Genomic DNA, 65,335 nt, shown 5'->3' with positions numbered 1-65,335 from the left:
TTTTCATAACATATACCTTATATTTCTATGACAACTATTACAACTAATGCTATATAGTTATAAGAAATTTAACAAAAAAACATAATTTTATACATTTAATTATCTATATGTGTCTTAAATGTCTTATTATTAACTATTTTCAAAAGTACAACTATAAAAATGTAATTTCTAGTACGATATAACTAATAAAATCGTTTTATCTATGAAAGTACAACTCTGTGTAATAAAAAAAAATAGAGTACAACTTACCTACTTGGGTACAACTTTGTATATTATTTGACGGCGCGAAAAAAGTAATTAATTATTTTTATAATTATTTTGCTGGCGCTCGTGTAATTTGACGGCGCTCGTGTAATTTGACGGCGCTCGTGTAATTTGACGGCGCACATGTGGTTTTTGGGCCTGAAAAATTCCTTTTGTTCTAGTTTCAACAACACTAGTTGTACGCAATAATACCAGTTGTACTAAAAAATCTGAAAACATAATTTAATTAAAACAATAAACCTCCTAGTAGTTTTAACTAAAACCTGTTTCACCAAACATAAAAAACCTCCTACTAGTTTCAACCTAAACCATCTACAAGTTTCACCAAAAACCAATAACTAGTTTCAACAAAAACAAAAAAAAACTTGTTTCTTCTACTTCTTTTTTTCAGCCTCTCGTTTCTTCCTTTCTCCTGGTGCATCATTTTTGTAAGGAGTGGATATATGCCTCGATGGTTTACCCTTTCTCCTATTCCTAATGAGCTCTGCCGTCCTTTTAGCCTCAGCACTCTTCCGCATACATATTTTGTAGCGTGGTTTCTTTGCTGGTGGTTTAGGAGTCTCCGCAGGTACAGGTGTAGGTGCGTTTGTGGTCTCCACTGCAGGTGCAGGTACGTCTGTGGTCTCCTCCGCAGGTATAGGTGCAGGTGCGTCCCTGGTCTCCTCCGCAGGTACAGGTGCAGGTGCGTCCCTGGTCTCCTCCGCAGGTACAGGTGCAGGTGCAGGTGCGTCCCTAGTCTCCTCTGCAGGTGTCTTCTCCATACCCTTATCACCTACATTGCAAAATAATTTTGTTTTTGAACATACACTTATGAGCGAGGAAAGAAATAAATATCTTTTTTTACCTCTTGCATTTGATCCTCCACCTGTTTCATACACTCTCCCCACATCTTCATACTGAAAATCCATAAAATCTGAATCTCTCCTTTGATCAGCTATTTTCATTTCTACAGACTTCAGTCTTGTGTCCATCTCATGAACCTTCTCATTAATCTTCCTAAACCCTTCTTCCATTTTCTCGTTAATCTTTATAAACCCTTCTTCCATCTTCTTCAACACATCCTCACTTCCTACCGCTTCAGTATCTGTCGGTTTGGGCAATGGCTGGTCTTCTCGGGATTTAACATCTAATAGGTACAGATCCTTCAAGTGTATCTTCTTCTTTTGTTGGACTAAAATCGTGTGCCAACTATCAACAACAGGGTCAAAAACAGCATCATCCTCTCCTACTTCGAAGTCATCCCATACATGCTCGTCTAGGATGTCAAGCAAGAGTTTGGCTTCTCCATCTTCAGGTACCAAGATACTGATAATATCCTGTTTAACGAAAAACAAAAATTAAATTAAACTAAATCTCTAATAATGTATAAATATAAAATGAAAGGAGACTCCTAAACCTTTGTATCTCCAAGCACTTCATAAATATCAGCTAAAGAAAATCCTGTTTTGCCTGTTCTCTTAAACTTCCACTTGCACATTTTTGGACAATCACCATCTGCATTCCCAACTTTTTCTTGAAATGCTGCTTTTAGAACCGGGATAGATTCAAACGCCAAAATCTGCACATATAATCGTACTAGTTATGCCAGTTCTACCAATAATACCAGTTCAACTAGTTGTACCCGAAACACGAGTTGTACCAATACTACTACCTATACACTATATCAAGTTGAACCAAGAATACTAGTTGTACTAATACTACGATTTTTAGTTGTACAAGTTATACTGAATTTAAAACATATAACATTACCTCTAAAGGCAATATGAACCCCGGAAAAGTCCAATTCCCTCGAACAGATCCTCCAAAATGATCCACCAGATGTGCAACCTCAGCTAAGACGTCATCAAAAGTGAAACGACCCCAGGGAAACGTTTCACACAGATCCAGATCATCCACCACTCGGAGAATGAATGGGTCTATGGATCCACCATATTTCTTGGACTTTCCTTTGATGACAGTTGCTAAGAAGAAAAGTACAACCATCTTCAACCGATCAGTACAACCTTCAATGAAATCCATTGATTCCAGCTTCTCACGCACCTCTTTGACCTCAATATTGGTCTTTCCAAACTGCTCCTCCACAAAATACATACTCCCTAACTGCTCATAGTCGGCTGGATAATGGTGGCAGAATAATCCTGAAAGAAGGCCGTGTTCTCTGATTGAATACCGAACAGGCACACCATTCACAACAAACCAACACTGCCGCTGCTTGTCTGTCACTGCTGTTCGGAGAAGCAACATCCACATTCCCATTAACATTCTATTCTTCTGGATAAACATGTGGACAATATGCTTGAATTGTGGGTGGTTCTCAAACCAGTTTCTCTCTGAGATATCAAGCCTCTTGAAGACTTCCATGAAATTAAAGGTTTCACACCTTGATTAAAGCTTCGGGTATAACCGATACTCGCTTTGCTTGAAGAATAAACCTCGAGGTTCCATCGGTATTGAGACGTCCTCTTGCTGCAATCAAAACGCATAGGATAAGTGAATATAAGTGTATTGGTACAACTAGTATTCTTGTTACAACCAAAACCAAAAAAATAAGTTGTACGCGATAATTCCAGTTGTACTAAACTACATTTCGTTCAACCACAAGCAAAAATCAGTTGTACGCGATAATTCCAGTTGTACTAAACTACATTTCGTTCAACCACAAGCAAATATCAGTTGTACGCGATAATTCCAGTTGTACTAAACTACATTTCGTTCAACCACAAGCACAAAATCAGCTGTACGCGATAATTCCAGTTGTACTAACCGGTAGACCACAAGCAAAACTCAATTGTACACGATAATTCTAGTTGTACTAAACTACATACCGGTTGTAATGGATCAACATTTGAGTTTGAACCCAATCCTTCTTCTGATGCAGTAGCATACTCAGCCTCAGATCTCTCTGGTTGAGAAGGTGAACCCCTAGTCGACATCCTCCAAAAATTCTGAAACAAAAAATCAGAAATCAGTTGGGGTTTAGGGTTGAGGGAAGAAAATCATAAATTCATGTTTTAATTACTCTTAAGCCTAGAAGATACCTGTTCGGGCGATGACGGAAGTGTGAAACGGCGGTGGTGGCAAGCCTAAAACGGCGACGGCGACGACCCTAAATCTGAAGGGTGAAGAGTGGAGAGTGAGTGCGAGTGAGTGGCGGTGAGAGAAGAGTGTGGGGATTTAATCGAAGAGGAAGAAGATGATGGAAGAAGACGATTATGATGGAAGAAGATGATGAATCGAAGAGTCCGAAAATGATGGAGTATGGAGATAATGGAATCGATCGAAGAGGGGAGACGAAGGAGGCGGGAATAGATCCGATTTTTAGGGGGTAGGGTTTAGGTTTAGGTTTGCTTTCTGGTTTAATTAAATTGGTTGGTTTAAAGGTTGGTTTAAAATAATTAAATTGGTTTATTTTAATCATTTCGGTTAATTAAATTGGATCTGGTTTGAGTCCGGTTGGATATGTAATTTGGTTATTCATTAATGGTTTTTTGGTCTTTTTATACCCTTTTGTATTAAAAAGAAAATCAAAAACAAAATATAGAGATAGAAAGAGTATATGAGAATTTCTTATAAGGGAAAGGAGTATGTGAGGTTAAGCTCCAAAAATTGGCCTAGCATGTATGGTCTCCACTAAAAACAATTAGAACATATATGTATTTTCAAATTTCATCATCGTAATCAAACCTATAATATTTCTGTGTAGTTCTGCAATCGATGAACTGAAAGAGTTTCAGCATGTTTCTGGAAAAGAATTACACATCCAATGTGTCTTTTTATAATTTTTTGTGCAACATATTCATTGTGTCTTAAAGTTAACTGTTTGTTCTATATTTTTGAGCAAAAAAAAATATTCAAATATTGGTGCGTTTTTGGCCAAAATTTTAAAGTGAAGGATATTTTTTTAAAAAGTATTCCCAAAAAAATGTGCCACGTCATTACTGGTAAAACGCTGCGTTCTTTATCACCATGTCGATTCCTCTCAAACCAAGGCAAGCACGCTTCTTCTTCTCCGATCCTCTCTGTTACATCCGTAGTCCTTGCCTCTTCTGGTTTTCTTCCCAATCGTAAGTTTACTACATATCCCTCTATTTTCGACCTCAACGACATCGTTTTGAATTACTCTGGCCTGTTATAGGTTCTGAGGAATCACATTTGATCCCTTTCCTTAAATTTGTTGATATCCTTGTCTGGGTATTTTCCCTTTTGGGATTGAGACGAAAAATATTCTAACTTGTGTGACCTAACTCGAATTTCTCGTTGGATATTAGGTACAACTAAAAACCCTAATCATCTATGTCTCCGCAAAGAGTCTCCATGGGTTCTAGAGATTTAATTAGCAGCCTACCAGATGAGGTTCTCGGCAAAATCATGTCTTTGCTTCCGACAAAGCTTGCTGCTTCCACATCGGTTCTGTCCAAGAGGTGGAGGAATCTGCTTCCGCTTGTGGACAGCCTTGATTTCAATGACGCAAGTGGTGATCCTCGTGGCTTCTCTGATTTCGTGGACAAAACACTCGCTCTCTTAAGCAGCTCTTCAATCGTCAAGAGATTCTCTCTCAAATGTCAACATAAGCATGAAAAATCTCGAGTGGACAGCTGGATTCGCACTGTCCTGGAGCGTGGCTTATTGGAACTTCACTTGGAGACGGTATGTATGCATTGTCTAGTAACCGAGTTCTTCACGAGCAACACACTGGTTAGGCTCACATTAGCCAATGGGTTTTATCCTGATGTTGTTCTTCCTCCTGGGGGAGTGTTTTTCCCAGCGCTAAAAACACTTTCTCTCTCAGTTTGGTTTGTGTATAGCGAAAACTCCGTGAAGATATATTATGAGATGTATGCGTTTCTCATCTCTGGCTGCCCTGCGCTTGAGGAATTAGTCATACGTTATAGTGATTTCTCGTCTTGGAATTACATGGCGTCGTGTCCTTCCATTCCTGTGTCAAGTCCTTCCATTAAGCGGCTAACCATCTCTTACCATTTTCCGGGTGATGTTTCCGATACTGACTGGTTTCGGACACCCGATACTGAGTGGTTTCGGACACCAAGTCTTGTGTATCTTGACTATTCTGGTTATGTCACGGGACAGTATGTTGTTGATTTAGGCTCGCTTGTGGAAGCTAGACTGGATATTCGATCATGTTGGGAGCGAAAGTTAATTGTGGATGGTGATGATGGTATTGATGATGATAGTAATGGTGGTGAGGATGATAAGACAGAAGATGACAATGACAGTGGTTGTGATGAGGATGATGGAAGTAGTTATGTACAGGAGGTTGGCTGTGGTGAAAATGATGATGATGATGATGATGATGGTGTTTTTGGTGAGGATTATGATACAGAGGAAAGTGATGCAGAGGATTTGGGTAATGTTACGGATCTGGTTGCAGGGATAAACAACATTAAAACTCTTCACTTGTCTCCTACTTCTCTTGAGGTCAGTTTAACCACTTGTTTTTTTATTATTTCAGTTTGAATTGCATAATGAAATCTAATGCTAGCTAGTAAAGTCTCAGTTTCTATATGTTATATAATTGTTTTGGCTTTGATGATCAATCAGGTATTTCACTTTTTCTGTAAATCAATGCCGGTCTTTCAAAACCTCCTAACTTTATCTTTTGAGAGTGACAAAAAAAGAGGCTGGCAAGTGGTGCCACTTCTCCTCAACAACTCTCCAAACCTTGAAACTTTAGTCATCAAGGTAAATACCTATTTCGGTTGATACGCACACACATACTTTATTCGTTTGATTGCTAGATTATTGTACATGAATTTTGCCTGCGTCGCTATGCTTTTCAGGGTCTTGTGCACCAAGTTACAGATAGATGCGGGGTCGCCTGTGTTTGCATCCCTCAGAAGAAGAGGAAGAAGAGGTTCCAGGAGGAAGTATGCTGTTTATCGACATGTCAAGTGAAGGTTCTAAAGATTTCAGGGTATGGAGGAACTCGTAGAGAACGGAAACAGATGAGGCACTTCTTGGGAAATTTGAAATGTCTCGAAACTGTCAAGGTTGGTGTTGAAGCTGAGATTCACCGAGAAGACAACAGTGTCAATAACAAGTACCAGAGAATCACCAATGCTCTTATGAGGCTTCCTAGAGTTTCATCAAAATGTCAAATCCATTTCTTCTGATATCTCTCTTTGAAACCGAATCATTAACAGGCGAAATGTTCTTTTAGGAGATGATCTTGTTTTTTTCCTGCTATGGATAATTTAAAACCAAACTCATTTGCTAATTATTTCAGTTTCACAGACGAGTTAAAAAGAAGTTGATATGAACTCATGTTGAGGACGAACACACTATCATGCTTCAATAGTAAAATCAATCAAAACCAAACACGAAACAAATGAAACTGTACTCAAAAGTTTACATCAAATTCATCCTCAGAACATCACAAGGTTTGAAGAACACTGCACAACGAAAACTTCGAGTAATAACCTCGCCAAAAAGTAAAACACAACGCCTAGCATGATCGACACAGGAAGAGCCGGTAAAGCCTTCTGATACACAGACAGAAGCATCAACGTGACACCTAAACCGGCAATGATCGCCAAGTAACATGCGTAAACCGTCATCAAATCATACATCGCAGCTCTTCCAACCAAAACACTATAGAAGATGAAATCCCCAAGTCCTAACTTGATAGCACCTGATGATCCCAACCCAATTCCTTCAAGAAAAGTCTCTGAATTCTCAGCTTGATCAGGTCTACTACGATCAATCAATGGCACAGATATCTCTGATCTCTCACTCGAACCCACATGTTCTTCTTCTTCTGCTTCTGCTCTAACTACTCTTACTACTTCGTCTCGACTAGTGTTCTCAATATCATTGGAACCATTCTGGTTAGATCTCCGTTCTCTCCAAACTCTCCTCTGAACCAAACGTGAGTCATTTCGGATCACAGGTCTTGCTTCGTAGACCAAAGCTGGGATATCTTCGTCTCTCGATATAGCCATTTCCACAAGGAGACGTAATGGACCAACAGGTAAAAGAACAGCAGCAATGTCGTAGAGTGCCAAAGCAACGAGAAGGACCCAAGTTGTCCATTCAGGTAATAGCGTGAAGAAGTAAGCGACTAAGACCCCGATCACAACTAAGTAACCTTGAGTGATCAAAATCGAGAATTTCGACATGAACACGGCGAATACACCGACGACGGAGAGATTGAAGAGAAGGATGAGGAAAGTGATGGAATCTATTGGGAATCTGAAACGATCAATGAGCAAGACTAAGATTTCTCCACCTAAGTTCCCTAAAACGATGAAAGCTGAGAAACCCATGTAGAATTTAAGGAAACTAACGCATCTGAGGTAGAAGAGAAGCACGAGGACGAACGTTGCGACAGTGATCGCAGCGACGAAAACGAGGGAGTTCAAGGCGGCGCCTACGAATTTGTCCCAGGAGGAATCGGAATCGCTCTCGGCGTAAGCTGCGGTGGCTATGGAGGAGAAAGAGGCGGAGGAGGAAGATGGGTCGGAGTTTAGGACACAGACGAGAAGAACGACGGTGAACATACATATCGAGACAGGCGTGAGGATTCCGATGAGTTCTTCACCTAATGAATCCAGGATGCTTCTGGGTCTTTGGTTTCGATCCATTTTGGGTAAGATTTCAGTTCTCGCCGGTCAAATTCGATGATGAAGCTGAAGGATCAAGAAGCAAAGGACGAACCTTTTTCAGATTCCGATGATTTTTCAGAGCATATTTCAAGTCACTCCCCAATACGTCATCCTTTTGGCTGCAGTATTATGAAAGGTATTTGTGTGGTATAATCATATAAGGCATAGATGGATAACAAGTTTATTGTTATAGTTATTTGTGTTGTAAAAATTAAAACATATACTTTCTGTAATTCCAGAAATTAGCTTTGGATGTAGCTGTAATGGAACCACAAAATGTAGATAATTTTTCTCTAAACACTGTACTAAAGCAGAAACAATCATTTCTTAACAATTGGTAACTAGACGATCAAGAGATTACATTATTGGTTCAATTTCCTCGATAATATTTAGGTGTCTCTTTATTTGATGTTATGATTTGTAACAAACAAGCGTCAACTTATATCAGGAAGGTCATTGCACTACACAGACGCACTACAGTTACATTTGGTAAAATCCTAAAAAATATCTTGCTCCAAAGATCTTACCGTTGTTGTATGTGAGGTCTTTTTTAGAAAAGATGGAGAGACATTTTGAGTTTGTTCTGTTTCCATTTTGCAAGTGCATAGAACTCTGATTTTGTCATTTTAAATCTTTCTTCGAACTCTTTATCTGTTAGGTACGCCTGAAAGACAAAATTGAATATTGCATTATAGGTCGTAAGTTATATACATAGTTAGATCTAAATTACTATATGGAACTGCAGGATTACCTCTCTTCTTGTTGCATCTATATCTGTCACTGGCTCCTTAGAATCAACTCTAAGCTGTTCGTATGAATATGCAAGTGACTCTAGACTAGGATCGAGATTGATTCCTCCGAGTGTATTCTCTTTGGAGATGTCTGAACTGGAGCTCGCCGACCCTGCATCAGAAATCAGTGCTTTGATATGAGATTTCGAGAATCAAAGAACTTAATTGCAATTACAACAGTATTGAGAAAAATTGAAATATTTGTTGCTGCTACCCTGCATCATCCAAAGACTGTTACATTCTTCTGATACTTATGAGTTTATAAAGCCAAGAGTTTCAGCGAAATGGTGGAAATATGAAACCTTACCATTACTAGTATCCACTGAAAGAGATTCTGAGAAAAGCTTTTTGACAACTGGAGTGGAGTTTCTGCTGCTTTTTCTGTCTTCTGCAGAGATCAAACTTGAAACCTTTTCGATTGAGCAAGGTGATACTCCTCGCTCTGATCCGTTTGAGCTCACAGATCGGCTTCGTGAATCACGAGATGCGTTCTCCTTCGAGTGTGATCTCCACGGGCTTCCACTAGATCTCTGAAAGCACAAACATTGTAGCTACTTAAAACAGACATAGCCTCATTTCGCATTCCCAAGTTTACGTATTCCACAACTAAGTTATTTTACAAATGAGACTTACCATAGTGCTTGGCTTCTTTCCTTTCAGACTAGCAAGCTTCCTTTCAAATGAATTACCGTGCATCTGCAATGTTCCAATGCAGATTATTAGTGGAAGTATACAAAACCCCAAAACTTTTACATTCAGTAGACTACTATAAAAACATTTTGGGATCTCCCAACGCTCTGTTTGAGGTGACTTCAACATGGAAAGAGATGCCTTACGTTTGCCTTTTCAGGAACCCACTCAAAGAAACGGGTAAAAAATGGTGGCTCGTGGCCTTCTGTGACAACATATAGAGGAGTCATTACGGTTAAGCCTTCCTCCAGAATGTCCATCTCAAGGAATTTCTGCATCTCACAAATAGAATGGACTAAGAAACACAAAAAAAGGAATAGTCTAATTATTTGTTTGAAGTCATGGCTTTATGCGAGCAGGAAAGAGTAGCCCAAGAAAATGAAATAACCAAAGCATGTGATTGTTTTGATGTCTGTGAAGAAGTTCCACCAAAAAACAGCAAACGTAGCACTTGGAAGGCCAAATAAAGAGGAAAAATTACCAGACCAAGAGTAAGAGCTTGTTGCTTCGACTTTATGTTTGAGTTTAATCCAATCCAAACATATACTTCACTTTGGCAGTCAAGCAGTAATACATCTTCGGTAGTTAAATCGTCTTGCACAAAATTGTATATTTCTTTTACCTGAACGTCATGCAGATATAGCATTAATACACACATGATTGTATCAGATAAGAGTATTCCGAGAGCTGATCTGTAATCATTTCAAATATAGCATTAATACACGCATGATTCGTACCTTGAGTACATCTAAACAGAAGTGGCAAATCAGTCATGGACCACTCTTGCGTTAGGCATAATAAAAGTGTTTAGAGCTGAACAATGGCAGAACCAAACAATAATGTAAGATGACAAAAAGCAAAAGGAAAGATATTTACTGTTACCTGAGCTCCAGGAACATGTTAATAAACGTGGTTCCTCTATTTGTTTTCTCATTTCCTTTTCTTTTGGGTACTCTGCCTTACCACCAAGAAAATCCCAAAATGTGTCTGGTTCATTTCCTTCCCTCATGGATATGGGTTGCCAAGACGACTGCGCATGGAAACGAAGAAACAGACTTGTTACGTCATATAAACCGGAACACATGTATGTCATGACCTTACTAAACAGTAGCTAAGAGCTAATGCTACTTACATCAAGGAAATAAAGCATTCTGTCAAGAACATCATGATCAGAGACTGACGAAAGGTTCCCAATCCAAGTGAAGATAGAAGCTTCATTGTGTAATATATAACAGTAGGATGAGTTCAAGGAGGCCGCTGCCTGCAGTGGACGATTTTTATTTGCTTAACAATAAGTCTAGGACCAAAGACATATTACTAAATTGTAATTTTGACAAATCAGAACTGCAGAGAGTACTGAAAGAACCCACTAGATTAACTTGGATTGCTTGCATGTTCCTTGGGCTTGTCCCTTGAACACGGAAAAGAGAAGCCTTGCTCTCATTAGATATTTCAACTTTGTTTGCATTCTCTACTAGAAACATTTTGTACCGTCTACTCAAACCGCCCTGGAAAAAGTAACGATCGGTAATTGAAGGTAGTAGTACAGTCACTTATCAATGAATCTAAGGTTCTATATGTTCATGAGAGTATTACTAACTGACCTTAAAAACAGCTAGTGACTGAAATATTGAGAAAAAGCGAGCAGGTTCGTTTCCCTGATGTATATGAAACTGGATGAAGAGTGTCGAATGAAACAGGTCAGCTGGTTTACAGTGTGAATATTTTGAAATCTGGTTAGGAACTAACCATTACAGATTCACCCTTGGTCGAAGCAGCAATGGCACTAGCATTGGATATGGCATCAGATCTATCTTGCTGCCAAAAAAAAAGAACAGAATGAAGCTTATAGAGGAACAACTCACAAATGACTGACAGTAAAAACTACAGGTATAGGCTACAGCTTGCGTACCTGCATGCTTTCACAACCGATCCATACATATAATAGATGTTCGTTTCTTTCATTGTAAGTATAATTATACTGCAAAATATAGCAATCTCCGCTGAATAGCTTCGTCTGGTCAGGAATGGAGAGAAGCGAGACCTCATCACCATCTACACGCCAAACCTGAAATTAGTTTAAAATCTCATTCATCAGGCTTATTCTCAGAGATGTTTATGACAGTTTGGTCACTTGTATTAGATATGAAGTATACCTTCAGGGCGCCTCGGCAATTTGTATAGAGAGGTTCATCCTCTTCATCAGGGAGCTCCGCAACATCATATCCCTTCCGTTTGAACATTGCTGCATGAGAGTGTTTAGATTTTTATTTTAGTATCTGATATATGTAGTTTTCATAAACAACTCCCTTTTTGTTGTCCTCTTTACAGAACCAGAGAAATATAAAACAGACCTGCCATTTTCTCTCGACCTTCATTGTAAAGGCTAGACTCTGCTATCTGAGGCCACTTATAAAAAAATGACCTGAATCTAGAATTTTCTAGTCCTTCCGTTAGAAGTACTAGACTTGTGCTAGTCGAGCGTCCCTCCTTTCGTAAAAATTCCTAGAGCACAACAACATGCCAAACCATTTTTTAGGAATGACCTCTCAGATGCTCTGGCAGAAACTACAAGAAACACATTCCAACTTTCCAAGCGACATCTTTAAAGTCATGCACAATAGTGTGAGACTAATAAATTGGTGCCAAAAGCGAAAAGTGTTCCCATATCAATCATCTTATATTTACCAACAATTACTTACTTCTGAGGAAGAGATGGATGTCTTCCTTTCTGTGAGTGATGTGTTTCTTCCCATCCAAACAAAAACTTCGCTGTCACAATCCAGCATGTAGCATTTGTTCTTCTCAAGCATATCTTTTTTCAAAGAACATGTTCCAGTTGGATGTAGATTTCCCCGAGTATCTATCCTGTTTGATGGAAGATCTTTAAATGATTAATGATGGTCTGTCTTTGAAACAGCTCCTTAAAGCACATGCATTTCGGGTAGGGACATATGTTGAACAAAAGCAGGGACATATATCTCACCAGTACATTTTTGCACATGTACTTAGAGTCTGTTCATGATCAGTAGAAGATGAAAACTTGGGAATGGGAGCATAACCACCTAAGAAAGACCAGAATTCACCAGCATCTGAGTCCCCTGAAAATTTTCCATCCTCTACAGTAAACAGCATTGATTAGCTGTTGCTTTACTTTCAAACCTCTATTCCAAAACAAAAAGAGTTGTTCAGAAGAGAAACATCTAACCAATAGTCGCGACCTGACATCTTCCGGCATGCTTGTTATCCTTTATGTATTCCACAACCTCCAGGGCTTTAGCTCTTTCCTGAGTGCTTGAGTTACAACCGGCAAAGAGGAAAACTTTTGATGCAGTATCGAGAACGAATACATCATCATGGTTCAGTGATGACCGGAGAAAAGGCACCTTGTGTAGTTGTGTAGATTAAACATGAAAGAAATATCAATCATACTCAGAGTGAAAAATGTACAATAAACTAAATATGACTATAATATATTGAACTATTGAAGCACTAGATTTGAAAAAAAATTATAGGGAATCTTATTTTCAAGCCCGCATCTTTATCCAAGCATAAAAACATGTCAAGCCTCATATCAGTTTTTCACCGGGCAGTGCCCTAAAACATTACTGTCGAAACACGCCTTACCTCTTTAACACGAACAGCATGGTCTCCTTTGCACATTAGTAAGGTGATATGGTATGTCTCGCCAGCCAATCCATTTTGTGGTGAATACTTCCCTTGAACAGGTATAATACAAGGTTTGAAGTATGAGAGAAACTTCTCTGTCTCTTGACCTTGAACTTCACGGTATTGCACCGTACAACATCCAAGTGCTGCATCTAACTCTAGTGCTTTGTCAGATGCCAGAGTTGAGTCCACCTTCAAAACACCAGATTTTAGTTGGCACATACAACGTAACACCATTAAAAAAGTTGTCAAGAAAATGTGAGGATGACTTTCAGAAAGAATCAACACCTCATTTGCATCACTTCCCAGCCAATAGTGAATGTCATACTGTGGAGATCCGATCTTGCGCAAAGCCGTCTACACATCACGGCATATAAAATCATAAGAATTTAAGTATTATTAGGCACACTACACTTCAAAATTTCATCATATGTTACTCACAGCTAGAAACTAAAGTCCGAGATACAACAACTTACGCTGAGAATAAGGTATGCATTTCCAGAGTGGAATCTTCCGAAAGAAGACTTGGGGATAGATATAAGCTGATTATTATCATAGATGCACCAAATCTCCAAGCCACTAACGAAGAGATGATTTAAGCATAAGAGTAAAAAAAAACATTAACTTCATGGATTCTCATAAAAAACAAGCCTACCCTTTAGTTCCAACACCTTGAAACGCTGAATCAATGTCTTTACTTAGCCTAGACATTTTGTTATCATCGTCGTAAAAAATCAATCAATCTGCAAAATCATAAACCAAAGAGGAGATAAAACATCAATGACCAAACAAAAACAATGTTGTTCCAAGAGATCGCGTTGCATTTGCGTTTTAATGTTCCTGAATACGAACGCAACCTACTCTAACCAAACAATTTTTATCAATTAATTTCCCAAATTTCAAAATAATAAATCTCAAATACGCCGAAGAAGATTCGAAAAGGATCTTAAGACAGTTCAAATCATAGAAATGGAGGGAGAAACCCCAGAATGAACATCAGAAACAAAAGCAACGCCCAAATCTCTAAGCAATCGGAAACAACAAAAGTGAAATTTGAATCGAAACGTAAAAGCAAATAAAGTAGGACTTAAGATAAACATTAATTACTCGCATCAGTTGAGAAATTGGGGATAATAATTTGTTAAATGAATACTTACAGAGATCAGAGCAGAGGAAGAAGGAGAAGAAGATGATGGACATAAAAAAAAAAGGTGACGAGTGAGAAATTAGTCTCGAGTTTCAAAAGCTGAAAGGAAGCGGCCAAACAGATGAAGAAATAATTATATGCCTTTTTGAGCTGCAACAACACTGAGACACCAATGTGGGCCCACCAAGATGTTCCAATTCAAAGAAGAAATAAAAACGCGCCTTTTTGGTTTTTATTTTCCCTACTCTAATTTTGCGAACCGTTTATATTTTTCTTTAGATGTTGAATTTTTAATTGGCTAAATTAAAACTTTTTATATTAATGTGTTGCCTATAAACAAAATATTATTTTCAAAGTCAAGATTTATATATCCATAATTGCAGTGGAAAAAAGATAGTCATAACAAATTTAGGGAGAAAATGAATGCTATTGACTATTTTCAGAGTTTTGTTCTCAATAATAATAATAATAGAATTTAGTAAAATATTTCGAAATTGATGCTATTTATTCACCAAAACACCAATGGTATAGTCAAAGCCATAAAATAATGTTTCCATTTTGAATTCTCTTTCATAATTCTTAAGTGTAAACCTCCTAATCATAAATTTTGGAAACAGTGAAATAAACCAACAACCAATCTTCAAAATCCAAGATGGAAGAACATACCAGGATCAAAGATTGAAAATGGTTTTCAACATTTCGAAATTGACTGATGATGGTTCTATAATGGTGCTGCAGTATCCTGGGATTTAATCAACTATCAAATACTGAAAATGATTAGAGAGAAAGTGACAAATTTTACCTCTACATCTCCACATGATACAGAGAGGAAGTCCATATCACTACAATGATGATCTTGACATGATTGTAATACACAAGGTGGAACAAATACAAAATTTTTGACTTCTTGAAAATGTGAAAATGTTCACCAAAAATCGTTACAAGAACACTGACCATTTCTAAAATGGTGAAACCGATACCGGTCCCTCACTATTATCTCTCTATCATAGACCTGAGATATTAGCTTAGCAACTGAATGACAATCTCCACACACCCTTAGATTCTTAATAACCCGAATCACCTTTGGAGCTTCTGTTGATATCAGTCCATAACAAATCGCCAGCTTCTCACTGTGCAGATTCAGAGATTGCTCCTTCGTTTCTTCTTCGTCGATGAGCTGCAGAACCTGAGACATCTCTGGCTCATAGCCACTCGATTTCAATCTCTCCATAACCTCGTTTAACTTCCCGTACACCTTATCAGCCATCGGATGCTCGTTGTCTCCGGATAGAAACTCATGAATCGTCCCATTGATTTCAATTGAGCTGCATCCTGGTTCTTTCTTCAGTCCAGTGACTCTCATGTGCTTCCTCAGCTCAGAAACGCTTTCCCATTTCCCGGATTTAGCGTATATGTTTGATAGGAGAACATGCGCACCATCGTTCCTAGGTTCCAGCTCAAGCAATCGTGTACAAGCCATTTCAGCAAGATTCAGATTGGCATGGATCTTGCAAGCTCCAAGAAGCGCTCCCCAGACAGAAGCACTTGGAGGAATCGGCATGGCCTCTATGAACTTCACAGCTTTTTCCAGATAACCCGAGCGACCAAGAACATCAACTATGCAAGCGTAATGCTTGTCCTCAGGGACAATACCATAATTAGATTCCATTTTGCTGAATAATGACTCAGCCTCATCCACCAAACCACTATGGCTACAAGCACAAAAGACATTGGTGAATGTCACACCATTAGGCTTTACATTAGCCTCTTGCATTTTGTAAAACATATCCAAGGCATCATTTCCACATCCGTGCATCGCCAAGCCACCAATCATTGCGCTCCACACAAACACATCTCTCTTCTCTACAGTGTTAAACACTTCACGGGCCTTTACAAGATCTCCACATTTCGAATACATATGAATCAATGCACTTGTAACATAAAAATTCGACCTTATGCCGTGCTTTTTGATGTAGCTATGGATCCATCTACCTAATTCCAATGCTCCTACCTGGGCACAAGCCGATAGAGTACTTACCAGAGTAATCTGGTTCAGCTTTATGTTCTTCTGAAGCTGCAGCTCATGGAAAACTAAAAGCGCCTCATTAGGTTTACCATTCTGCTCATAAGCGGATATCAGAGCATTCCAAGCAACAATGTCCTTCTTAGGCATAGAGTTAAGAACATCTCTAGCTGCTTCGTAGTCTTCCAAAATCGCAAACCCATCAAGCATTGTTGTCCACGTGACGTTATCTTTCACCTCCATTGTATCGAAAAGCCTTTTTGCATCCTCTATGCTTCCACACTTTGTGTACATATCAAGCATCGCATTAGCCAACGTCAAGTTCATCTTCACCCCGTTTTCTTCGATGTAAGAACAAACCTGCCTCCCAAACTCCAGATTCCGCAACTTTGCACAAGCAGACAAGACACCAACCATCGTCACATGACTTGCCTTAACTTCCTCAGACTCCATCTTCTTAAACAGCTCCAAAGCCTTATCAGGAGAACCCTTCTGCACAAACCCAGTAATCATTGAATTCCACGAAACCACGTCCTTTTCTTGAATCGTAGTAAACACTTTACAAGCCGAGTCCAAATCACCGCAGGAGAAGTAACAATGAATCAAAGAATTCGCCACGAAAACGTCGCATCCAACCGATGACTTAACCGCCATGCCGTGAAGGGATTGACCCAGAGACAAAGAAGAAACTTCAGCAGCGGCTTTGATGAGGAAAGGGAAAGTGTACGTGTTCGGGTAACACTGGCTCTCCGAAACCATATCCAAGAAAACACAGATGCTCCGTAAAGGGTCTGGTCCTGAAGCGTAAGCACGGATAAGTGTGTTCCAAGTGAAAGAGTTTGGTTGAGGAATTTGATCGAACACCTTGCAGGCGTAATCGAGACTCGCGAAGGGGGAGAGTGCAGCGATGGCGAATAGCTTGCTAGCCGAGTAATGGTCGTTGAAGAGACCAGTACGGACCATTTGGGCATGGATTTGCTTCAGTTGTCGGAGATCTGCACATCGGTCGATCAGAGAAAGAGTGTGGCGGGAGCGTTCGTTATTGGTGGTTGGTTGATTCGGATTGGAGAAGGTTGGATGACGTGGCAGTGAGAGAGGTTGTGCTATGGAGAAATTAGCCATTGACTTTTTTTTTGTGAATCCGTCTCTCTTCGTAACTTTTACATTATAAATTCCACAAACACAGCACAAGGGTTGGTTTCAAACTTTTGAATAGATAAGATTCAAATTAAAATCATTTCGTTAAAATATTGTAAAGTATTATAGAAATAGATATAAACTTATTATACCTTAATTTTTTTTTTTTTTTGGTTTCTGTTACCATTAGTTTTACAGATATAGGGATAATTATAAAAAAGTGGCTACCTTCACTCAAAAGTCATTAAGGGTCTTTGAAACCAAATTAACAAAAGGCATTTAAGGGTTTAATTAAGTTTGGTTTCTTCAAAGTAATATTCTTGATAAATTTGATTTGAACTCATGTCAAGGACGAATACAGTATCATGCTTCAATAATAAATCAATCAAAACCAAACATGCTTATTTCGACAAAACAAATGAAACTGTATTCAAAAAGTTTACATCAAAATCTTCCATTCATCCTTAGAACATCACAAAAGGTTTGAAGAACACTGCACAACGAAAACGTCTAGTAATAACTGCGCAAAAAAAGTAAAACACAACGCCTAACATGCATGATCGATACAGAGCCGGTAAAGCCTTCTGGTACACAGGCAAAAGCATCAATGTGACCCTTTAAACCGGCTATGATCGCCAAGTAACAAGTGTAAACCATCATCAAATCATACATTGCTGCTCTTCCAACTCAAATACAATTTGATTATTAATAATAATATCAAAAATGTAACAAACAAAGGTAGTCACCTTAATTAACTCGTGATAGAAGACGCCGATGGACCAGATCTTTCCTAAATCTATTGTATACTAATGAAGAATTGAGAGTTAGACACATCACACATGAACATGATTTATAATGCCGATTAGTTCGATAAAATATCGATCGGTGATGGATCAAGGATGGGGGATTTGAAATGGCTCATGATGATTGCTTACAAAGAGACAAATTCTTGCTTCTCTTAAAAAAAAAATTATAAAGATCTTTGTTTCCGTACTAGTAGAAGACAATGTGGGCAATTACTTTCCATTAAAATCGGGCAACATTGATAATATTCTAGAGATCTTTAATCTAAGAAATTGTAACACGTTCTTTTTTTCCTCAATTTTTCCAACATTTTACCCTCTGACTATATAAGTTCTTTAAAGTTAATTTAATTTTAAAAGGGAAAAAAACTTGCCACGTTTTTATAATTATAATTATAATTATCATTGATCTAAGATTTGCAACGTTAAACCCTAATTGCCTTTTTTCACATTATGCTTGAAAACAAATCTTCCTTTCTTTGAATTTTGCCGATTTGATGATGAATGAAAAACGAGAAAACGAGAACGCAACTTTAGTCTTGCTCATTGTTGGGGGCCATTGCACGACGAATCCACCACCTCCGTCAACTGAGAAATGATAATTATATCGTCCTCTCTTGATCGTTGATATGGATGCTCTCCAAATCATGAAATGCTTAGAAATGCTTAGTAGTATCGCTTTAGTCACCATGTCTTCGGATATCACGTTGGAATTCCTACAATTTCTGATGAAAATCATTTCAAACGACTCATTGGCACTTGAAATTCACATATCAAAGCCTCCCTTTACTTGCTTATGGTTGGAGCGGATCCAGACCCGTCTTTATAATAATAGGCAAAATATAAAATATAAAATTTTTACATATATTATATAATTATAACGAAATTATAAATATTAAATGTACTAATTAATTATACAGGGGTCATATTAGTATATGTTAATAATATTAATATTCATTTGTGCAGAGTTTGAACAAAAGTATTGCATAAATTTTTAATCCCAAATCAATTTTGTGGTTTATATTTCTGCATTTTGTTATCCAAATTAGAAACTCCAAAAATCTCATATTCAATAGCTCCTTACATAAACCAAAGAAAAAAATTAATAACAATCACTTTCTCATTATGAATATTAAATATAAGTTTATACTAAATATATATATATATATAAGTTTATACTAAAAATATATAAGTTTATACTGTTAGAATAATGCGGATTAAGAAGAAGATTAGCGAGTATTAAGAAAGTGAAATGAGATAAAGAGGAAGGAGAATAATGTCTCCAAAAACTTCGTATTTCTGAGGTTGATACGACGATACATATATAGGCAGACACAAAGAGTACTAAAACCCTAGAAGATATTTCTCTAGAAACTAAATGACAAACAAAGGAGATCCCGAGACTGAAAGTGACAGCTCCGAGAATAGTCACATGTTTCCTTAAACGAGTCTAACCACTTTTCTTTGTCTTCTCTTGCCTTCTAACGGTCATATTTCTCACGAGACATCTTCTTGGGCCTGAGTTCCTCTTACTGGATCTGACTTAAGCATCGGCCTCATTATTTCATACTTAGCCAAATGTTAGCCTCGATATATAGACAAGCTATACCGAGTCTTCTCATATTGTCTAAGTCTTTATTCATTGTCTCAATACTCCCCCTCAAGCTTAGACATATAGATTGTATGGCTAAGCTTGGAGATCCACAAACATAACCTCATTAAAACCTTGACATAGAAAAACCTCATGGGATAAAAACTATGCCAAGGAAAAAGAGTATAATGTTCATGGATCAGAGTGCTTGAGATCAGGCTTGAGAGATGTTCACGAGTCCCAGTTTGCTGAAGATACGATCACAAACTTTAAGACTCGCAGCTTTGGTGAAGATATCGGCTAACTGGTCTTCACTTCTAGTGTAGCATGGAAGTATAACTCCATCTTCGATCTTTTGCCTGACTTTGTGGCAATCTATCTCGATGTGCTTTGTTCTCTCATGAAACACCGAGTTGTTGGCTATGTGTATAGCTGCTTGATTGTCGCAATGAAAGGTCATAGGCTTTGAGGATTCGATGTTGAGATCTTTGAGCAGTGCTTTGAGCCAAGTAAGTTCGTTTGCTAGCTTCTTCATGGCTCGATATTCTGATTCAGCACTTGAGTCAGACACCACTTTCTGCTTCTTTGTCTTCCAGGTCACCAAGTTGCCTCCTATGAATGTACGATATCCAGTTGTGGATTTTCTATCATTCCTGTCTCCAGCCCAATCAGCATCGCAGTAACCAACTATCTCTGTGTTGTTATTCTTTCCCATCCAAATGCCTTGGTCAGAGGATCCCTTGAGATATCGCAAGATACGCTCCACCAAGCTCCAATGGTACACTGTAGGTTTTTGCATGTGCTGGCTCACCTGATTCACAGCAAAACAAAGATCAGGCCTGGTAAGTGTTAGATAAATAAGCTTACCTACAAGACGCCGGTAGAGTGGAATGTCTTTGAATGGCTCATCAGATTGCTCCCCCTTTCGATTGACCTTGTAACCATCTTCAAGAGGATTTTTGGCGGGTTTAGCATCAAGAAAACCTGTTTCACTCAAAAGATCAAGGATATATTTTCTTTGGGACAAGAAGAGGCCATCTTCAAACCGGCACACTTCTATCCCAAGAAAGTATTTGAGCACCCCAAGATCTTTGATATCAAATACAGATTTGAGAAATGCTTTAGTAGACGCGATACCTTCCTTGTTGTCTCCGGAGATGATCAAGTCATCAACGTATATGAGAACAACAACTATACCTTGAGAACTTTGGAGAGTAAATAGAGTGTGATCAGATTCAGATTTCTTGAAGCCATGATCTCTGAGAGTGAAGCTGAGTTTGTGATACCAAGCGCGTGGGGATTGTTTAAGACCGTATATGGCCTTTCTCAGCCTGAGAACTTTGCCTGGAGCAATGGAATCGTCAAGGCCCGGAGGAGGCTGCATATAGACTTCCTCATCAAGCTCCCCCTGAAGGAATGCGTTCTTGACGTCCATCTGCCACAGCTCCCAAGACAAGTTAGTAGCTAACGAGAGAATGACCCTTACAGTTTTGAGGTTGGCCACCGGAGCAAATGTATCAGTGTAATCATCTCCATAGGTTTGAGTGAATCCCCGAGCTACTAATCTTGCCTTGTGTCTCTCAATTTCTCCATTGCTCTTGTATTTGATGGTGAAAACCCACTTAGAGCTAACAGCTTTCTTGCCTGCGGGTAAATCAGCTTCATCCCAAGTATGGTTCCTGATCATTGCGTCTTTCTCATCTCCAATGGCAGTGATCCATTCTTCCTTGTCTTTAGCTTCATCATAGCTTTGTGGAATGAAGTTGATATCAACTTTGCCAAGAAAAGCTTGGTGCGCCATTGGTAAGAGGGCAATCGAACAAGTGACTTGAGAAGGATGAGCCACGGCCTTGTTGTTGTAATAGACCCGAGTATTGATTAATCTGGTGCTGCGTCTAAGTTGTTGCGGTTCTGTGGCTACAGGTTCTTGCACCATTTCGTCATCATCATCTGATAATAGCTCGGTTTCTCCAATGTTCTCATGTTCTTGCGGTTGAACTGGGGCCACCTCAGGTTCCTGGTCTTGCTGTTGTTCCAGTATAATCGTGTCGGACGTAGGAGACTCCGGCTCGCTTGGACCTGCTGTGGGCTGCTCCAAACCGCTTCTGGCCGGTCCATCATTACCAAGATGATCTAATAGAAATCTCAAGCTTGTGGCACGGTCACTAGGAGATCTAGACAGGTCTTTGAGCTCTTCCCAATCTTTAGTGTTGTAATATCCTTGGTGCTCAAGAAACTTGACGTCTCGAGATACACTGGTGCGGTTGGTGCAGGGATCATAGCACTTGTACCCTTTCTGTGTTGTCGAATAGCCCAAGAAGATGCACTTTGTGCTCTTAGCTTCTAGCTTATTCCTCTGATCACCTGGTACTAAGACAAAGCAAATACACCCAAAAACCCTCAGATGATCAAGAGATGGTTTATTGTGATTTAGTACCTCAAATGGTGATAAGTCCTTTAAGACTTTGGTTGGAATTCGGTTGATAAGATAACATGCGGCAAGTACAGCATCCCCCCAAAATCTTTTGGGCACATTGGTGTGGAACATCATCGATCTAGCCACCTCCATCAGATGTCTATTCTTTCTTTCGGCCACTCCATTTTGTTGTGGCGTGTAAGGGCAACTTGTTTGATGCAAAATGCCATGTTTTGATAGATATTCTTTGAATCGATGGCTTGTGTATTCTCCTCCATTATCTGACCTTAAAATTTTGATCTTAGCATTGTAATGGTTAGTGACATAATTTTTAAAATTCAAGAATGCTTCAAACACTCGATCCTTGGATGGCAAGAGAGTAACCCAAGTATATTTAGATTTTTCATCAATGAAAGTCACAAAATACTTGTTGTTATCCCTAGACATACAAGGAGAAGTCCAAACATCAGAATGCACTAAATCAAAACAATTCTCATAAATAGCGGATGACTTGGGAAAAACAGTTTTGCAATGTTTGCCAAGAATACATGCTTCACAACTAGAGTGATCAAACGAAACATGTGGCAACAATAATCCAAGTGCACGAGAGTGGGGATGACCTAATCTAGCATGCCACATTGCATCAACATTAACCGAAAGACAAGAACTAGATAAAATAGATTCAGAAGTGCTTGGAGATAGATCCTCGAGAATATAGAGTTCATCTTTGGTTCCACCTTTGCCAAGAACTTTGCCATTCTCAATAGCCTGAAAATACACATCATTAGGACCAAATATCGCTTTACAGTTTAAATCAGTAGTTGCTCTCTTAACCGATAATAGATTAGATGTGAATTTAGGCATGAAGAAGGCTTTGGAGTTCTTATTAAACAAGTTCAAATTACCTATTCCCTCAACTGGAATTCTATCACCATTAGCAATTATAACATTTCCTAGAGCCGGTTCTATATTGTTTAGTAAATTAGGGTTACTAATCATATGGTGAGAAGCACCTGAATCCACAATAAGAGCGTTACTAGGTTTATGAGTAAAGAATGTGATACCGGATTCTTTGAGAGAGGCAATGGCTTTGATTACGGCTTCTAGATCAGCTTTCCTCACAAAGTCATCAGTGGCCGCCATAGCAGCTTCACTTGCTTGAGAAGATGAACCAGCTTGACTTTGTGTACCCGAGTAGGCTGATGCAGCATTGGCTCGATGTTCCTTGAACTTGTTTGGTTTGAGATGGGGATGGAGGATCCAGCACTTGTCTTTGGTGTGGCCTTTCTTGTGACAGTGGTCGCAAGTTGCAGATCTCTTCTCATCAGGCTTGTAAACGCCTTTATTGGCCGTCAAGAGTTCACCTTTACCACCAAAGAGCCCGAGTGACCCCTGTTCCTTTTGAATCCGAGCACACACTTCATCAAGGCTTGGAAGCTTGTCTTCCCTCAGTATATGCTTGATGAGGTCATTGAAGACAGGGTTCAGTGTGAGTAAGAGACCGAACACCTTATCTTGTTCTCTCCTTGCATTGAGAACCGTGGGGTCCAAGGTAGCTGGGCGAAGCATCTCTAGTTCAGCCCACAAGGATCTGAACTTCCCAAAGTGATTTTTGAACTCCATGTCCTCTTGGCTGAGATCATTGATAGCCTTCTTGACTTCAAAAACTCGGCTCAAGTTGGTTTCATTGCCGTACACATTCTTGAGAGTTTCCCAAAGCGATTTAGAGGTTTTGCAATAAGAATAAGCTTCAAGAATGGCCGGATCCAGAGAGTTTTGAATGAGGCCCAGCACAGTTTGGTCTTCTTGAAACCATTTAACTTCTGCAGCTTTGACCTCTTCGCTCTTCACTTCATCTTTTGCGGCTTCATTTGGTGTATTGTCTTCTAAGACGTGATGCCAAAGTCCTCGACCACACAAGGCTGTCTTGGTGGTACGAGACCAAAGGAGATAGTTTGTCCCCTTAAGGGTGATCGGAATCACCACAATTTTCGGCGTTTCCATAAGAAAGATGAGACCGGACCGCTGGATAAAGCTAATGCCCGGAGGATAAAAAAAAAAAACGTTCCCAGAAGTATGAAGAACAGACGAGATGAATCGAGAAGATAAGAATGAAGGAGAGTAAGAGAGATTATGAAGATTAATGAGAATAGAAGAGAATAAGAGTTTAGACGAATCTTTGCTCTGATACCATGTTAGAATAATACGGATTAAGAAGAAGATTAGCGAGTATTAAGAAAGTGAAATGAGATAAAGAGGAAGGAGAATAATGTCTCCAAAAACTTCGTATTTCTGAGGTTGATACGACGATACATATATAGGCAGACACAAAGAACTAAAACCCTAGAAGATATTTCTCTAGAAACTAAATGACAAACAAAGGAGATCCCGAGACTGAAAGTGACAGCTCCGAGAATAGTCACATGTTTCCTTAAACGAGTCTAACCACTTTTCTTTGTCTTCTCTTGCCTTCTAACGGTCATATTTCTCACGAGACATCTTCTTGGGCCTGAGTTCCTCTTACTGGATCTGACTTAAGCATCGGCCTCATTATTTCATACTTAGCCAAATGTTAGCCTCGATATATAGACAAGCTATACCGAGTCTTCTCATATTGTCTAAGTCTTTATTCATTGTCTCAATATATACTCTCATATTCTTGCTTCTTCATCTTCTTCTCACTATTTCTGAGAGACTCGAAAGTCAAAAAAGGAGAAAAGAAAAGACAAAACAAATTTTAGGGTGTGTTATTGGAGAGTTGATTTATAAAGATTTTTAGAGTTTAAGATTCTATAGTTATTGATTTGTGCATTTTTACATTCTTAATAGATTTCTCTGTTATTCATTTAGAGATTATAAAAATCAGTTGTTATTGATATGATGATTTTTATAATCTAATCAAAATCCATTGTTATTTAAAAAGTTTGCATTTTAATGATTCTATAATTCTGTTATAATCTAGTGTTATTGGCATAATGATTCTTTGTAATTTAATTCATAAATCATGATTCTCAAAATACTACCTATATCCCTTGGATTCTCAAAATCTGTCATATTAAAAAAAAATTAATAGATTGTTTAAATCCATAAAAATCTCTCTAATTTTTACAAATCCAACAAAACTCTTAAAAATTTAACAAATCTCATGATTTTTAAAATCAACAAAAATTTTCATAAATCCAACTCCCAATAACCCCCTAAGAACTTAGGCTGGTATACAAAATATCTCATATTAGATTGGGTAAGAATAAATCAAGGCCTGAAATCTATACGACTTGTAAACTTTTTAAGCTAGGTTTTGTGTTGAGTTCTACATAAAAGACTTTGTGATGGTTTCGATCCAACTCTTATGAGAAACACAATAGCAAAAAATTGTAAAGACTATAGATCCTAAGACTCGCTTCCTATTGTGTCGAAAGAAATGAAATTCCACATCTCAATTTTTACCTTCTTACTCATCGACATGTTATCTTTCTCCATCAAACATCTAAAACTTTAGCCTCTCTTTTGCCATTACAAAGCTCATCCCCACGTCCCAATAAGTCCCAACCTCATTTCAACAGCAACGAGCTTCAGTTCCTTGAACATCAAGAAATCCATTGAGCTGTTTTGCTCTGCACATCAAACCACACACAAACTCTCCAATATCGAGTTACATTCGCAATGAGAAGTAAATACATCTACTCGTCCTCTGCCACTGAGTCAGCTCCTTTGACGGTGAGACGTTTTCTGACTGAGATTACGCCACGTGGCGTAGATCCGAGCGTGCGACACTTGAAATAAGAGTCAGAATTGTCCCACATCGAAAGTTTGGGAAATGGTTTATGTTCTCTTCGAAATATAAAATAGAAACGACTTTCACTTTGTCCACTTAACCGTTTCTGTCAGATTAGAGGATCAGTGATACGATGCGTCAATGATCGTTTAGAGACGGCGTATCTGTCGGCCAAATTTGACTAATATTTTTTAAAAGGCGAGTGGGCCTGACCTTACTTTTGTTGGGCCTACCCGTCAATTTTTGGAAACTTCGATACTATTTATCGAAGTTCTACCCACAAACCAAAAATAAAAAGTTAACAGCAATATCGCAAGATTCACCTTTTTTGGCAGGATTTACATTAATAGTAATACAAAATATAAAATGCAAATATATATTATTTTAAAAAAAATAAGTATATTTATACATCAATTTATGACGATATGCTAAGGTGTTAACCATAGAAAAAAAAAACTCCCTTAAAATTTTCTATAATTTATAGGTTTTGTTTAAGAAAAAAAAACGAATAACTAACAGATATGGCATTCAATAAATACACATACTGATTTTTTTTAATCAAAATTAGTTTGGTTTCTCCGTTATGAAGAAGGACGTATATTTGTTCACCTCTAGAATTTCTTTTTGTTATTTTTCTAATTATATAGATGTTTTTTCCTGAATATTACAAATATTTGACGATCTAGTGATAAATTTTTTTTATAATTAAACATACGATTTCAATTATTTTATTCAACTATCTTCGATTTTCTTCTAAATATACTTCATTTTGTTCAAAAGGACGTTTACGGATTTTCTGAATATTCATCAAAAGGGTTTCTCCAAAGAAATAAGTACATAGTTTATACTAAGAAAAGAGCATATACCTTAACTTCCTAAATTAGAATGATACGAATAATTAATTTAGGAAACACAAAATCATCTAAATTAAATGGGAATGATTTCCCAACAGGAACCGCCTATGCTTTTGGAAATATAACATATACAATTAGTTGGTTTAGTCCATATATATATAAAGACATGCATACTATAATACTCGCATAGATCTCTAAAACATAACTCTTTGCATAAATGGCAAAAATGTCGCCTTTGTTGACGCTCTTCGTCGTCCTCCTATCTTCCATGATGATCCACCACCTTCCCGTGGCAAGCTCAACAAAATGGTGTGTAGCATCTCCTACGGCCAAGGAAAAGCAGCTTCAAGACAATATCACTTTTGCGTGTAGCCAAATGGGAGTTGATTGTAGACCGATCCTACCTGATGGAGCCTGTTATAATCCCAACACTCTGCTAAGCCATGCGTCTTATGTGATGAACGCTTATTACCAAAGCCATGACCGCACCGACCAGGCTTGCACATTCTTTTTCCCAAACAGCGGCACGTTCACTACTACAAACCCTAGCTATGGTGCTTGTGTCTATCCATCTTAATTAGATAATATTTTAATTGGTTTTTGATATGTAATCCACTTAATACGTGCGTAATAGACTAATAGGATGAATCAGCAGCTCCAATGTTTTTGATTCTGTTTTTTTTTTTTTTTTTTACCAATTATACCATAATAAGAAAATCACGATATTTGTTTGAATTCAGTGAATTATATCGTTGGTATCTTTTAGTTAGGCCATAAAGTGATTTACAATGCCTAACTCAAGATCGGTTTAACATCGTTCGGTATCTTGTCCTCCTCAAACCACTTGACCAGTTCTTGTTGTAACTTGTAAGCATTAAAACCTTTCCTGGCAAAGCAAGCCCGATGGGTCAATTAATATTTCATCAATGTGTAACTCGATTCATCAATTATCATTTTGAGACGACCTATCCCATCTAACTTTTGGAAACGTCGATACTCAGATACAATAGAGTTGATAAGGAGACACTACAAGAAAACACTCTATTTACAACGACTATATTCGGTGTAAAATCGTTGTAAACAGGGTTTACCATCGATTTTACGACGAATTTGTAATCGTTAATCGATCGTCGCTAATGCGAAATTGTTATAAGTTAGCGACGAATAAAAAACGTCGCTAATTTACAACGATTTTACGACGATTATGTTTTTTTATTAAAAAAAATAAAATCATCGTAAAATCGTCGCATTCGATAATTATTTATTATTTTTTATTTAAAATAATAATTAGCGGTGGTGGCTGGTGGTCTCCGGTGGTGGATGGTGGTCGCCAGTGGTGACCGGTGGTCGCCGGTGGTGACCGTAGTCGCCGGTGGTGACCGGTGGTCGCCGGTGGTGACCGTAGTCGCCGGTGGTGACCGGTGGTCGCCGGTGGTGGTGGCCGGTGGTGGCCGGTGGTGGCCGGTGTTGGCTGGTGGTCGCTGGTGGTGGCCGATGGTGATCCGTGGTGGCCGATGGTGTAGCCGGTAGTTACTCTGATGTTAGTGATATACTGATTGTTTATAGTTATGAATATGTATATATATATTATAACAAATTTTCCAAAACTACCGATGTGGGACTTTGTATCTTTTATAAATCGTTGTAAAATCGTTGTAAAATCGAAAATTTGGTTTTAAAAAAAGAAAAGTAAATTAGAAAAAAGAAATCAAATTGTCGTAAAATCGTCGTAAGTTGCAACGATGATTTGATTTTTTTTTTTTATAAAAATGATAAATTAGAAAAAAACCAAATCGTTGTAAAAACGTCGTAAATTGTGACGATTTTACGATGATTTGATTTTTTTAATTATTATTTTCTAAAATCAAAACATCATCGTAAAAACGTCGTAAATTGCGATGATTTTACCATGATTTTATTTGCAACGAATTAACGACGATTTAGCACACAATCGTTGTTAATTCGTCGTTAATTTACGACGACAATAATTCGTCGTAAAAAATCGATGCTAATTCTGTCTTTTCTTGTAGTGAGAAGCTAATCCATGAACCATATTTTTGGTTTACATTGTTTGTTGATTCTGTTTTAGTTCAGGCTAACACATATTTCTCATCATGTGAAGTTCTAAACCAAGTTGTGGTTGATAAATTAATAACAATGTTTAAACATTAATGAAAGGAACAAAGTTCAAATTAAATGTAAAGAAATCCAAAAGACTGTAGCATAAACAAGGTTATAGCTCACAGACAAGAAAATACTAAGTCTTGATGAATTTCCTGTATGAATTTTTCTTAGTAGTCAAATGGTAAGATCCATCATTCAAAATAGTTTTATGTGCCCAACTTTTCAAGTCACAGTTGGCACACCAAACAAAAGACTCTCTATAGTCAAACTTTAGCGTTTGTTTACACTTTAGTGTAGAGTGACTAAAGCTTATCTAATAAAATAATTTATTGGGATTAATATTCTAATATAAGGTTATTTTTTGAATATTGTCTTAAATATATATCAAAGTTTTATAATCTTATCATAAAAGCACTTTTTAATTCAGATTAACGATTTATATTTTTTAGTGTGCGCAATTAGTTCATTCTAGTGTTTTTTACAAACAAATATGTATATATAAGGAGTATTAGTTGTATAAGTTGAAACTGCCGAACAGATTTGAAAAAACATAGCGTATTTAGAATTTAAATTATATATATTGTCTACAATTTTAAATTATGGGACATTGTATTAAGAAAGTATACCATTTGAATTCTAATAGAATTGAATTTCATAACAAATAAAAAAGTAACTAAAAACATAGAAAAAGCATAAAATTAGTTTCATAACATCTATGAAATAATCGGTCAAAATGTATAATATTAGACTTTAATTAGTCTATTCAAAATTTTAACTATATAACAATGAATTTCAAACTCCTCTAATGAATAGATTGTAAATACATGCAAGAACCAATAACAATAGATTATTATAAAAATAAAATAAAAATCAATCATAAAATAACAATGGATTGTTGATAAATTTAAACTTTATTGAAAACCATGACTGAAAAATAACTCATAGTGTTATGTATATGTGTGATGAAGTCAGATGTTTTAAAATTTTGATTATATAGTACTATATCAAATACACAATAATAATGAATCAATGCATTATTGATAGAAAAAATATTTTAACTTAGAATTTTTTTTTTTTGTTTTAAAAGAAGTTATTTCTTAGTCAACCCAAAAAAAGTTATGTATCATGAAATTTTTTTTCTTATTTATCGGACTCGTTAGATGAAAATCTTATGTATTTGAAGTTCAACAAACATCATTTAATTGTGTGCAATGCAAGAAAGCATACTACCGTTATCATATATTACAAGAGGTTAAACATGAATATTAAAAATATAAGGAGTGTCACTTGACCCGTATATCATTAAGCATGGATCTGCTCTGCAGAGGAATCTGTACTAACATAGCTCAAGTCCAAGAGCTACTTCCTTCAGCAGAGGACCTCTTAACCTGCCCATACTCCCAAAGCAGAGGAACACAACCCATGCCTCTGGCTGATCATCAAGCCATTTCATATACTCGTCACCATGGGCTAAGTCCTGATCTGGATGAGGCTGGGCCTTTAAGTCAAATATGGGTCCAACAGCATAAACAGAAGGGTAATTCTGTTCATTAAGAATGATTCACAGAGGTAGGCTCGATATCAAAGGAGCTATTCACAAGGATTCCATTGGCCTTGGTAAACAAGATTGCTAGTTTAACATAAGCATCATAACTGTCTTCGAAAAACAGAGCTGATGGGAGAACTTTGACAGGGACAGGGTTACAAAGCCAGGAATTGACACCATTTCTTCAGACTTTCTTACAAAAACCGAGATATCTCTACTATGTCGATCTGCTAGATACTGCATCATAGCTAGGAACCCGGAGTTTGTACTCAAGAACACATAAAAAGAAAGACTTACATCTTTTGCAACGTCAATTATGGGGAGACAGAAAAAATCAGCAACTATTCCCTTGACCGTAACTCCATCATCCAGTGCAGGAGATAATAAGAGATACCCATAATTATATTTCTCACTAGAGGGATATTTCTCTCAATAACATCGTACATAGGCTTCCACAGACTGAGTAGTACCAAGTGTATGGTTTCTCTTCTAACTCAGGGACATCAATGAATCTAACAAAGGGCTGAGACGAGGCAATTGAATTAACATATGTATCCAGATGAGACTGACCTTGCAGGTTCATCAAGAGGATGGTGATATGGATCCTAACATCCTGGTCAATGAGACGCCTAGCAAATTCAAGAAACTGAACAAGATGCGACCAACAGTTGGTGTTGGGATGAAGATGAGCTCTGTGTTTCTCATCTCTAACAACAGACAGCTTTTCTTCTTCCCTCCTCAGGCTCTTAGCAATCTACATGTAGAAGAAGAGAATTAGGTGCCTTCATCTTGACTTTTGTCACACGTGATGACTACTGATTCGTTTTACTCCTACCTAAATGTTGAGTTGGCCCTTGGCAGTTTCAAGAGAAAAGATGACTTACAGAGCAAAAATAATGGCCGACATTATAGAGTGGGATCCACAACCCAAAGAAAGCTACTTTATTGCATCTCTGTCTCTCTCTTTCTTCATTCTGATCAACTAATCACACTTGATACAACAAGTCTTCAACACCAGTAAATCACATGTTGACTCTCCGTTTCTCAAATTTCGGATTCTTGTTCTTGTTCGTGGATGATGCGCTTTGGTAGATCAACCGTCGCAGAGACCAAATCCTCCTTCAGAAACCCTACACAGACCTCTACTTTTTGAGTCGACAAAAACAAAAACACATAAACCACAAGAGTTGTTGAATAGATCAAAAGTGAAGCAAATAGATCGAACTTTATACAGACAAAATTGTTCCGAAGGTAAGATAAGAGGAACTCACTGAATCGAATAAGATAAAGATCATCAAGGAGAAATCATAACAAAGAGACATTCGAATATTCGATCTAGAACTTGAGGCATACATACATCAACTTCAAGGTACAATAAGTAAGCAGAGACACAAAGAGTGTTACATTTCAGGCGAGAGTGAGACAAAATCAAACATTGCATAGAAGAGAAAAAAAAAACCATAAGAGAGATTGAGAGGCCAAAATCACCGCCTGTGATCATAATCGAGGACTTCAGAATCAGTCACAGACCTCGAGTGCTGCACAATCGACCTTCCAATAGAGTTGATCCACTCTTCCTTCTCCTTCTCGTTATCGGCGATGAAGAACATGGTGTAGTTACCGCTCGACAGCTCAAACGCGAACGGCTTGTTTACGACGTCCTCAGCTCCTTTGACGGTGAGACAATCACCGACGGAGATCACACCACGCGGCGTAGATCCACGTGTTCCTGCGGCGGCTTGATCCTTGAACCAGAGAAGCTTCCCTCGCTTGAGCACGAACCAGCGCCGGCGCCAGGTCTTTATGTAATCGCCTTGCTTCGTGAGCCACCCGGATCGTTCTGGGTTGGACCAGAACTCGATTCCTTCGTAATCCTCCCGGTTCGGATCCTGACCCGTCGCGATTCGCCATAGATTCTCCATCCTCCTCCGTCTCTCCTAAAATCTCACACGGCTCAAGTCTCAACTGCCTTATCGCGCGATTCCTTTATCGCTGCTTTTTAATTCCTCTCTCTCTCTCTCACATTGATTCGGTATCCACCCAATTTCGATTAAAACGCAGCGTTTTAGTCGCTATTTCAATGAAGTCGGTCGTTGCTCGCGCTGGCTCTCTGCGTATTATCGGGCCCACGCAATAAGTGTTATAGTAAGCAGTTTTTTTTTTACTTTCATCTCGTGACGGTAAATTTTTTTTCTTGTACAGAGACTTTTACCAAACAATAATAACGGTTTAATCAACCGCTTCTTGAATTTTAGACAGGCTTTGGTTCGTGTTTATGGTGCTTTAGCAACTTTTGGACAGAAAAGACCACAAACTTCGGACACTAGTCCTAAATTCTACTAGCACAAAAAAAAAAAATCTCACAAATCAAACAGCTATCTGAGTGAGTTAATACTGAAATTCAAAAGTGAAAAACAAGAGTGCCTATGCTCAGACATTGTTGACGCGAGGTGTGGAAGTAGTGACCTCAGGTGTTTCAAGAAAAGAAGACTCAGCAAGATCAATGGCTCTGGCTAAAGCCGCTGCTTTGTTCTCACACTCCTTCTGTTCATCGTCAGGGTTACTGTCTGCAACAACTCCAGCTCCGGCCTGAATATGAGCGATCCACTCTCGACGTCTCTGAGGATGCTTGTAAGAGTACAGAGTGTCGTAACGGGTATTTGTTGGAAAGACCATTGTTCTGAGAGCTAAGGCGATGTCCATGTCTCCGTTAAACGAGATGCCTCCAAAGCCACCACTATAAGGACCACGTCTCGTTACTTCCAGTTCATCTATCAGCTCCATGGCTTTTACCTGTATCAAAATGATTTTTTTGAGTATGGTGAATGTGTAATGAGTTTGTGGTTTTTGTGTGAGAGAGAAACCTTTGGGGCTCCGCTCACGGTTCCAACGGGAAGTGCAGCTCTAAGAGCGTCCCAGCTTGTTAGATCATCGAGTAATTCGCCTTTTACCTGTGAAGAAGGAGATGTGTTGTTGAGACAAACAGAAATGGGCATCTATTTGAAACGTTCAATATTGAATTGTGACATACTATATACTACTGAGTGAAAAAGAACTTGTTTGCCTGTAAAATTGAAATAGGGGCATACCGTGGAGCTTATGTGCATGACATGTGAATACCGTTCTATATTCATGAGCTTCTCAACCTCCACAGAGCCGGGCTTTGAAACCTGAGTTCACAAGAAAATCCAACAAGTTTTCCAAAAGAAGAGGGTAAGAGACTGAAAATGAAATAAGAGTAAAGCAGTGTTAAGGTAATGAACCTTGCCAACATCGTTCCTTCCTAAATCAACAAGCATAACATGCTCTGCGCACTGTTTCTCATCGCTTAAGAGCTCTTTTTCCAACATTAGATCTTCTTTGGGTGTCTTTCCTCTTCTGACAGTTCCAGCAAGAGGGCGATTGGTAATTTTCCTCTGTAGATTAAGCAATTCATTTAGAAGGTGGGGTTTACAATATTTAAGGGAACCAAGGATTAGAGAAGAGAGTAGGTAACAGGTACATTTTTCGAACGTAACAATATTTCTGGACTTGAAGCAACTAATATGCATCCTCTAGCCTGTAAATAAGACACACATAAAGGAGGAAAACCACAGTTTTAGTGACATTGGTTTCCAGAAAATGTTTTAGGAAACAAGGACCGAAGGAGTAAACCTGTAAATAGGCCATGTACGGGCTTGGATTTACAATCCTAAGAGCTCTATATATCTCAAATGGATCCGCAAATGTCCGCCTTTCAAATCTCTGACTAAGAACTATCTGAAAGATATCCCCAGCCAAGATATGTTCTTTGGCTTCCAACACTGCCTCCTTGTATGCCTCTCTCGTCATAGTTGATTTCTCCAATTTAGGACCGAATAGCTCAGTGCGTAGCTTTATGAAACCAGTAGGCATCTTAGGGCTGAAATCAAACGAAACATGTAAGCTCGAACATATAAATAAACGACAAAGTTCTAATCCAAATATTAGGAGAACGATCTACTCACGGTTTTTGGTCTTGAATTCTAGAGGTTAGAGATTCCAACCGATTCATTCCATCACTAAAATTATCCTCAACAGAACGATCTCTATCTATCCGCACCCAATGGATCACATATGCTTTCTGTGTTCAACAGGAATAATTACTCTACCAAGGATTGAATCACAATCAAGACAAACTATTTCCATCTGTGTCTGTACAAAAACTCTTCTATCAATACTCCATAGAAAGATGCAATGTACTTATATACTAGGAACAACAGTATACCTTCTCGACATGATCAAACACGATCACATCATCGTAAAGCCCCAAATGAACATCAGGAAGACTCCTATCATCCTCTGGAGCATTTGAAAAAGGAAGCTTCTTCTTCTCAACATAACGCACAGTGTCATAAGAGAAGTATCCGACCCAACCACCTTGGTTAACAAAGGAGAAACCTTTAATCAGATTATCAATCAACCACCCGAGGAGGAATCAGATTAGCTTTCATAGATTTTCTTCTCTTACCGCAAAAAGCTTCAGGCAATTCATCAATACGTTGTGGTTTCCATTCCTCCATGATTTTCTGAGGAACCATCATCGGATCTTCCACTTCCTCTTCTGTCCTGAGACCAGCTCCATGGTCCATCACAGTGACCACATTTCCCTTCGCCACGATCTCTATTGTTGGTTGAGCTCCAACTACACTATACCTCCCCTAAAATATTGATATTTCAAAATTGAATTTAGAACACAAAAAACTCAAACAAGAGGCAGAAATGGAAAAAATGGAGGAGGCTTTACGATATTGGAAGCTTGAAGACCAGGCTCCACTGACTCGAACAAGAAGCTAGGAGCATCTCTATCGTCTTCTTTCACCAAACATCGGTACGCAAGTATCGGAGTCAAATGATCCGAGAATACGCATCGGTATACAGGAACTAAGTTTCCCTTCTCCGCCGCTTCCTTAAATTTTATCAATTGGTCTCCTAATAAATCTGCCCGGAGAAGTTAAAGTTCGATTACGAAAGGAATTGCTAAAGAGGGGAATAGTTTTTAGTGCACCTAAAGATGGAGTAGGTGAAGAAGAGCATTTGATAGGACGAAGACGCGAGACTGGGAGGAGATTTGATCGGGAGATAGATGCTCCACCGTCAAAGTGAAGAGAAGTAGCCGGCGGGGAAGCGAGCGACGACGGAAACCGGAGCGAAGGAAATGATGGTGGCGGCGGCGGCCGATGGTGCGTAACGGCTACGGCCTCAGCGACGGAGAAATCAGATTTGACGGAGAAGTTTGAAACGGCAGACATCAGAGTGATCGTGTTGATTCAGCTCTTTCTTTCGCTAACAGTTTAAAGAGGACTGAGTGTAGAAGAAGACATTCAAAGCCTTCAAGGTGATTCCGAAATCAGACGCAATTAGAATAATATTCTTTTGAGAGAATTACTACACTAACCTTTATAAGTATCTATATTATTTGTTTGGCACACTTTTAGTTTTTTTACAAAACTAATCTAGCATACCTAAAACACTCTTTTTATCTTTGTTAAAAAAACCTAATTACGAAAATACCATTATTTTTTTAATGCCACGTAAGCAGATTATAGCGCTGAAAATTTGACGGTAGACTTATCAAATTTTGGTCAACGCAAAAATTTTGTCGGTAGAGTTATTAGGTCAATGGTAGATTTATTCGAGAGTTGGTAGAGTTTACAAATGTTGGTAGACTTATCTTGGTAGAATTTTGACGATGAGAGGTAGATTTATTATGTTTCGGTAGATTTGTTGTTATGAATGGTAGACTTGTCAAAAGTGTTGGTAGACTTGTTAAAGAAAGCGTTGACTTTCTCGCATAGTTGACTTTCTCGGTAGATTTATTGACAATGAAGTAGATTTATTTTCTGAGTTGGTAGACTTATGTCCTTTGGCAGTAGATTTATGTGTCAATACGTGATGATAGATATATCTGTTTTATGGGAGAGTTATATCTTGTTGGTAGATTTTTCGCTTTTGTGGTAGAGATATTTGTTATGTGGTAGATTTAAATTCAAGTAAAATTCATTCCAGTGAGTGGTAGATTATTTGTTACATGAGGTAGACTTACAGAATGTTGGTAGATTTATTTGTTTTGTGGTAGATATGTTTGTTTTATGGTAGATTTAAATTCAAGTAAAATTTATTCCGGTGAGTAGTAGATTATTTGTTACATGAGGTAACTTACAGAATATTGGTAGATATGTTTGTTTGTTTGGTAGAGTTTATGTAATCTGGTAGAGTTATCGTATGTATGGTAGACTTCTTAAAATAATCATGTGGTAGATTAATTAAGTTTGGTATTTACAAAGATAACCTCGATCTGGTAGACATATGAAGTGCTTATGGTAGACTTGTATATATGGTAGAGTTATTTTTCATGCTTGAGGTAGACTTAGTTGTTAATGTTTGGCAAACATTTGACTTTATGGATTGAAATTACTTTTTTGTCCTAAAAGTATTGTCCTATCTACGAAAAAACCAGAGGTGTGGTAGACTTGTTTTGAAGTGTCGTATGTTAAACAAGTTTCGTACTATGGTAGACTTGTTCCATGGTTATATTTGAGTTGGTTTTGTTACCATTAACGTTTTCTTTGCATGAGTTTGCTAAGATTATGTCGGTTAACTGTGATTCGATCACAGATGATTATTGGTATTTACGATATTGATGCCATAATCAATGGTCAAAAATTTCTAACATGAATATTTTTTCTATGATATATATTTTCTCTAAGATAACTTTGCTTTTCAACTTTGAACATATATGTCATATCTGTAATAACCATCTCTTAACTTATGATTTTTTTATTTTTATTTTTGAATATTTGTTACATTTAACTCTATTTACATAAACTCTTACAACATCACAATGTCAAATGATTTTAGTCATGTGTTTTGATTAAAATTTTATTCAGTTATGATATACATCATAGTAAAAGTAAAGAAATAAATTAAATTGAATAATAACATTACTAGCAAATATGGTAAAAATGTGAAAATGTCTGGGTCAATGTTTTACGACAAATATAATTTGAAAACAACAATATTATCATTTAAAATCTAATTATCATTTTTACAAATTCAAAATACAGATATACCATCAATTTAATAATAAATCTACCATTATTTCAAAATAAATCTACTAAATGCAAATCTACAATTCATAGTAAAACATGTCGGATCGATGCTAGATATCCCATCAAAGATTTGTTCACCATGGCAAAGCCCATAATCTGTCAGAAAAAAATAAACAAATACTGTCATTCGTATATAAAATTCAAATATATACGACTGATAAATCTACCATAAATAACTAATAAATCTACCAAACACAAATCATTTTTCAAATAAGTTACCATTAAATGACTAATAAATCTACCAACCACATCGTTTTACAAATAAGTCTATCATTAGATGACTAATAAATCTACCAAATGACATCGTTTTTACTCTAAAATAATTTTACCATCAAATGACTAATAAATCTACCAAACCATATTTCGTTTTCTAAATATCTACCATCAAATAACTAATAATCTACCAAACTACATATCGTTTTTCAAAAAAATCTACCATCACATATTATGAACTTTACAACAAAAAAATACAATAAATCTACCAAACTACTTATCGTTTTCCAAATATATCTACCAAACTTACCTGAAACAAAAAAAATTAGGGTTGCGGGTTTTACAGAAAAAAACTTACGCCGCCGTCAACCTCCGGGACACCACCATTTCTTCGAAACAACATCTGTCCAGTGCGGTTGTGCGCGATGCGGCGAGAACGCCGCTTCAGAGTCGTGCCAATATTTCCGAGATCTCTAACACCAACAGTAAAACTCCTCCTCCGCCAAACAGAAAGTAGAAGACGAAGGGAAAGAGGAAGACGAAGAAGAAAGATGAAAAAATAAGAAAAATGAGGATATATGAGAAAAAAAACAAACCTGAACAAGTTTCTGAACGGCGATTGAGGCAAGATCTGTGTGAATCTGTGAAACAAAAAGAAAGCTGTGAAGAGAAAGCTGCGAAAATAGGGAGGCTGCCATGTTATGAAGAAGAGCAGCTCCATGGGAGAAAAAAAAAACGGCGCAGGAGAAAGAGAGAGAGAAGAAGATGAATTAGGGTTTTTTTTTTAGTTTTTGGTTTTGTTTTTTTTTTGTTTTGCTTTTTTCGTTTTAAAAAAATGTTTTTTTTTCATCAAAAAAAATTTCAATTTTTTAAAAAGTTTTTTTCAAAATTAAAGTTTTTTCGAAAAAAAAAATTATAAAAAAAAAATCATAATGGCATTTTCGTAATAATATTCAACATCTGGATAAAATGGACTTAAACCAACTTTATAAGGTTAGTCTAATAAGCCCTTCAATATGTTAAGTTAAGTTTGTTATTTCATTAACCTTAAAAGTTAGTCTGAGGAAGTTTCACTATTCTTTTTTATCTTCTGTTTTAATTATTTTCCATTAATAACCCACGAATAATTTTCCCTTAAAGTACAATAATAATAAATGACATGTGCAAGAGATAGTGAGGGATTTATTGGATTAATTGGATTAATGGTTTGAAAATTAATCAACTTGTAAGAAAATGTGTTTGCCTCGACCATTTAGTCAAAGATTCTGGGATTTTCGTTTTCAAAATAAGAATTTTACTTATGCTCTTATTAGTAAAATGTAATGAAGGATACATATAAATTACAGAAGAAAACAATGTATGTGAGTACTGAGTTTTTTACTCTTTTGTATTCTGTAAAAGAATGAAGAAAACCATCGCTGTAATAACTTCATCACAGAAGACAGTTGCGGAAGAACCGAATTTCCTGTTTGTGCAATGATAAAAGGAAGGTGTTACAATTAAGAAACTGCATTTTGGGGAAAAAAAATTTGTAAATAGTTTGGGAGTAAACAACGAGTGTATATGTATATACCTTAAGAGCAAATGTGATGTCTGCTTCATCTACTCTCAGGCTCACTCTCTTTAGCTTATCGTCTCGAGCGTGACTGAGTTTTAAAATCCCCTGTGCCAATCAAAAATGACTTTTTTTATCAAATGGATCTTTCAAGATTCCATTACGCATTTTGATTATATAAAACTAACACAATATTAGAGCTATATCTCCAAGAAGATGAATATTCTTTATAGGAGAGAGTACCTGGTCGTTTAGCACTGTACACATGTTAATGAACTCTGTAATTCCAGCTGGAGTTATCGTTGAGGATTTACAGATTTCTATGTATAGCTTATTTAACTGCATCAAAGTATGAAAACAGAGATGAATATATTGTGTACAATGTCTTTAGTTATAACTTTATGAGGCTGTATTTGTTTGTGTATTGTTCATTCAATGAAGATTTTTACCTCTGCAATGGTTCTGTCCTTTTTGCTTCCTCTAAAGGCCTTTGCCGCAGAACAAACTATGATCTGCAAGTTTTCAACAGCAGCATGTGATTACAGCCCACTACATAAGTCATTAGAATCAAATAAACTCCAACATAACTAAAAATTCTGGGATTACATTGGAAAACAAAACTAATCTTTTGTCAGGATCTATGTAAAACATACTGTAAACCTATACGAGTGATTATTGTAATTTACATAAGTCTATATGTTGATGTAACTTACTTGCTGGTGTTGAGGAAGGGACTGAATTGTGTCGACTACTGGAGATTTAAACGTCTTGGCCAATGCAGCTACCATATGATCCATTTTGACCTGTAGAGTTATCGATGAGAACAATTATGGGATAAGACCACGGGTTCTATGGATCCTTGATAGTAAGTGAACTGAGTAAATAAAAAAGTACTAACCATTTGATTCTCTGGAATTGGAATTTGTGGTTCTTGATCTGTTGATCCTCTAACTTCTATTTCTAAGATTTCTAAGGCGCTCCTGTAAATCAAATCATATGTTAATAAACTGGAATTGTCACTTTTAGAGTAATGATTTCAAGAGTAATGAACTATCTTATTCATCTAATGCTATACAAAAATAAACTCCAGAGACAAATCTTTCACAAGAGAATTCACCTGCAAACACATAGAGCTTTTCTCATGTCTCCTGATGCAGCTGATACTTTCTGGCACAACGGAAAAATACTGACATCAATACAGAATCTCAAAAAGAAAAGAAGGTTCACTAGACTGGGAGATAACAAATAAACATAAATCTATTCTTACTCTGGCACAAAGCTCCAAGGCTTTTGATTGAAATGCAACAAATGGAAGTGCCTGTTGGAGCAGAATGTTGAACATAAGAAATTACGACCAAGATAGAACATAAATTGAGTTGGGAATACAGATATCAACCCTACAGTTACAAGGTTCTCAAATTGGCCAAATTTTGTTGGCATGGTTGTAAATCTATAGTACATTTTTTTTCTTGATAGTTCTTTGACTACCATTGGCGATATATTTTCCTGATATACTTATATCACATTTCACTAGATGTATTAATCACTTCATCAGGCATTTCTCTGTCTGCAATATCATCCTATGTCACGAATTAGAGATAAACTTACCAAAAGCCTCTCTTGCAGTATCCTAAGGATCTGCTCCATAGAATAGGCACGGAAAGTGACAACCAAAGGTTTGCCTGCATCATTTGAAAAATTAAGTTAGAGTAAACTCTAACTTTTGTTCTTCATCAAAGTTAAGGGAAATATGGTGAACAGAATTTTCCAACTGTACACCATGATGGAGTTAGTCTTACAATTAAGAGACTTCAATTTTGGAAGGAAACGATCTGCGAGGTCTATTGCATTTGCTACACCTGGAGGACAAACACGACAAATAAATTTACAATTTTGTATGACCAGAGGAAACGGGTACATAAATGAACATTAAACTGTTAACGTGATCGCAAAAGACAGTACCTATAAGTATACACCTTGAAAATGGCAAAGTTGTGAGCATAAAAAGCTCATGAAGTACACCTCGATCTCTTGTGATCAAGTAATCCATCTCGTCCGCAATTATTAGCCTGCAAATGAAGTTTTAGTGAGAAACAACATTTAAATCTTAGGATGTCATCAAATCACAGCAAAAATAAAAGAAGAACCTACATCATCTTTGAGCTGGAAGATTTTTGCTTTTGAGAAAACAAAATCTGAAGTTGTTGTAGAGGTGAAGAGGAGCCATTAGCTTTCTTCCCGGTCTCAATTTCACCAAGTATCTAAAAACAAAATAACTCAATCAACAACCGTATTGAAAATGAGACCAAGAACTTCGAGGTATTCAGATTGCATAAGGTCTTTACCTTGGAGAAAATGTCTGTTGTTTTGGTCAGTGAAGTGCAATTAACAGACACTGTTTCCGGGCAAGGCAAGCCTTCCTGAAAGAATTCATGAAGAAATATCAGTCTTTTCATTGATAGACTCACACAAATCACAAGTTCTCAAATAGACATAAGATTCATCACCTGCTTTGCCCAGTCTTCAGCTTGTTGTCTCACTTTCTCCATCGATAGTGACTTCCCAGTTCCAGGGCAGCCACATATGTACAAACTCCCAGCCTTCTTCTCTTCCATACAACCTTTTACAAACTCTAGAACCCGTTTTTGCTCATTCTCACGGCATACAACAGTCGATGGCGCCTTAGACACATGCAATGCCTCCTTCACAGCTTTCATTTGGTCATCATCTGCGCATTACAAAACTCTATCAATTATACATCAACTAATATCAAAGAGCATTAGAATCTATTGAGCCACTGAAGGATCAGGAGGATTATCTTGTACCTCTAGGATTCCACTTTGACTTAACATCTAAACAATCGAATTGGTTTTTCACGGCTGATATCACTGGACTTTCCAATTTTTCATTAGAATCTTCCTTAACCTCCTGCAATCGGATAATCAGTAACATATCTAAATTTCCAAAAACCGATCTAACAATTGAATAGATGATGATGATAGATGCCAAAAACCCAATAAGAACAACAATCTAATCGATCCCCAGACAATTAAACAACTCCTAGAAGATACGAAAAAGGAGCTCATCAGTTTACCTCCTTAAGCGTCCTGGGGCTTGAAACAGCACAACGACGAGGAGATTTCCATTTCATCGGCGTAGATACCACCGTCGCTGCAATCTCCGCGGCGGAATCCGATCTCAACTTGCGTTTCCGAGGAGTGTTGACTTCGGCGGATCTAATGCCTCCGATGTTCTCCGATCTAGCGGCCACGATATGCTTGCGAGGGGACGAACTGGGTCCAGCGATGGTAGGCATTGTAGGTTAGCAGAAGGAAAGGGGAAAATGGCGGGAGATCGGGGACGAGATTGAGATCCAATGGAATCGAAGTGAAGAATCAATCTCATGGTCGATACTGGTTTTTAAGAGATATCGAGAGAGGAAATGGTAGAAAAAAATAATAATGAAAAAAAGAAAAGAAAAGAAAAAACAAAGAGGGAAAATGGAAGTAGCGGGAAAACGTTATACACAGAGTTTTTCGCTGCCCGCTTTTTATTCGGATGCCGTTTTGAACAATCAGCTTCGCGGCAAAATTATTAGGCTGTGTCACGTTTGGAACAATTTAAGGCCTAATCTAAGCCCTTTAACGGCCCATATATATAATGTATAGTTCAGTTGAACGATCATCTTTTTATTTCTTTTGTTATTTACTACCAGTTTACTTACATACATTTACACCATCGATTCTCTTTGGCAATCGCGAAAGAACAAAAAATATTGAGAAAATTGATAATACTATTTACGTGAGGGAAAAACGGTAATTTAGTGTCTCAAACTAAAACCAAATCCAAATGTGACTAACAGGGTCGATTTGGCCAAACCCATTAAAACATTTGTTTTAGTTCCTAAATTTTTTAGTCTAATTTAGTTTACAAAAATTTTAAAAATATTTTTTTTATAAAACCAATTATACGCCCCCATTTCTGTTTTTGTTTCAAGTCCCTAAAATCTCAGATCCGGCCCTAATAACCAAACTTGTAAATATTAAGAGGTTGAGGTATGTTATGAATGGTATCATAATTTAGGTATGTAATTTGGTTTTGAGTCATGAGGCTAGTGTTTTTTCTCGTTTTCTTTGTGATTTTACATGTTCCAAATTGATAATAGTACATTTACATATATTTGGTTGGTTTGATTTTAGTTATTTGGATTTCCGATAATTAGAAATTTGAAAATATATCATACCAGGAATAAATTTTTTTTTCGGTTCATCGAATTCACAACTTTTTTGTTAATTCAGTTGTTATACATAAAATTTGGTTTTCAGATAATTTAGTATACAATTATTTATATTCCCAATACTGATGAATATCAGTTTGTTATATTCGTTATAATTTGTTTTTCCTATAGATTATAGACATGAAAACGTTTTGAAACTATATTTATAAACAGTATCATAGTTCATGCACTATATACAGTTTTACCATTTACGTGCAAACCGGACTCCTCCAAGACGTTTTAAAGAGTGAGGGGCTCAGATGCCATAAGGGAGAAAAAAAAAATCTCGCCTGCCATAACATAATCTAATGCCATAAATCATTGTGTATTGACGTTTTTAGCCTTAATGAACTGATTATAAAATTAAATAAAATCGTTTATTTTTAAAAATAAAAATAAAAGCTGCAAATAAGCTTCTTCTTCCCCGAGCTAGGTTTCCGTACACATCCGCCGCAGAGAACTTGATTCGAACCACCGTCGTTTGCTGGCGCCGGCTCATTTTTTGTTGTTTAACTACTCTTTCTTATCCTGCCATTTGTGTGAGAAGACTTCGAAAAGGTATGGTGGTGTGTATTTTGGGGATTTATAAATTAGGGTTTTTTTTGTTTGTTTGGTGGTCGTTTAACTATGTACATTGCCTAAGTTTGTTGTTTATTGGTTAAGTTCTCTTCGAGTCGATGTTAATTTGTCAATTTTTAGTGTTGAATCTGTTTGGTAGATGTGAAACGAGGATGTGAAACCCAAAGATTTTAGCCAAGAAAGTTTGGGAATTTAGATAACTGGTACAAAAGGTATAAGTAAAAGATACGGGACAAGTAGTACAAATGGTAGAACTGATAATTATGGGACAACTAGTACAAGTCTCTGTTAAGACTGATAATGTGGGACAACTAGTACAAATGTTATAGTGAGAAATTCGGGACAACTAGTATAAAAGGTATAACTGTGAAACGTAATTGGTAATATTATTTTTTATTTGCTGCGTATACCAGGATATAATGAGCATTGGCCACACCAACATAAATTTTGAGTATGGAGGATATTATTCACGGAACAAACGACCAACAGGTGTAACCCAGGAGTTTAGTCCAGGAACAAACGACCAACAGGTGTAACCCACGAAGAACTGGACAACTGTGTTTTTTTCATCTAATCATGTTTTAGGACATCTAGACAGCTATGTACGTATGTTGTCATTTTCATTTGTTTCATATGTTTAGATATCGGGACAACTGGACAACTATTACAACTATGTTGTATTTGTGAAGTACAATTGACGTTTCATATGTTTGAAATTGGGACAACTGGACAACTAGTACAATTATGTTGTATTTGTGAGGTACAATTGACGAATCATATGTTTGAAATTGGAAAAATTGGACAACTAGTACAACTATGTTGTATTTGTGAGGTACAATTGACGAATCATATGTTTGAAATTGGGACAACTAGACAACTAGTACAACTATGTTGTATTTGTGATGTACAATTGACGAATCATATGTTTGAAATTGGGATAACTGGACAACTAGTACAACTATGTTGTATTTGTGATGTACAATTGACGAATCATATGTTTGAAATTGGGACAACTAGTACAACTATGTTGTATTTGTGATGTACAAGTGACGAACCATTTGTTTGAAATTGGGACAACTGGACAACTAGTACAACTATGTTGGATTTGTGATGTACAATTGACGTTTCATATGTATGAAATTGGGGTTTAGTACAAACCCTAGACAACAATGAAAGATATCTAAAATGAGGTTTTAAGGAAGCTTCAGAAAATGGGATAACAAATTATAAGTTTAGAGTCATAATATTGGTTTGACACTAAACACTCCTTATAAAACAAGAGAGTCTTCACTAATACTCATCACATGATGATGGATAAATGCAAATGTTTGGATTTAATCAAAACGGATTAATCAGGACTTTTTAATTGTGGTATGAAACTTCAAACAAATATAAACAACTACAATATGTGGTATATGGTCATGGGTCAACTGGAAATATTTGAAAAAGCTTAAAGTACAACTCTTACAAATATTGGACAACAATACAAGTACGTTCAACTATATGATAACCCTTATCATATTATATTTGCACGTGAAGCACATGTGTTTACTATGGCGGCAGAATAATTAAATAGTTTTTAAAATCTCTTTTCTTTAAATTGTTCTTCCTCATATTCTACTGAGAACTTCCTCCTTTTTTTAGGGTTTCAGCCGCAGAGCAATTTCGCAAGATTAAGATAATGTCGAAGAAGAAATCTTCCTAAAAAAGACTGCCTTTCCGCCGAAGGATTACGGATGACCACCAGGTGGGGGCCCGAAGTTAATGGAGTCCGCACCATTCTTCCATGTCCCAGACAGATGGGAATTCCCAAGGTTTGCCACCACGGAATTGCTCCAATTGGCTGTTTAACCGACCATTCAGCGTTAGATAGGGGACGTAGGTACTTTGGTTGTTTTTATGGTTGCCATAGTTGAAGAGATTGAAATGGTAAAAGAAACTCAAGAGGATATGAAGTCTTTGTTTGATGTCATTATCTCGAGAATTGAAGCTCTTGAGGCTGTTGTGACCAAGAAGAGTTGCTCGAAGGAAGTTTGAAGCTCAAGATCGTTTGTTGAACCTTGTCCTACATCGTTGTCTTTGTTTCTTGAACCTTGTTGTCCTTTATTGTCCTACATCGTTTAACTATGTTGTCCTTTATTGAACTACATTGTTATCCTTTACTGAACTACTTTGTTGAACCTTGTTGTCCTTTATTGTACTAATTTGTTGAACCTTGTTGTCCTTTATTGTCCTACATCGTTTAACTTTGTTGTCCTGTATTGAACTACTTTGTTGAACCTTGTGGTCCTTTATTGTCCTACACCGTTTAACCTTGTTGTTCTTTATTGTCCTAAATCCCAAAGAGTTGACCATTATTGTCCTAATATGTCCCAAATCCAAACAAATGTCCAAATTCGAATATCAAACATAAAATCCACAACATAAACTAAACATCCGCAAACAACATAACCTGCAACTTAAAAGAAAAACATAACATCCAGAAAACAAGATAAACTGCAACATCCGACACTTCTACTTCGATAACATCCAGTCTCCTGCTCTTGTTCTTCACCCTCCTGCTCTTGTTCTTCAGCCTCATCCTCTTTTTCATCAGCCTCCTGCTCTTGTTCTTCGGCCTCCTGCTCTTCTTCTTCAGCCTCATCATTTCCCTCCTCTTGTTCATCAGCCTCTTCATTTCTCGAATCTTGTTCATCACCCTCCTCCTTTCCTTCCTCTTCTTCATCACCCTCCTCCTTTCCCTCCTCTTCTTCTTCACCCTCCTTTCCCTCCTCTTCTTCTTCGCCCTCCTCCTTTCCATCGTCTGCTTCATCACCCTCAGCCTCCTCTTCTTCTTCCATGGGGTTTATCGTTTCGGTTTCATCTTCTGTGGGGATTTTTTGGGCTATGGTCTCCTCGATAGGATTCGGAGAGGTTTCCTTCTCCATTTCTGTTTCTGAACTACAAACATCTTCGCTTGTCTTTGTCGCGGCTTCGGTGGGAATAGGGTTTACAACGGCTTGAGGAATATTTCCTTTCTCTTTATCGGCGGCTTCAGGATTTACTTCAGATTCTCTCGCTGCGGCTTGAGAATGCGATTCCGTTTTAGGCAACGTTTTCCGACTTTCAGTTGACTCATACTCGACGCCTTTTTGTTTCACACGAGTCATGGAGAAGTCGTAACGAACCGAAGATGGAGAAATCGATTAAAACGGAAGTTGTAGATGGTGGAGTAGAAATAAAACGAACGCAATCGGTTAACTTCTATCAACACTCGCCGGATTTTACGCCGGAAAACTCTCTCAAATCTTTTTTCGAATTTCAATTAACTGTGTGGAGGTTTTTTTCCAGGAACTGATAAAATGGTAAAGTAAATTAGGGTAAATACAAAGAAATGCGGGTCGAATCCGATTTTAATTGGGTGAGTTTTCAAATGCCCAGATATTGTTGTAATTAACGAGACATTCATGTATAGGGTAGTAAACAACCACTTTTTTGCTATTTAAAAAAAAATAAAAAGGAATTGATTATACGAACGATGGCATTGGGGCTCTTTCTTCAGCGATTTATGGCATTTTAGCATTTGATTCGTTTTAAACTTGTAGTTTTAAACTTCTAATAAGATTTCACCCTCAATCTCGATATATCAGAATTATATAATCCAGAACTTTTGGATCAGAAGATAGAAATATCTAGGTGATCGATGTGTCAATGCACTTATATTTATTTATTCCCTCATGTATATCGTTCAATTATAAGCTATCGACATAAAAACGACGGGAAGATATTTTCTTGATCTATCTGGTTCATTAGATAGTTTATGAAAAAAATGGATATCCACATATAAATTGATGATATATTATATGATACGTAGCCAAAAAAAGCAACTAATGTATAGATACATAAGAGGAAAATGAAGGAAGTTTTCGATAAAATACTAGGTAGATAGAAGATAAGAGATGATAAGAGTCAGTGGTGGCCTTTGTAATATCTCTCTCCTTTTGGTTCTCAAATTGCCTATAGCATCTTATCAAGAGCCACTTCTCTAAGATTTTCCTAAGCATGTGTTTGGCTCTATATTGTTTCAATTACATAAAATTTATATTGTTGAGTTCATCTAAATTCATAAAATGTTGGATTTAGTTATATAAAAAAGTTTCCAACTCCGCAGGGTTTTTTTAATCGAAAAACATAGTGAAATATTTCTTTTTGTGAGTGATCTCGTCTCTTTGTTGGAATTCATATTTGAGAGATTTTGTACCATTTTCAAGAAAATCTGGAATTTATGAGCTAGTGACACTTAATTTGAGTGTATGTTGGGAGTGATTTTCGCCAACAAAAAGATCTCTGAAGAAACTGATAGACGACCAAACCTTCTAAACGACCAGTATGCAATTGATCTCAGCACTCTTACCCGCATGAAAATGCCCATAATATCTTCTTTTTGCCCACCGTCCATCATATCAATCTTCATAAACCAAACCCCTTAATATCACATGGTGTCTTCTACCATTTTTCTATTTGTTTCTATTTACCCTCCATACGTTTTCGGACATTTAGTGTTTGATTTTCTGATTTGTCTTAATACTCTGATAATACTTGTCGCTGCCCTTCATCACTTACATAATTCACAACCAACATATTTTCACCTTTTTGAATTGTATATTTCCCAACAGACAAAACAAATAACCTCATATGTATACCATCTCTCACTAGCTAGATATAAACTGTAAAGAACATATATTACTTAAATTGACGAGCCATGCTGAAAATACGAGAATATTTTAATAGAAATAAGTGGATCCCGCATGATTTAACCTACCGTCGATGGTCCACATCAACATTGTGATGGGCTGATGGTAAAAATAAAATAAATTATCATCACAACAGGGATTTATAAGATGTATGTAAACTTTTTGTTAATAAGATAAGGATGAGTATGATTTATTATGTGTCCTATAGCAAAAAAATGATTTGTTCTGTGTCAGTACGGAAAAAATCACACACACACACAACTGCTCTTAATATGTTCTTATTTTACATCTACCATTCTTCTTCCGGCGATTCCAATCATACATTAATTAAAGTTGGTAAAACTTACTCCATGTAACAAAAAAAAAATTAAATTCAGTTGTCTATATCGACTGTACTTAATAACTTCTCTAAAACGAATGTATAAGTTCCTTCGAACTATGTTTCAACAACACATTTCACATCCGATATTCCTATAGTCACGAGACGATATAACTATTATATTAAATCCCCATTTTTTTCCAACGAATTTTCTCGATGGTCCAAATAGAGACCATAATAAATAATTAAAGGTATAAAATCATGATGGGGCTAGATTCAACCGTAAGTGATTTAAATGAAATTGAATAAACTTAGGGAATGAATAAATATACAATCAATGATGTGTGAGAAGAGTCCAATGAAAGAACAATAAATATCAACCGTTAAGAAGATATGAGCAAATACCAAACGAGAGCCGTCAATTCTTCATCTTCTTCTAATGTCGCTGTCTCAACGACCTTAGCTTACGGCAAGTTGGCGCAGATCTTTCTCTCCTTCTCCACCGTCTATTTTTCACCCCTCTCATCATTTTGGTCCGCTCCAACAAGATATATATCACCGGTCATCACACTTGTGTTTTTTCTTGACATCGATTTTTCGGTTAGGTTTCGGTTTGCATAACTAGTTACATGTGGTCTACTGGATCGGAGATCGGAGTATCATATCTACAAATACTCCAAATAGAACTCAAATGATGCATGCATTCAATAAATTACCAAAATAGTTCATTTTCCTTCGATCGGACATGAACCCAAAATGAGCAATACATTTCATCCATCACTTATTTAGTTATTTGTTACAATCATTGTAAATCAAGAAATGACTTGCTTATACATATAATAGTCAGTCAGGTGTTTTTAGTTCTACAAGTTGTATTAGCTAGGCGATATTTTACAAATTGTGTTTCAAGATTAAAAGATGGCTAATAATATGCAGCATATATATGCAGTTCTCTAGCCAACAAAATTTATGGACTGCAGATCATAGACTTATTGGTAATAGAAAAAAAGTTGAACTGCATAGTCATATACATCAACAGTGTAATCATAATCTTGAAGATACAATTATTGTACGAGTATTGTGGTAACTTATTGTTGTCGCTACTTTGGTAACATATTCTGTGCCAACTTTTCTAATTTCCCAATTTACCTTGGTAACATAATTTTCTATATACGGTATGTCGTTCCTTGCAACATTAGAAAATGATTGATCTCACATTTCATGTATTGTGATAACAATAGAAAATATTGATCCCAACTTTCATGTATACTATTGTTTTTTTTTTTTGTGAAGAAAATCATGTATACTATTGTTATGATGTTTTTGGTAAATCCATCAATTTGAATCACTCGTATTTAGATAAAATAAAAAAGAGAAAAAAATCTGTCATATATGTTGATTGTGGTTCTCAACTATTCAGAGATCAGTTCGGTAATTCGAGTTCGAGAGATTAAATTGATTGAGATTTATTAAGTATCCAATTACAGTTCGTTCAGTTCGGAGGTCTCTCGACGAATTCAATACAATATTCAGGTCTATTCTCCGGGTCCGAAAAGATCTCTTTTACAGTAACATTTCTACTATTTATAGTACATAAGCGAGGAGATGTTCTAAGGCTTCTCGTTCAGCTCTCACCGCCTCTTGTTGCTGGGCTTCTTTCTCATAGGCTGCGCTGTCAGGTCAGGCCCATTTCGGCTAAGACCATCGTAAACCGGGTTCAATTGGGCCGGTCTCGGTCTTTAACCGGTCCGAACCGGGGAGCGGAGCGTACCACCAACAGTATGTCCCCCCCCAGTTTGGCAAATGGACCTGACTGACTTTTGCCGATTTGGGACTGGATCGGTTATAGACCGAGGTCGGTGACGTCGAGTTCTCGACTTACACCCTTCTTCATTCCTCCGGTGTCTTGGCAAGGGTATTTAAGTATTTTCGCTCGCGGGGAACTAAAAAGACGCGTCAGTTTAGGCAGGAAATCGAAACGTTACGAGGCGCGGAACTCGAGAAGTCACAATGATTCGCTCTTCTTCTATAAATACGGTTCAGCTCTCCCCATTTCTCACTTTCGCTCCTACTGCCAAGGTATTTGCTCTCCCTTCTCTCTAAATTTTCTTCTCTCTCTCTAGAATTCCGGTCGCCGTCCGCCGTGCTCTCTCGTCGACGGTTGTTCTCTTGAGTTCTCCGACGATGTCTTCCGACTCTTCCTCTAATTCCGAGGTCGCCATTCTTCCCAAACACCGTAGGGAGGAAACTTCTACTAACATCTCGAGCTCGGGATCTACAGAACATTCTTCGAACGCTTCCTTGGTTCGCAAGAATTCCCGTGTCGTCGAGGTCGGCTCTGGTAGCCGAGTTCCAATTCGGGCTCCAGAACGGATGGATCGAGATCTCCGCGAGCCCGAAGGCCAAGTTCCTACCGACCTGGTCCAGGGGCGGGAACCTGATGTGAAGACAGATGAGGACGCTCTATTGCACGAGGTCGGGGAAGGAGGAGCGCAGGATCCAGACGACGATGATATGATGTTGATCGTGGATCGGCCATGTGTATGTGCCCCGGTGAAGTCTACCTTGTCATCTCCGGAAACGGTTCGGGCTGCTATGTTGATCGGCGGAGCCCTTCCTGGAATCATTATTCAAGTTCCTGAACCGGAAGAGCGCCCTTGGGATGCACCCGAGGGTTTTATCTGTGTCTACGAGGCCTATTTCCGCGAGGCCGGATTGACTTTCCCCTTGCCCCGCTTGTTGTTCGCCTACTGCAATCGTCGCGGCTGCGCGATATTGCAACTTCAGCCGGCATCGATCGTAAACTTTGTTGGGATTCTCCAGCTCGGGTGTGACGTCCGGGCTCACATCAACGTGGCCCAATTCGAGGAGCTCTTTATTATGAAGGTCTCGTCGGCCAAAAGCTGGTTTCTGTCAGTGAATTGCAACCCGAAGTTCGACCTGGTCACAGGGAACAAGGCTAGCAAATTCCCGAACTGGGATCAGAGTTACTTCTTTGTTCGCGTTGACTCGTTATCTGCTGAGAATCCGGAGAGCACGTTCCGGACTGGCTGGAGTGTCGATTTCGGTACATATCTCATGGTTGACTCTCCTGTTCCTTGGTCGATACTGAGAAAAATTCTTTGCTTATGCAGATCGTCACGTTCCAGGATTCATTCAACGCTCCCTCACGTCCGACCTTGCAAAGCAATTAAGTCTCGCCGGACAGCGCCGTTGGCCCCTTGCCTATCGGGAGAAGATCGACCGCCGGATAAAGAGAGCTCAGGATAGAGGTATGAATTCTCGGGTCGTCTTGAATTTGTTATCACTTAGTTTTTTTTTATTTATGGTTGACACACTTGTCTTTTTTTTTTCTAGCCAAAACTAAGGCGGAACCCAGCTCGTCGAGGCCGGTACCGAAGAAGAAGAAAACGAGGAAAATCAGCAAGTCAAGTCAGAGAAGGATGGCATTCGACAGATCTGACATTCCTATGATGGACTTTGGGGCTGACGAGAAAGAAGATAATGCCCTGATCGATATTTTCGGTCTCGACGGGAATGAGGCCGGTGATGGCGTTGAAGCCGCTATCGGGGACGAAGTCGACAATGTCCCGGTCAGCCCGGTTGACCCTCTGATCCCGGTTGCGGTACCGGAGGGCGACGTGGCGGGAACTAGTGTTCCTGAGGCGACTCCTGAGCCTCAAATGGAGAAATTGGTGAGCAGGATGAGGAAGAAGGGCAAGTCCTCGAAGAAATCGTCTCGGAAGAGGGGTGGTGATCCCGAGACTGCTGCGAGCGAGGGGACTCTCGTTCTTCGCGAGTCGCTAATGCTTCTCAGATTTCCCCAGCGGATCCGGCAGCTGAGACCGGAAACCTGAGGTCGTCCAAGAGGCGTCGGACCTCTGACTCATCCTCTTTTTCAGTCCGGCTTCAGTACAACAAAGACCGGTCCTTTTTTGATGACTCGACTGCCTGCGCTGAGGTCTTCAGGCAGATCGTGCTGGCCTCGTCTCCGATGCCTGAGACGAAGGATCTCTTCCGCCCCAAGTCTTATGCTCGGGTCGCGAAATCTGCCTCTGCTGTAAGCTTCTCTCTATCTTGAATACTTAGAAATTTCTTAATCTTGGAATGTCTGACTTCGATTTCCACTTTCAGCTCGTCTGTGATACCAACGAGCTTGTTCGCGAGTACGACTCCGAGGTCGAGAGGCTGAGAAAAATTAACGCCGAGGTTGCGGCTGAGAGGGCGTTTTTGGAAGCGTCGTACCGGGACGAAAAAGAAAGGTACGAGGCTGCTGTCCTAGCCTTCACCGAAAAGGATAAGGAGAACGCTGCCTTGAAGGAGCAGGTAGGGGCTCTGGAGAAGCGGACTACCGAGCTGGAGGGGGATATGGACGCTCTGTCCAAGTCGTTCTAGGCGAGCGAGCTCGAGAGGCGAAAGTATCGAGACGCCGAGTCAAAGGGCTGGAAGATGATGGCCGTGCTCAGAGGCAAGTGCCAGGGGAAGCTTGCCAAGATGAAGGACTTCATGGACTAGGCTAAGCTTCGGAAGGCGCCGTTCCTCAAGCTCAATCAGGCGACAGCTCTGGTCAGCTTCTGCGACTTCCTTAGGAGGGAGCATAACATGATCGTCCCGTCTCACATCGTGGAGACGTATGCGCGTAGGGTCAAGAACTGCACGAAGGAGGTCGATGCCGTCCCTCTTCCGTGGTTTGAGAACGAAGACTTCCTCCTCCCGAGTGACGACGATCTTATCCCTAGGATTGTGCTTCCGCCGGGGACGCAGGTTCCGGAGGGCTTGGATCAGTTTGGCTCGAACTCCAGGTCCATCTCGGCTGATCAGGCAGCGAGTCTGAAGAGTCCGGCGTCCGTCGCTCGCCAATGATTCCTCTAGTTTTCCTTAACTTTATTTTGATGTTGTTGTAAAGACTATCTTACCCGCTTAGCTCGGGTCTTAACTTAATGATTCGTTTTGGTCGCCGTTTTTGGGCGTTGTATTTGTTGCTGTCTAGTTCGGCAATTTCGGGTATTTAATGAAACGAATATGATTTTGTTTTATCGCGATTTTTTACTTAGAACTTTCCTTTCTCATATTTTAGTGCGAACTGTTGGGAGTTCGGCTTGTTTTCGTTGGATTCGGAGCTCGTGATGTTATTGTGACGATGCAGGCGAACTCGGGGGGCTCTCCGAACTTGAATTGCGGTTGGCGGATTGCTGTTCGGAAGAATGAGTGCGGATTGGGTTCCGGCTTTGAATAGTGGGCACCGTGGGGATGCGGGCGAGACGGATCTCGGCTTTTAAGATTGTATTCATGGGGAATACTTAGTTCGATCTCCTGGCCGGGGAATCGATATGTGGAGTTAGTGACAAAATGAAAAAGATGGATTTTTATTGGATTTGTAGCTGGACTCGGAATCGAGCTGCCTACCTACTCTTTTGCAAGGAATCAAGCCACTCGTAGTTCAGTTTACAGGGGTGAGTTCGGTCGGAGCCGGACTTTTTTTTTTTTTTTTTTTAAATCCGAGCTCGTGGTAGCTGGGACTTAGTAGTAGTATCGTTTGAGGTTGGCTGAGTTCCATGATCGCGGGATCGGCGTTCCGTCGAGTTGCATGAGTTCGTAAACTCCGGGCTTGACGATTCCCAGTTCGTTCCCAGCTTGCCGGCGTTTAACTCCTCGGTGTAGTGGAACACCTTGCGCAGAACGAGGTCGCCTTCATCGAAATGCCGACCTCGCACTTTCTTGTTGTAATAGCGAGCAGCGAGCTTTTGATAGTTCTGGATTCGGAGAAGAGCTAAGGTTCGCTGTTCTTCCAAGTTATCGAGGTTGTTGAGCATCCTCTGGTCGTTGAGGTTGGGGTTTTCAGGGAACACGGAATATCTTAATGTTGGGATGCTGACTTCTGCCGGACAGAGTGCTTCAAGTCCGTATGCTAAGGAGAAGGGGGATTGCCCAGTCGATCGTCTGGGAGAAGTTCGATGCGACCATAAGACTCCGTCGAGTTCGTCCGCCCAAGTGCCTTTCTTAGCCTCAAGACGCTTCTTTATGCCGTCCAGGATGGTTTTGTTGGTTGCTTCGGCTTGAACGTTGCCTTGCGGATATCGCGGAGTCGAGAAACTGAGACGAATTTTGAACTTCGCGCACCAATCATTGAACGTCTCAGCAATGAATTGTGGTCTGTTGTCCGTGATGATCTCGTGAGGGACCCCATGGCGGCAAATGATATACTTCCAAACGAATTTTTGTACGTCCAGTGCGGTGATCTCCGAGTACGCTTCGGCCTCAACCCATTTTGTGAAGTAGTCAGTCATAATCAAGATGTACTGTTTTTGACTTGTTGATCGGCATAAAGGGCCAACGATGTCCATAGCCCACCGCATGAAAGGGTACGGGGCCGTACTGGTTTGCAGCAGCTCGGTCGGCACGTTAATCATTAGACCATATCGCTGGCACTTATCGCACTTCATGACAAACTTCTCGCAGTCCGCGTTCATTGTCAGCCAAAAATAGCTGGTTTTTTTGATTTTCAGAGCAAGGGATCGACCTCTTGAGTGATTACCACCGGATCCTTCGTGGATTTCGCGCATGATCTCGACTATATCGTTCCCTGAGACGCAGGCCAAGAGTACTCCGGATACGCTCCAACGGTACAGTTTATCTTTATGCATTGTGTAGTGAGCAGCCCAGACTTTAAGACGGCGAGCAGCCCATTTGTCTTCAGGGACTTTGCCGTTGAGGAGGTATTTTCGCAGTTCGGCTGTCCAATCTTCGGCGGACTCGTTCCCCTGGTTTTCACTGGTTGATGGGCTATGAATTCCTTCAGTTATGTGCTCGAAGTCGTGATCGGCGGCTGGATCCTCGAGAGTCTGTTCGGCATTATCCTCAAGAACCTGCTTGGCATTCTTGCGTTGCGTTTTTGACGAGGTCGGATTTTCGTCATAGTTCCGTCGTCGGGTGGCAACATTGCATTTCAGCGCGGTCTTGATGCTTGGTTCAGAGATACTCTCGACCGGGATTTTTCTCTTCATATGCGGGTCGGAACTGGAAGCTAGGGCGGCTAACGCGTCGGCGGACAAGTTCTCGCCGCGAGGGATTTTGGTGAGTTCGAACGTCTCAAACTGCGAGATGAGTGCCTTAGTCGTTGTTAGGTACGCGTCCATTCGTTCGTTTTTGGTCGTGTATTCTCCGCTTAATTGACTCGCGACGAGCTGCGAATCGCAGAAAGCGTGAATATGTCGCACACCGAGCCCTTTAGCCAATCGTAGTCCGGCAAGTACGGCTTCGTACTCAGATTCATTGTTTGATGATGAGAATTCAAGGCGGAACGACTGTTCGAGGATCTCGCCGCTTGGAGACTATAGGCGGATTCCGACACCTGATCCCCGGTGCGATGACGATCCATCGACATGTAGAATCCATAGCTCAGGGGCAGCTGTTCGACAACGAACTCTTTTGGGAGCTCGATCAGAAAATCGGCGAGTACTTGGGATTTCACGCTAGTTCGGTTCTTGTATTCTATATCGTACTCGCTTAGCTCGACGGCCCATTTCGCGAGGCGACCTGATTGGCTTGGACTGTGTAGAATGGTTCGGAGCGGCTGGTCGGTTAAGACTGTGATTGAATGGGAATGAAAATATGGCCGAAGTTTCCGAGCAGAAGTCACCACTGCGAGCGCCAACTTTTCTAAAGTCGGGTATCTGGCTTCGGCGTCACTTAGCGATTTGCTGACATATAATATGGGACGATGTTCCCCCTATCTTCGCGGAATAGAACACTGCTAACCGCTGAAGCGGAAATAACGATATATAAGAACAGCATCTCGCCATTCTTGGGTTTAGCTAGGATGGGGGGAGTCGAGAGATACGTTTTCAGCTGCTTGAAAGCATCTTCGCACTCGGCACTCCAGGTATAATGCTTGTTACCTCGCAACAACTGGTAGAAAGGCAGACACTTATCCGTCGATTTGGAGATAAATCTGTTCAGAGCGGCGATTCGGCCTGTGAGTTTTTGCACTTCCCTTTTTGAAGTCGGGGAAGGTAGGTTTAGAACTACGGATATCTGCTTTGGGTTAGCCTCGATGCCGCGCTCGGTGACGATGTAACCCAGGAACTCGCCAGCTGTTATGCCGAAGGTGCATTTGGCGGGGTTGAGTTTCATCCCGTACTCGTTCAAAATGTTGAAACACGTTGATAGGTGAGATACGTGGTCCTTAGCGTGCAGGGATTTAACCAGCATGTCATCAATGTATACTTCCATCGTTTTTCCGAGCTGACTGGAGAACATGCGGTTCACGAGTCTTTGATACGTGGCTCCCGCGTTCTTGAGACCGAACGGCATGACCTTATAGCAGTAGATTTCTCGATCTGTGATGAACGAAGTCTTTTCCCGATCATCCGGATGCATTAGGATTTGGTTATACCCCGAGAAGGCATCCATGAAAGATAACAGTTCGTTGCCGACAGTTGCCTCTACCAACTGATCAATGTGCGGTAGTGGGAAACTATCTTTGGGACAAGCTTTGTTAAGGTCGGTGAAGTCGACGCAGATCCTCCACTTCCCATTCTTTTTCTTCATGACTACCGGGTTTGCTAGCCAGTCCGGGTATCGAACTTCCGTGATCGAACCGGCTTTGAGCAATTTTTCGACCTCATCGTTGATCGCTCGCGCTTTCTCGGGTCCGAGCTTGCGCCTCTTTGCTTGATAGGTTTATATGTAGGATCGATGTTCAGCTCGTGGCAAGTGATGTCTGGACTGATTCCGGGCATGTCGCTGATATTCCATGCGAATGTGGAGACGTTCTTCTGGAGGAAGCTGACGAGTGCTTCCCGAATATTGTTGTCGAGTTCGGCCTCTATGCCGACACATTTTTCTGGATCTGTCGGATCAATGCAGACTTGGTCGACCTGGCTCTGTTTGGGTGGACCGAACTGACTTACTGCGGCCGCACGACCTTCCTGAAAGGGGCTGATGACGCATGTTCATGCGAGACTAAGCTTGCACTCGGTGAGATGACATAGTCGGGACGCGGTCTGGCTTCCTTTGAGGGTGAAAATTCCTGACGGGGTCGGGAACTTGACGCACTGATGAAACGTTGAAGCGACGGCTTTCATGTCGAACAGCCATGGCGTCCCCAAAATCGCATTGTATATTGCCGGTTTGTTGAGAACCAGGAATTTAATCATTCGGGCTGACCCGCCGACATAAATGGGTATCTTCACCGTTCCTACTGTCCTTGTTTTTTCTCCGGTGAATCCGGTCAATGATTCCATATAAGGCTTGATCTCGGAATCCGGAAAGTTCATATTCTTGAGTGTTTCCTTGAATATGACGTTTACCGAACTACCCGTGTCGATTAACATCCTGCTTACTTCAACGTCTTCGAGCTGAAGCTCCACGACGAGGCAATCGTTATAAGGCATATGTACTCCCCGCAGGTCGGCTTCGGTGAATAACAGTGGTACGGTTGTAACCGTTGTCTGGGGTTGCGAACTCGATGCTTGCCGGCTGTACTCTTTGAGGGCTCGAACGGAATAATTGCATGATTCGAGGGCTCCCATAATCATATTGACCTTCTTCCTAGTTTTAGGTACGTTCGTTTCTCTATTTGGTGCTTCGCGGTTTCGCTTAGGGGGAGCAACCTGTTCTTCATCAGAGTCGGCTGCCTTAGCAGTCTCTTAATTCCCGGGTATGTTTGGTCGCGGGTTCGGTCGCCGTGGTCCCGGTTTAGGCAGGTCTGCGGTGTCGATCTCGCCCTTGCGGAACTGTTGAAGTAAGAAGTCCCTCAGATGTCGGCATTCCTCCGTGCTATGCCCATATCGCTCGTGATATTCGCAAAAATGTTCGCTTAGCGGCGTATCGTCGTCTTTATGCCATGTGTTCCAAGATTTCGGCGGCCGTCCTGACTTTTGATTTGACAGTCCTGCCTGGTTCACTACTCCGCGCGGTTTGCCGGACTGGACTTTTGTTTCTGAATTATCCTTTGCGGTCAAGGTCTGGCCGGGCTTTGACGCTGAATACTGCCGATCTTTGGCGGCCTCTTCTTCTTCTTCCGCGATGAAGATGTTTGACTTGTGGAGCGCGTCCTCGAGGGTGAGGGGTCTGTTCCTGCGAAGCTCTTTATGAAAAGGTGATTTGTACCATGTTTTCTGGTATAAGGCTTCGAGGGCGGCCTCGTCGTCCACCGTGCAGTGCGCCACGATTTGCTTGAAACGTGCCATGAAGTCTCGGAGTGATTCGTTTTCACCTTGTGATATCTCCCACAGCTCGGAGTTACGGGTTTTCTGCCCAATGAACATCTAGAAATGCTTTGCGAATTTAGTCGAAAGCTCCTTGTAGTTATCGATGGAGTCGGCTTCCAATCTCGAGAACCAATCCAAAGCAATGCCTTCGAGGTGTTACGAATTTAGCATCGTTGCTTCGAACCAGCTCTTGCATCTGAGCAGCGAAGGCGTTCATGAGTGCGGTTGGATCGAAGGCAGCTGGCGAAGCCTGATGAGCTCCGGTGCTTGAGCTCGGTTCTGCCCTGATATGCTGTGCTACAGGTTGAGGTCGCACGGGGCTTTGCTCGCCTTCCCCCGTATGCCCTCCGACCTGGGTGGAGTCGTCAATACAGGTCGTTTGGCTTCCGACCTGGACTGAGGTCGGTTGTCCATCGTCGATCGTCATGTCTTCGAGGTCGATTACCGAATCGGCCCCACGGTGGGTGCCAATTATCGATTGTGGTTCTCAACTATTAGGGGTCAGTTCGGTAATTCGAGTTCGGGAGATTAAATTGATTGAGATTTATTAAGTATCCAATTACAGTTCGTTCAGTTCGGAGGTCTCTCGACGAACTCAATACAATATTCAGGTCTCTATTCTCTGGGTCCGAAAAGATCCCTTCTACAGTAACAATTCTACTATTTATAGTACATAAGCGAGAAGATGTTCTAGGGCTTCTCGTTCAGCTCTCACCGCCTCTTGTTGCTGGGCTTCTTTCTCATGGGCCGCGCTGTCAGGTCAGACCCATTTCGGCTAAGACTATCGTAAACCGGGTTAATTGGGCTGATTTCGATCTTTAACCGGTACGAACCGGGAGCGGAGCGTACCACCAACAATATGTACTGATAAATCACGAAAAAAGAAGAATATATAATTTTTGTACCAAGAATGAATAAAAAGAGGAAAAAACGAGGGAAAATCAAAATACCAAACACAGAGAGCCAAAAAAAAAACGAGAATGAGAACATAGACGTAAATCGCAATATTACCAGATTACATGGACACTATGGACCCACTCTTTTCGTCCGGCTGTTATTTTCACGCTCCTAGTTGATTTATTTTAATACCAAATTACCTACGTGGCTTTTCCAAGACCGTTGATCGGTTTTTTTAAAATAATTTAAATTTCTAAACATCTAGTGTCAGAAAATGACGAAAAACAAGAACCCAATAGGCTGGGAGAAGAAAATCAATTTGAACACGTGGCTTATTTAAAACCGTCGGATATAAAAATCCTAGTGGCTCTCCGGTTTATCATGTGAGTCGGTTCTTGCCTTCTCGGGACCGGCTACTTGTTTGTCAGGTTTTGAGCGTCGCTGTTTAACCGGCTTTAACCCGGTGATATTTATATTATTTTCGAGTTTAATTTACTTTTTCGATATTTTTGATAAACTCGTGCGCAAACCCAATCGCGTCTGTTATATAAAGGTCATCGTCTCACTTTCTCTCTCTCCGCGTTCCACTAATAAAGTGAAGCGTCTCCCTCGTGTGCTACTCCGCTTCAGGATTTTCCCGAGAAAAGTTTCAGCGAGAAAATTTCTGACGTAACTTGCGTTCTTTGACGGTTAGTCTTTCTTCCTCTCCCTTCTTTCTCTCGCTCTCGGTTCTCTAATTCGTTGAATCGTAGATTTCACAATCTAATAATTTATCTCTGACATTTCCATCGATTCTCGTGACATTAGCTTTCTGAGATCTGATTTCCATCTGCAATGATTCGTTTGTGGAATCTAACTCTTCCATTCTCATTTTGATTTACAGGAAGGCGTGAATCAATTTAGAAAAGCCATTGTTACAGAAAGTAGAATCTATCCAGATTTTCTCTGCCTCATATAGGAATTTTTTTCCAATGGAGGTGAAAGTAGCTTCCACTTCTACCTTCCTTCAATTCGCGGCTCATCCTTCTTCCTCTTCCCCTTCTCAAACACTAGCTTCCGGGGCCATATCAACCCCTTCAAGACGACGGAGCACCACCGTACACGATGGACGGTTTCTATCATGTCGTTTCGTGAACCGTTCGTCTCTCTTCGGATCTCCGTCGACGAAGCTCCACCGTTCCAAATCCTGCGAGCTATGGGAACCATCTAGACCAACCAAATCCCAGTCGATTCGAAGAGTTTGCAGCGCGAGCTTAGGTCCCTTCTCCGATGAGGAGTTTTCGAAAAAAATCCAGGAGCTAACTCTCAGATTCAATGTCTCCGAGGACGAAGATAGAGTTACGAACAGCGATTCCGATCTGATGATAATCCACGATCATAGTTACACCTCAATGGAGAAACCTAATTTACTAATTCGAGATTCAATCGAGCCGCCATGGCACGAGACGGTGCATTTCTCGAGCATCGAAATGAAAGCAAACAGCGTCGATCTTCCTCTCTCGCTTCGGATCATAAAGAAGAAGCGAAGACAGTGGGAAGAAGGAGCTAAACAAGCCGGAGAATCCGCGTGTGGCTCGATGAACAAAGCCTTCTCGTCAATGGTGTTCATGATTCGAGAGCTCCAAAGCTTTACTCTACATATGAGAGAGATTTTATTCTACGAAGACTTGCAAGGGATACTGCAACGAGTGAGAGAAGAGATGCACGCATCGTTCGTTTGGTTGTTCCAACAAGTCTTCTCAGCGACGCCTACGTTGATGGTTTACGTCATGATCCTCCTCGCGAATTTCACGGTTTACTCGATCGTTAGCAACAACCCCGCTTTAGCCGCCGCTCCTCATCCTCCGACGACCACCGTAACAACCGCCATTGAAACAAACGAGAAGTTCGATTCCTCGATGGTGAAAACGTTCTTTGTATCGTCTCCCAACGGGAATACAGCTTCCGTCGGCGGTAACAATAACGGCGGCGGAGGAAACATCCGGCCGGTGTTAAGCGGAACAGACGGTGATGGATTCGATGGATCAGAACAGTTCAGAACAATCATACCGGAAGGAGCTTCACAGTTGTCATCATCATCGACATTCGGGTTAACGACTAATACAGAGTCGGAGACATCAGTATCGGGACAAGATGAACTTAGGCTATGGAACTCGATAGTGGATGAAGCAGAGAAAATGCAGTATTCGAAGATAGACAATGCGTTGGATCACGAGACGAGGATGCGGTTTGTTTCTCCTTTGGATGCTCGAGTAGAAGCAGAGGAACACATGGATTACTTCAAAACAGAGCTTTTGTACCAAACAGGATTGTCTCAGGAGCCTAATAATCCTCTCCTACTCGCTAACTATGCTCAGTTCCTCTACATCGTCTCTAATGACTATGACAGGTAACTAAACGTTTCACTCCCAGTACTTAAGTCATGGGTTTTCGGTTAAATTTTATTTTAATCTTAGGTTTTTGTTTTAAGTTTGAGTAAACTTGAAGTTAGGGTCGAATCTTCCTTTTAGATTCTTCGGGGTGTGAATCCTGAGGCTGCAAGTTGATTGCTAACAGTCAAAAGTACGCGCAGTACTCGATGAATTTTTCTATTCACTAGTGGGGCATGTTTGTGGAAATTCAATAAGCTTAAATTTGTCATAATAATTGCATCAGCAGAATATAACCGACCAATAGTGTTGAACCAATTCTTTTCCTCTTCGAGTAAGATGAAGACAGTACATAAAAATATCTCACAAGGGAATAAATACAGAAATAGGATTTGTTCTAACCAATGATTTTTGAGTCTTTGGGGTTTTGATGAAAGTTAAGTTCACGGTGTAGTTTTGAAGACTCCCCACCAAAATATCAAAAACAAGTTAAAAGGTGGCTTTGTCAAAAGTCATTGCCTCACTATTTCTCCTCTAGATTTATTCCCCACCCATTCTAATTAACCCATGTTTATGTTATTGGCTCTAATTTATAGCTAAAATAGTATTGTAGTTTACGTAGACTAAACACTTTTCTAAGCATTATAGATTCTAATCATTTTATTGATAGGGTCCTTGAAGCCATCATATTACTTTATATTTTACATGGTGATTCTATTGATTTTTAACCAATCTTTTTTTGTTTTTTTAAATATTAGCTAGACAATTCTGTCACGTTCTATCACCTATACGCAATACACATCATCATATGAATCTTTTGGCTTTTTAATGCATCTCATCTTTAAGACATTCACACATGGTCTTACTTATCTCTAATAAACTAGTGTCTCACGTGATTTCATATGACATTGTCGTGTAACAGAGCGGAAGCGTACTTCAAGAGAGCGGTAGGAGTGGAACCGAAAGACGCGGAGGCGCTAAGCAAATACGCGACGTTCTTATGGAGAGCACGGGACGATCTTTGGGCGGCTGAGGAGACTTTCTTGGAAGCAATCGATGCCGATCCGACCAACTCTTTCTACGCCGCTAATTACGCTAATTTCTTGTGGAACACCGGCGGTGACGAGACGTGTTTCCCTCTCGACGAGTCTCAGGAAGACAACACCATCTAGATAAGACTGTCCAACATCAAAAGTCTCTCTAAATAAACATTCTATACGACTAATGAATATATACATATAAATATGTGCATACCTTGTATGTATTTATGCATGTTTGTTATGGCCTATATATGTCACTAAAGAACTGTGGGTAAAAAGTGTTAATCCTTATGGTTACGATCAGTTTAGTGAAAGGAAGAGAGTATCTTCGGGTTCTGGTTTGGTATGGTAGTTGTTGTGCATGTGACTGAGTTAGATAGAGCACGTGAGATTGGAGCAGATCCCACCGCCTGTAGTTATGGGTCTTCAGTTTCACCTATGTGTGGTAGAAAGTGTCCTCTATTGTTTTTTTTGGGTATATTCTGTTTTTTTTGTCGACTTTTGGTATATTCAACACATTTGTTCTATTGGTTTGCACATAGGTAACTACCAAAACACTACAATAGTAACGCAACTTTGATTAAGCACATTTGTTTCTATAAAGATCATTTTAGTGGAGATTTAAACAGTCTAAAAACAAAGTAAAGCATTCAACTGCAAAATCTTTAACCATACATTTGTTAAAAAAATGTCATTATTTACGGATCCTATTGACGATTTTTTTTTGGGTGTTATAAACTTTTCAGTATTTTGATTTTTCTAATAAAATATCATTCAGCTTTAGAAAAAAATAACGCAACTTCAACATATTTTGGGTCCAAACTTCATTTATTAGTCATTCAACTATTTAAGTCATATGGCAATATTTATTTAATTAATTGTGCATTTCTATTTTCTAGTGTTATTTGTTTTTGTGGAACATTAGCGACAATGAGACATGCATGTTTTCCTCTCTCAAGCCTCTAGAGAATACCATCTAGACATAAAATGGTGTTACAACAAATTGAACCCTTAGTTTTAAGTCAAATGTCAAACACAATATACACGATATAAATACCATCAACAGCCAAAAGAGCAACTGGTGAAATTCATTCACTTGTGTATGTGGTGTATCTTGATCTACTGAAACGGAAAATCAAACAAGTATCCAGTATGGAGCGTATGGCTCCTTCTTGGATAGTACTTAGTAGATTGAAAATTAAATGAAATCTTGTATTTTAAATTAATATTTGGTAGAAAACTCTAAAAAAATAAGTTGAATAGAATTATGTTAAAACAGAAACAATTTGAAATAAATATTATGATTATTTTAAAAGTAATATTGATAACTTACTTTTTTCTAAAGATATACCTCTATATGAAACAAAAATTCAGATTGATCAATAATAAGTATTTAGTCTAAATTTAATATTGAAGTTATATATTCTTTAAATGAATTTTATTTAAAATTTGTTTTTAATATTGAGATTAGTGTGACACCGTTGACAAAGATTTTTTATTTTGTTTCTAAATCAAACAATAATGTGCTGGCTACCATGCATTTTTTCTCTGTATTTTA

The 65,335-nt window shown here is 39.1% G+C and overlaps 11 protein-coding genes across 11 annotated transcripts; 4 read left to right on the top strand and 7 right to left on the bottom strand.

Moving 5' to 3' along the window:
* Positions 1-4,256: 4,256 nt before the first annotated feature.
* On the top strand, positions 4,257-6,502 carry LOC18027785 (F-box/LRR-repeat protein At2g29930). Its single transcript, XM_006409976.2, has 4 exons — positions 4,257-4,328; positions 4,533-5,700; positions 5,824-5,964; positions 6,063-6,502. The coding sequence occupies exons 2-4, from the start codon at positions 4,558-4,560 to the stop codon at positions 6,393-6,395; spliced, it is 1,617 nt and encodes a 538-aa protein (XP_006410039.1). The 5' UTR covers positions 4,257-4,328; positions 4,533-4,557; the 3' UTR covers positions 6,396-6,502.
* A 115-nt stretch (positions 6,503-6,617) lies between these two features.
* On the bottom strand, positions 6,618-8,016 carry LOC18027784 (presenilin-like protein At2g29900). The gene has a single exon (XM_006409975.2). The coding sequence runs from the start codon at positions 7,863-7,865 to the stop codon at positions 6,648-6,650; it is 1,218 nt and encodes a 405-aa protein (XP_006410038.1). The 5' UTR covers positions 7,866-8,016; the 3' UTR covers positions 6,618-6,647.
* A 253-nt stretch (positions 8,017-8,269) lies between these two features.
* LOC18027783 (villin-1) lies at positions 8,270-14,237 on the bottom strand. The gene is made up of 23 exons (XM_024147964.1): positions 14,194-14,237; positions 13,692-13,779; positions 13,513-13,615; positions 13,325-13,393; positions 12,995-13,228; positions 12,576-12,753; positions 12,354-12,486; positions 12,070-12,235; positions 11,722-11,872; positions 11,524-11,612; positions 11,280-11,435; positions 11,117-11,185; positions 10,972-11,040; positions 10,738-10,875; positions 10,500-10,628; positions 10,250-10,397; positions 10,105-10,115; positions 9,849-9,989; positions 9,514-9,639; positions 9,311-9,373; positions 8,985-9,207; positions 8,638-8,789; positions 8,270-8,550 (listed from the first exon to the last, which is right to left on the bottom strand). Exons 2-23 carry the CDS (start codon positions 13,745-13,747, stop codon positions 8,437-8,439), a joined length of 2,718 nt encoding a protein of 905 aa, XP_024003732.1. The 5' UTR covers positions 13,748-13,779; positions 14,194-14,237; the 3' UTR covers positions 8,270-8,436.
* Positions 14,238-15,034: 797 nt separating this feature from the next.
* On the bottom strand, positions 15,035-17,328 carry LOC18027782 (pentatricopeptide repeat-containing protein At2g29760, chloroplastic). The gene has a single exon (XM_006409973.2). The coding sequence runs from the start codon at positions 17,326-17,328 to the stop codon at positions 15,109-15,111; it is 2,220 nt and encodes a 739-aa protein (XP_006410036.1). The 3' UTR covers positions 15,035-15,108.
* Positions 17,329-26,729: 9,401 nt separating this feature from the next.
* LOC18027781 (major pollen allergen Ole e 10) lies at positions 26,730-27,359 on the top strand. Its single transcript, XM_006409972.2, has one exon. It carries the CDS (start codon positions 27,000-27,002, stop codon positions 27,357-27,359), a length of 360 nt encoding a protein of 119 aa, XP_006410035.1. The 5' UTR covers positions 26,730-26,999.
* A 2,754-nt stretch (positions 27,360-30,113) lies between these two features.
* Positions 30,114-31,169, bottom strand: LOC18027780 (UDP-glycosyltransferase 71D1). The gene is given in 7 exon segments (XM_024160913.1): positions 30,114-30,462; positions 30,464-30,611; positions 30,614-30,839; positions 30,842-30,896; positions 30,898-30,929; positions 30,931-31,110; positions 31,113-31,169. Coding segments are annotated over 7 exon segments (990 nt in total). The 5' UTR covers positions 31,158-31,169; the 3' UTR covers positions 30,114-30,158.
* On the bottom strand, positions 30,114-32,509 carry LOC18027779 (pleckstrin homology domain-containing protein 1). Its single transcript, XM_006409970.2, has 2 exons — positions 31,337-32,509; positions 30,114-31,206 (listed from the first exon to the last, which is right to left on the bottom strand). The coding sequence occupies exon 1, from the start codon at positions 32,372-32,374 to the stop codon at positions 31,937-31,939; it is 438 nt and encodes a 145-aa protein (XP_006410033.1). The 5' UTR covers positions 32,375-32,509; the 3' UTR covers positions 30,114-31,206; positions 31,337-31,936.
* A 149-nt stretch (positions 32,510-32,658) lies between these two features.
* On the bottom strand, positions 32,659-35,786 carry LOC18027778 (anthranilate synthase alpha subunit 2, chloroplastic). Its single transcript, XM_006409969.2, has 11 exons — positions 35,479-35,786; positions 35,218-35,411; positions 34,942-35,131; positions 34,699-34,850; positions 34,439-34,554; positions 34,107-34,353; positions 33,955-34,011; positions 33,716-33,868; positions 33,542-33,622; positions 33,317-33,403; positions 32,659-33,245 (listed from the first exon to the last, which is right to left on the bottom strand). Exons 1-11 carry the CDS (start codon positions 35,720-35,722, stop codon positions 32,883-32,885), a joined length of 1,884 nt encoding a protein of 627 aa, XP_006410032.1. The 5' UTR covers positions 35,723-35,786; the 3' UTR covers positions 32,659-32,882.
* A 3,317-nt stretch (positions 35,787-39,103) lies between these two features.
* LOC18027777 (cell division control protein 6 homolog) lies at positions 39,104-42,728 on the bottom strand. The gene is made up of 16 exons (XM_006409968.2): positions 42,445-42,728; positions 42,176-42,278; positions 41,858-42,078; positions 41,696-41,770; positions 41,502-41,611; positions 41,313-41,419; positions 41,150-41,209; positions 40,959-41,032; positions 40,618-40,668; positions 40,468-40,517; positions 40,249-40,330; positions 40,064-40,153; positions 39,800-39,862; positions 39,594-39,689; positions 39,369-39,458; positions 39,104-39,260 (listed from the first exon to the last, which is right to left on the bottom strand). The coding sequence occupies exons 1-16, from the start codon at positions 42,664-42,666 to the stop codon at positions 39,228-39,230; spliced, it is 1,527 nt and encodes a 508-aa protein (XP_006410031.1). The 5' UTR covers positions 42,667-42,728; the 3' UTR covers positions 39,104-39,227.
* Positions 42,729-51,441: 8,713 nt separating this feature from the next.
* Positions 51,442-54,120, top strand: LOC112081548 (meiosis-specific protein ASY2-like). Its single transcript, XM_024148310.1, has 6 exons — positions 51,442-52,324; positions 52,392-52,529; positions 52,615-53,045; positions 53,171-53,317; positions 53,392-53,583; positions 53,773-54,120. Exons 1-6 carry the CDS (start codon positions 51,442-51,444, stop codon positions 54,118-54,120), a joined length of 2,139 nt encoding a protein of 712 aa, XP_024004078.1.
* A 6,648-nt stretch (positions 54,121-60,768) lies between these two features.
* LOC18027776 lies at positions 60,769-64,304 on the top strand. The gene is made up of 3 exons (XM_006409967.2): positions 60,769-61,057; positions 61,252-62,757; positions 63,660-64,304. The coding sequence occupies exons 2-3, from the start codon at positions 61,340-61,342 to the stop codon at positions 63,907-63,909; spliced, it is 1,668 nt and encodes a 555-aa protein (XP_006410030.1). The 5' UTR covers positions 60,769-61,057; positions 61,252-61,339; the 3' UTR covers positions 63,910-64,304.
* Positions 64,305-65,335: the final 1,031 nt, after the last annotated feature.

Source organism: Eutrema salsugineum, unplaced genomic scaffold (genome assembly GCF_000478725.1).
Source record: "Eutrema salsugineum unplaced genomic scaffold, Eutsalg1_0 scaffold_10, whole genome shotgun sequence".
Lineage (NCBI taxonomy): Eukaryota > Viridiplantae > Streptophyta > Magnoliopsida > Brassicales > Brassicaceae > Eutrema > Eutrema salsugineum.
Note: the sequence above shows the minus strand (reverse complement) of the source record. Positions and strands in the feature narration are given on the sequence as shown.

Coding starts and splice junctions, on each gene's coding strand:
- LOC18027777 (XM_006409968.2), bottom strand. CDS start 42,666: ATGCCTACCATCGCTGGACCCAGTTCGTCCCCTCGCAAGCATATCGTG. Junction 41,771..41,857: donor CTGAAGACTGGGCAAAGCAG/GTGATGAATCTT, acceptor GAATTCTTTCAG/GAAGGCTTGCCTTGCCCGGA. Junction 39,261..39,368: donor ACATCACATTTGCTCTTAAG/GTATATACATAT, acceptor TTGCACAAACAG/GAAATTCGGTTCTTCCGCAA.
- LOC18027778 (XM_006409969.2), bottom strand. CDS start 35,722: ATGTCTGCCGTTTCAAACTTCTCCGTCAAATCTGATTTCTCCGTCGCT. Junction 34,354..34,438: donor AGAATTCAAGACCAAAAACC/GTGAGTAGATCG, acceptor GTTTGATTTCAG/CCCTAAGATGCCTACTGGTT. Junction 33,404..33,541: donor TCATGCACATAAGCTCCACG/GTATGCCCCTAT, acceptor CCTTCTTCACAG/GTAAAAGGCGAATTACTCGA.
- LOC18027776 (XM_006409967.2), top strand. CDS start 61,340: ATGGAGGTGAAAGTAGCTTCCACTTCTACCTTCCTTCAATTCGCGGCT. Junction 62,758..63,659: donor GTCTCTAATGACTATGACAG/GTAACTAAACGT, acceptor GTCGTGTAACAG/AGCGGAAGCGTACTTCAAGA.
- LOC18027785 (XM_006409976.2), top strand. CDS start 4,558: ATGTCTCCGCAAAGAGTCTCCATGGGTTCTAGAGATTTAATTAGCAGC. Junction 5,701..5,823: donor TGTCTCCTACTTCTCTTGAG/GTCAGTTTAACC, acceptor ATGATCAATCAG/GTATTTCACTTTTTCTGTAA. Junction 5,965..6,062: donor TTGAAACTTTAGTCATCAAG/GTAAATACCTAT, acceptor TATGCTTTTCAG/GGTCTTGTGCACCAAGTTAC.
- LOC18027781 (XM_006409972.2), top strand. CDS start 27,000: ATGGCAAAAATGTCGCCTTTGTTGACGCTCTTCGTCGTCCTCCTATCT.
- LOC112081548 (XM_024148310.1), top strand. CDS start 51,442: ATGTCTTCCGACTCTTCCTCTAATTCCGAGGTCGCCATTCTTCCCAAA. Junction 52,325..52,391: donor TGGCTGGAGTGTCGATTTCG/GTACATATCTCA, acceptor TTGCTTATGCAG/ATCGTCACGTTCCAGGATTC. Junction 53,046..53,170: donor CTGCGAGCGAGGGGACTCTC/GTTCTTCGCGAG, acceptor GTCCGGCTTCAG/TACAACAAAGACCGGTCCTT.
- LOC18027779 (XM_006409970.2), bottom strand. CDS start 32,374: ATGGAGAATCTATGGCGAATCGCGACGGGTCAGGATCCGAACCGGGAG.
- LOC18027784 (XM_006409975.2), bottom strand. CDS start 7,865: ATGGATCGAAACCAAAGACCCAGAAGCATCCTGGATTCATTAGGTGAA.
- LOC18027782 (XM_006409973.2), bottom strand. CDS start 17,328: ATGGCTAATTTCTCCATAGCACAACCTCTCTCACTGCCACGTCATCCA.
- LOC18027783 (XM_024147964.1), bottom strand. CDS start 13,747: ATGTCTAGGCTAAGTAAAGACATTGATTCAGCGTTTCAAGGTGTTGGA. Junction 13,394..13,512: donor ATGCATACCTTATTCTCAGC/GTAAGTTGTTGT, acceptor CGTGATGTGTAG/ACGGCTTTGCGCAAGATCGG. Junction 9,640..9,848: donor AAGCTCTTACTCTTGGTCTG/GTAATTTTTCCT, acceptor TGTGAGATGCAG/AAATTCCTTGAGATGGACAT.